Source organism: Athalia rosae, chromosome 6 (assembly GCF_917208135.1).
Source record: "Athalia rosae chromosome 6, iyAthRosa1.1, whole genome shotgun sequence".
NCBI classification, from domain to species: domain Eukaryota; kingdom Metazoa; phylum Arthropoda; class Insecta; order Hymenoptera; family Athaliidae; genus Athalia; species Athalia rosae.
In genome coordinates this window covers 14239138-14300703 of record NC_064031.1, presented here as the reverse complement: position 1 = coordinate 14300703, position 61566 = coordinate 14239138, and the positions used below count along the sequence as shown (strand labels likewise).

The 61566-nt window shown below is 42.1% G+C and overlaps 7 protein-coding genes and 1 long non-coding RNA gene across 15 annotated transcripts; 3 read left to right on the top strand and 5 right to left on the bottom strand.

The window, feature by feature from the left end:
• Nucleotides 1-6777: 6777 nt before the first annotated feature.
• Nucleotides 6778-17925, bottom strand: LOC125501490. The gene is made up of 3 exons (XR_007279082.1): nt 17503-17925; nt 14307-14475; nt 6778-14172 (listed from the first exon to the last, which is right to left on the bottom strand). It is a non-coding gene; the product is annotated as an uncharacterized LOC125501490 (long non-coding RNA).
• A 114-nt stretch (nt 17926-18039) lies between these two features.
• Nucleotides 18040-20277, top strand: LOC105692175 (UDP-glucosyltransferase 2-like). The gene is made up of 5 exons (XM_012411205.3): nt 18040-18594; nt 18649-19019; nt 19108-19330; nt 19393-19612; nt 19683-20277. The coding sequence occupies exons 1-5, from the start codon at nt 18114-18116 to the stop codon at nt 19981-19983; spliced, it is 1596 nt and encodes a 531-aa protein (XP_012266628.2). The 5' UTR covers nt 18040-18113; the 3' UTR covers nt 19984-20277.
• A 145-nt stretch (nt 20278-20422) lies between these two features.
• LOC105692136 (nuclear receptor subfamily 2 group E member 1) lies at nt 20423-28354 on the top strand. Its single transcript, XM_012411150.3, has 4 exons — nt 20423-22156; nt 26073-26309; nt 26407-26636; nt 26757-28354. Exons 1-4 carry the CDS (start codon nt 22069-22071, stop codon nt 27435-27437), a joined length of 1236 nt encoding a protein of 411 aa, XP_012266573.2. The 5' UTR covers nt 20423-22068; the 3' UTR covers nt 27438-28354.
• A 7969-nt stretch (nt 28355-36323) lies between these two features.
• On the bottom strand, nt 36324-37707 carry LOC105692155. 2 transcript variants are annotated; one of them, XM_012411172.3, is made up of 3 exons: nt 37552-37707; nt 37040-37139; nt 36324-36948 (listed from the first exon to the last, which is right to left on the bottom strand). In XM_012411172.3, the coding sequence occupies exons 1-3, from the start codon at nt 37648-37650 to the stop codon at nt 36515-36517; spliced, it is 633 nt and encodes a 210-aa protein (XP_012266595.2). In that variant the 5' UTR covers nt 37651-37707; the 3' UTR covers nt 36324-36514. The 2 variants fall into 2 exon arrangements, with proteins under 2 accessions (XP_012266595.2, XP_048513565.1); XM_048657608.1 differs by having other exon boundaries at nt 37049-37139.
• A 668-nt stretch (nt 37708-38375) lies between these two features.
• On the bottom strand, nt 38376-42057 carry LOC105692135 (ataxin-2 homolog). Of its 2 annotated transcripts, XM_020855947.2 has the most exons (8): nt 41284-42057; nt 40412-40541; nt 40019-40321; nt 39635-39941; nt 39246-39560; nt 38874-39170; nt 38704-38800; nt 38427-38603 (listed from the first exon to the last, which is right to left on the bottom strand). In XM_020855947.2, the coding sequence occupies exons 1-8, from the start codon at nt 41296-41298 to the stop codon at nt 38571-38573; spliced, it is 1497 nt and encodes a 498-aa protein (XP_020711606.2). In that variant the 5' UTR covers nt 41299-42057; the 3' UTR covers nt 38427-38570. The 2 variants fall into 2 exon arrangements, with proteins under 2 accessions (XP_012266572.2, XP_020711606.2); XM_012411149.3 differs by having other exon boundaries at nt 38376-38800.
• Nucleotides 42058-42207: 150 nt separating this feature from the next.
• LOC105692133 lies at nt 42208-46414 on the bottom strand. 3 transcript variants are annotated; one of them, XM_048657660.1, is made up of 4 exons: nt 46197-46414; nt 43504-43718; nt 43169-43250; nt 42208-43076 (listed from the first exon to the last, which is right to left on the bottom strand). In XM_048657660.1, the coding sequence occupies exons 2-4, from the start codon at nt 43510-43512 to the stop codon at nt 42340-42342; spliced, it is 828 nt and encodes a 275-aa protein (XP_048513617.1). In that variant the 5' UTR covers nt 43513-43718; nt 46197-46414; the 3' UTR covers nt 42208-42339. The 3 variants fall into 3 exon arrangements, with proteins under 3 accessions (XP_048513617.1, XP_048513616.1, XP_048513618.1); XM_048657659.1 differs by lacking the exon at nt 46197-46414 and adding an exon at nt 45274-45408; XM_048657661.1 differs by lacking the exon at nt 46197-46414 and adding an exon at nt 45274-45403 and having other exon boundaries at nt 43504-43706.
• LOC105692177 (fatty-acid amide hydrolase 2-B-like) lies at nt 44720-53883 on the top strand. Of its 2 annotated transcripts, none has more exons than XM_048657658.1 (9): nt 44720-45482; nt 49512-49683; nt 49779-49998; nt 50069-50286; nt 50387-50797; nt 51119-51220; nt 51283-51450; nt 51579-51774; nt 52733-53209. In XM_048657658.1, the coding sequence occupies exons 2-9, from the start codon at nt 49513-49515 to the stop codon at nt 52738-52740; spliced, it is 1494 nt and encodes a 497-aa protein (XP_048513615.1). In that variant the 5' UTR covers nt 44720-45482; nt 49512; the 3' UTR covers nt 52741-53209. The 2 variants fall into 2 exon arrangements, with proteins under 2 accessions (XP_048513615.1, XP_020711607.1); XM_020855948.3 differs by lacking the exon at nt 52733-53209 and adding an exon at nt 53277-53883 and having other exon boundaries at nt 44724-45482; nt 51579-51761.
• LOC105692176 (myosin heavy chain 95F-like) lies at nt 53880-59606 on the bottom strand. Of its 3 annotated transcripts, none has more exons than XM_048657656.1 (17): nt 59433-59606; nt 59088-59290; nt 58929-59002; nt 58712-58841; nt 58462-58626; nt 57972-58384; nt 57563-57822; nt 57326-57483; nt 57085-57249; nt 56778-57001; nt 56496-56687; nt 55969-56421; nt 55568-55834; nt 55341-55480; nt 55033-55228; nt 54624-54957; nt 53880-54546 (listed from the first exon to the last, which is right to left on the bottom strand). In XM_048657656.1, the coding sequence occupies exons 2-17, from the start codon at nt 59266-59268 to the stop codon at nt 54386-54388; spliced, it is 3513 nt and encodes a 1170-aa protein (XP_048513613.1). In that variant the 5' UTR covers nt 59269-59290; nt 59433-59606; the 3' UTR covers nt 53880-54385. The 3 variants fall into 3 exon arrangements, with proteins under 3 accessions (XP_048513613.1, XP_048513612.1, XP_012266629.2); XM_048657655.1 differs by having other exon boundaries at nt 59088-59281; nt 59433-59605; XM_012411206.3 differs by having other exon boundaries at nt 55033-55156; nt 59088-59281; nt 59433-59604.
• Between the last annotated feature and the right edge of the window lie 1960 nt (nt 59607-61566).

Genomic DNA, 61566 nt, shown 5'->3' with positions numbered 1-61566 from the left:
TTCTTGCGAATTGATCGTGTGACACTGTTCTCATGTATTTCGACCTCAGGAATCCGATTCTGAAAGAAAAATTGATCTATCTCTGAAATTGACCGAGTGATCGCCAATTTCCAGCTTTTCGGGATCAAGAATAAAAAGTTCATTTTATCGTCTATTTTAATGTAGTTCCTACCCAGGAATTTCAATCTGAGAGGATAAGAATTGATCGTACGGCACTTTTCTTATGTATTTTGACCTCAGGAACACGAATCCGTTGTCCAAATTGAGCTACGATTTTTTCCCTCCGAGATATCCTCAAATTTGAGCCAAAAAATGCGAAAAAATTGGGATAACTCGGTCAATTTCAGAGATAGATCAATTTGGCTTTCAGATTCGAATTTCTGAGATCGAAATACATGAGAATAGCATGGGAAACCCGAGAAAATAAAATGTTGATTTTTGACCCAAAAATCGATAAAAGTCACGGGTTCAAATCCCTTTGGGGATTTCTGGGCCAAATTTTTTTTTTCTTGCGAATTGATCGTGTGACACTGTTCTCATGTATTTTGACCTCAGGAATCCGATTCTGAAAGAAAAATTGATCTATCTCTGAAATTGACCGAGTGATCGCCAATTTCCAGCTTTTCGGGATCAAGAATAAAAAGTTCATTTTATCGTCTATTTTAATGTAGTTCCTACCCAGGAATTTCAATCTGAGAGGATAAGAATTGATCGTACGGCACTTTTCTTATGTATTTTGACCTCAGGAACACGAATCCGTTGTCCAAATTGAGCTACGATTTCTTCCCTCCGAGATATCCTCAAATTTGAGCCAAAAAATGCGAAAAAATTGGGATAACTCGGTCAATTTCAGAGATAGATCAATTTGGCTTTCAGATTCGAATCTCTGAGATCGAAATACATGAGAATAGCATGGGAAACCCGAGAAAATTGAATGTTGATTTTTGACCCCAAAATCGATAAAAGTCACGGGTTCAAATCCCTTTGGGGATTTCTGGGCCAAATTTTTTTTTTCTTGCGAATTGATCGTGTGACACTGTTCTCATGTATTTTGACCTCAGGAATCCGATTCTGAAAGAAAAATTGATCTATCTCTGAAATTGACCGAGTGATCGCCAATTTCCAGCTTTTCGGGATCAAGAATAAAAAGTCCATTTTATCGTCTATTTTAATGTAGTTCCTATCCAGGAATTTCAATCTGAGAGAATAAGAATTGATCGTATGGCACTTTTCTCATGTATTTTGACCTCAGGAACACGAATCCGTTGTCCAAATTGAGCTACGATTTTTTCCCTCCGAGATATCCTCAAATTTGAGCCAAAAAATGCGAAAAAATTGGGATAACTCGGTCAATTTCAGAGATAGATCAATTTGGCTTTCAGATTCGAATTTCTGAGATCGAAATACATGAGAATAGCATGGGAAACCCGAGAAAATAAAATGTTGATTTTTGACCCAAAAATCGATAAAAGTCACGGGTTCAAATCCCTTTGGGGATTTCTGGGCCAAATTTTTTTTTTCTTGCGAATTGATCGTGTGACACTGTTCTCATGTATTTTGACCTCAGGAATCCGATTCTGAAAGAAAAATTGATCTATCTCTGAAATTGACCGAGTGATCGCCAATTTCCAGCTTTTCGGGATCAAGAATAAAAAGTTCATTTTATCGTCTATTTTAATGTAGTTCCTACCCAGGAATTTCAATCTGAGAGGATAAGAATTGATCGTATGGCACTTTTCTTATGTATTTTGACCTCAGAAACACGAATCCGTTGTCAAAATTGAGCTACGATTTTTTCCCTCCGAGATATCCTCAAATTTGAGCCAAAAAATGCGAAAAAATTGGGATAACTCGGTCAATTTCAGAGATAGATCAATTTGGCTTTCAGATTCGAATTTCTGAGATCGAAATACATGAGAATAGCATGGGAAACCCGAGAAAATTGAATGTTGATTTTTGACCCAAAAATCGATAAAAGTCACGGGTTCAAATCCCTTTGGGGATTTCTGGGCCAAATTTTTTTTTTTTTGCGAATTGATCGTGTGACACTGTTCTCATGTATTTTGACCTCAGGAATCCGATTCTGAAAGAAAAATTGATCTATCTCTGAAATTGACCGAGTGATCGCCAATTTCCAGCTTTTCGGGATCAAGAATAAAAAGTTCATTTTATCGTCTATTTTAATGTAGTTCCTACCCAGGAATTTCAATCTGAGAGGATAAGAATTGATCGTACGGCACTTTTCTTATGTATTTTGACCTCAGGAACACGAATCCGTTGTCCAAATTGAGCTACGATTTTTTCCCTCCGAGATATCCTCAAATTTGAGCCAAAAAATGCGAAAAAATTGGGATAACTCGGTCAATTTCAGAGATAGATCAATTTGGCTTTCAGATTCGAATTTCTGAGATCGAAATACATGAGAATAGCATGGGAAACCCGAGAAAATAAAATGTTGATTTTTGACCCAAAAATCGATAAAAGTCACGGGTTCAAATCCCTTTGGGGATTTCTGGGCCAAATTTTTTTTTTCTTGCGAATTGATCGTGTGACACTGTTCTCATGTATTTTGACCTCAGGAATCCGATTCTGAAAGAAAAATTGATCTATCTCTGAAATTGACCGAGTGATCGCCAATTTCCAGCTTTTCGGGATCAAGAATAAAAAGTTCATTTTATCGTCTATTTTAATGTAGTTCCTACCCAGGAATTTCAATCTGAGAGGATAAGAATTGATCGTACGGCACTTTTCTTATGTATTTTGACCTCAGGAACACGAATCCGTTGTCCAAATTGAGCTACGATTTCTTCCCTCCGAGATATCCTCAAATTTGAGCCAAAAAATGCGAAAAAATTGGGATAACTCGGTCAATTTCAGAGATAGATCAATTTGGCTTTCAGATTCGAATCTCTGAGATCGAAATACATGAGAATAGCATGGGAAACCCGAGAAAATAAAATGTTGATTTTTGACCCAAAAATCGATAAAAGTCACGGGTTCAAATCCCTTTGGGGATTTCTGGGCCAAATTTTTTTTTTCTTGCGAATTGATCGTGTGACACTGTTCTCATGTATTTTGACCTCAGGAATCCGATTCTTTAAGAAAAATTGACTTATCTCTGAAATTGACCGAGTGATCGCCAATTTCCAGCTTTTCGGGATCAAGAATAAAAAGTTCATTTTATCGTCTATTTTAATGTAGTTCCTACCCAGGAATTTCAATCTGAGAGGATAAGAATTGATCGTACGGCACTTTTCTTATGTATTTTGACCTCAGGAACACGAATCCGTTGTCCAAATTGAGCTACGATTTTTTCCCTCCGAGATATCCTCAAATTTGAGCCAAAAAATGCGAAAAAATTGGGATAACTCGGTCAATTTCAGAGATAGATCAAATTTTTTCTCAGATTGGATTCTTGAGGTTAAAGTACGTATGAAACGCATAATCAACCCAATTAAAACAATGATTTTTTTTTTGCTCAAAAATCGAATTCATTTTTGGTTTTCCAAGAGTAATTCCACATATAATCAGTTCAGGAATCCAAATCTGAAACCCAAAATCATCTACTCATGCATTTGATCGAGTAATCATTAGGTGGAAAAAATTTTTCACTTTTTATTCTGAGGTAGTCCACTCGTTTTTCGAATAAATAATCAATCAAGTGGGGTACTTTTAGCAATATAATTTTTATTTCAACCCACCCTAATACCCATAGGTAATACAATACATTAAAAGTTTCCAAAATAGGGGTATGCAAAATCTACCCATATTTGCGGATGAAATCATTCCCGAATTAATTGCCAACTGCTGTTATTTTTCCAGCAGAATCAATGAAAGGCTAGTTTTCGATCGATTATTAAATAAAATCTAGGATCTTGTGACTCGTTCAAGGAAACCGGTGATTCGATTATTGAAAACGCGGGATTTGGGGTGTGCGTGATTACACGTGGGTAGAAATTACTCGCCTACAACATAACTACCGCCGTTGGTACAGTGTTCTGCACAGTTACCAGGTAATTACGGAACGACCGATATTAATTACTCTTATATGATGTTGTACCTCATGTGCTCACATGGCATAGGTCAAGTTTTATCAAAATTATATCCTTATAGCTACCATAAATACGTAGTTTTCAATAGTTCTTGATTTATGAATAATACCGTCAATTAATTACGCTAATAATTAAATCACCATTACAATTTACAACCGTCTAGACTTTCGATAATCTGTACTTGGAGAAATTTTTCGATCTCAACAAAATCTATTTTATCACAAGATAGGGACTCGATGAAGTCTCACGTCGCAATTAGTGTACATTGAAAAAATAATTAAATATCAATCTCGTTAAATTTATATCTTTGTTAAAAAAGAGCTCAATTATATGGAGGACTAGACTACCGGACAGAGTCAATACCCTGTACACGAATGTGAGTAAAGTAATACGTGATCCTGCAGTTTCTTTGAAACGTCAGACAAGGTCGATAGATATACAACCTGTTGTTAACGAAATGGGAAATAAACGACAAATGAAAAAAGACCGAAAAATCAAAACGTACGAACAAAACGGGTAAAGGAAGGGCGATCACAGACATTCCTCGTGAAAAACTGAAGAGAAAAAAAAATAAGGATGGTTAAAAATATAATTTTTTTCTGGAGTATAATCAAAAATTGTAATAACGCAACTGACGGACTGACAAGTACATTAATTACTCGGTTATTATAACCAAACAAAAAATAATCCGCGACTAGATTATGAGATTTGGTTCAATAATTCACTTTGACAAGGCAATAAAAATTCCGCAAATCATTTGCGCCACCTCAATATACCAATTTGCATTTTTGCAACGAACTAAAGAAAAAAGTAAAGAGAAAAAAGAATTTCGAGAAAAAAAAAAAAAACCGACCAGATCCAAGAGGGCAAAAAACCGCGAGGGTGTTTTTTTCCATGTTATTTGATTCGTCGTTTAGGCGTTCTCACGCCTCGCGGTATGCAACCGGTCCTGCGACAGCGCCGTCGGTAAGTTATGAAAATAAGTTGCTAGCTCCATGGGTGGATAAAATGAACGATGAACGGGAGCCGGCCGTAGCTACGGTGGAAATCTCAACTTTGGGGGTGAAAGGCACCTCAGGGTATGTCAACATTGTCACGTGTCGCCACTCGATATTACAGCGGGCGTTATCTCCTCATTGTGCAAATAATTGAAATACTAATCCCCCGTTTAAAGTGACAATCGGAAATGTAAATGGGAACAATGCGGAGACCGATCGAAAGTTTTTTTTTTTTTTTTCTCTTCTCTTTTTTCCTCTCTCTCTTCACATCGGTACGTTACGAGCAAAGGGCGAAGGGTACAGCCCCCAAAAGTTACGAAACGTATAGTCCACGCGATAAAACTATTCCCTACAAGTTTTTCACCCTTACACGCGTCTGGAAGTATTTCGATAGTCACGTGCGAACGTCGATCCAGCCCCAAAGGCTTTTGCATTCATCGACTACATCCATATGCGATCTGTTACAAATCCACGCGCTTCTCTCGCACAAGCGATTATCCTTTTTTTTCCTTGCTTCTTACAACTTTGAACTCAGGAATAATTCAGATCCAATTCAAACGAGCCACGAAGCGAATATTATTTCTAATCTTTATGGAATATGATTCGAATTCGGAAGAGCAGATCTTCGATCTCCTTCGATCATTGGGGACCGATAAGATTTCGTAGATTTTTTGTTTTTTCCATTCAATTTTTTCAGAGCGATTATACGAAGCGGAGAAGAGAGAGAGAGAGACCCCAACTATATGGGAGTCTGCAAAGGCATGCGGCAAACAAAAGGGAGTGAATTTTTCTTGCTGGATCCGAATTGAAAGAAAAAGAGGGGGGGGGAAAAAAAAAAAAAAAACAACAAAAATGTAAGAAGGAAGGATAAAATGAAATAGGGAAAATAAGAAAAAAATTGGAAAAAGAATCGAGACTTCGAAGTTGTACCCACCTGTACCTACTCCGGCTTCGCCTGCCGAGCGTGCTTCTCGTATCCCGTAGGATATTATTATACGATGGAGTTCATCGGGTACCCGAAGGCATTCAGCCAACAGAGATCCTCGATAAAACATTGAATGCTCGAGCCTCCCTATTCAGGGACTATCGCTCGTTCATTTGTTCGGGCAACAAAACAAACTGAAAATGTCATCGTTTCTCGATCCTGCAGGATCTCCTATCCTGCGAGTATACGAATCGGTATACATGTATACCTGTACCACACGTTTCTCCAATGACAATCTCAAAGTGTTTGCCCAATTGTTCGTCAATCGTTTCGACCATCGCACACGTGTATAATATACCTACGAAGCTCGCACATTGCGAGGGTGGCATTTGGGACTGACTATCCCGTTCAGCTAGCTCGCATTTTTGATCTCATGAGCCGATAAATCGAACGACCGAGTCTTGTTCGCCGCAACCACCACTTGCTCGAGGACGACCGATGAATTTATTTCGCGTACTCTTACTTTACGTACATACTTTTCTCAGGTGGAATTTTACTACAATCCGTTCGAAAGAGAAATTAATCGTACAACTCAAGGGTGTGCGTGTGCGCGTTGTGCGTGCATAATATACGTCGGATTCGAAGGTTCATATTTTATCCGTGAAAACAGTGGTATTTGAGCGAAGGGCGCTTTGGGGGAAGTGCGAAGAGCGGTTGGGAATAATTTGTCACTTTTCGTATCTTCGTCGAGTGCTAAGGGCCACACAGCGAAGCCGCCGCCCCCCCCCCCCCCCCCCCCTCCCCCCTCTTCACGGAGGGCAAACATTTACAGTACCTTACGTACCGGTGTCGTGACGTAATCACGTTAAGTGATCCGTCGCTCGCTGTCAAGTGAAACGAACCACCCACCGCCATTAGGTTATATATATATATACGTATATTCCTCACCCCGTGCGGCGCAACAACCGGTGTAACCGTAAGCGTCCGTATCTACGGGTAAAAGCACCCAGCGGTAATACATTTATGCCTGTATTCGTATTTGCGAGTATAAGCCCACGGCGATTTTGAACGACGACGTTTTCTCGGGGATTCCCCGCTTCTTATTCAACCTGCGGAAATATTATTGCATCTACAGTAAAACATGGAGACACCGGGTTTTACGGCTTAGCTTGTTTTCTTTTCCTTAGCATTTTTTTTTCCTGGCAATCCAGGAGTGATATTATGAGTCACGGGGCACAGGTAGGGGTTTGAAATTAGAAGGTAAACGCACGCGGAAAAGTAGAATCCTCGCGTATCACAATTTTCAACTATTGAGGTCAAATTGATCGAGACGAACAACGCGACGTTTGGCGTAAAACATCCCGTGCACCTGGTCAGTTCACCGAGGATCGGATTTCCGTTGAATTCAAAAAATTGATTTCAAGACCAACAGATGTGGATCGTCGCGGATTTGAGAATAAAATACTCAACGGCCGCGGTACGCTTTGGACGTAAAAACTTCGAAGGTACCTTAAATTTTGGGGCCAATTCCAAAAAAAAAAAAAAAAAACCTTATGCACGCGTACTTGTAATTCTTTTATTTCCAAGTTAGGTGCACACGTATATAAATAAATGTATTATGTGCGTACGTACACACCATATGCGGCGTGTATGGGGCATGCCTTGGGTAGAATACTTTCCCACAACTTATAAAAGACGAAGATATATGCGGGCTGACGTTGCCCGCCGCGATCATGTTTTGTCTTTCGAGTACCTTTCAAAAAAGTAGGGCCTTCTTCACTTCAAGAATAGATGACGGACTTCTTACACGCACACCCGCGTAAGCGAACGTGTTTAGCGGGACGAAAAACGCACCTCCGTATTATATTTTCGTACAGTCGTTCTCAAATCAACGAAAAAACTGTTGACGGATTTTCCAAAAAATTGAGACACACCGTCTCGTCATCGTCTTCCGAGTCCACGGATTTGATAAAATTCCATCGGAGAAAAAACGTAAGAAAATAAATGAAGGAAACCTTCGGCTGTGCGGAAAATTTTTACACAAAAATAATTCATGCCGATCATTTGATTGACTTTTTCTTTGTTTTTTCGATCGAAATCGTCGTTTACAGCGGCTCGAATAATTTATTCATTTTTTTCGTCCCTCAGCGAAGAATTTTCTCGTCCCTCACCTAATTTGGACACGACTGTATGTGTAATACTCGAGGTACGCAACTCCCTTAAAAAAATGCCCCTGCGACGATGCCTCGTCCCTTTTATTGTTTCGTCTCTCTTTTTCACCCTGGCGACGAGCGCAGGTTCTCTTCTTTCTCTCGTGCTCTTGTATCGCGCCCGGCCAACCCTCCCCTCTCCGATTCTCGGTTGCTCTTACGAGACAAATATTTATATCGCGAACACCCGCTGCGCCATTGTCAGCCGATTTATAACTACTTTTGCCCCGATAATTTCTCCAGGGTTCTCGACAAGTGTTTCACAAATTTAGTATATGTAACAGCTATACACACGCTCCCTGATATACAACATTGTGAGAAAATTATTTCCCCCCCCGTACAATTATACGTATGTGCTTTTATAGAATCGCAACTTTTTCCTGCTTCCGAATCTCGAGTATTCGAATTATGCGTGAGAATTACGCGAGGCGTGGTGATTTTTATTTTTTTTTTTTTTTTGGGATGCGGTCTCGACGAAAAATGAAAATTCCTAAAGGCGAACAGAGTCATCAGATTCGAGTTATCGACAAAATGGCGCTTGATCTAATTTGAGGCGATCCAAAGAAGATGATAAAAATCCCTATAATGCACGAATGTAATTGTTTTCGTGTACCCGATGTATCCGATGCACGTATACACTTTCATATGTACACCATATATTACAGCTATTATGTACGTAAAAGTTCACGTAAGTCGTCGATTCACGGGATGTTTTCCGACCGGCTGGCAGAAGGGCAACCGAAACCAAACGTATAATACGCATGCGGGGGTGGCCTTTTCACAGGCCAGTGGGCGTTGCCTCAACAACCCCCCTACAAATCTAATGGCTCTTCGACACCTGGTTTTCAAATGTATGTACCTACGTACCACCGTTTCGGCTGGATGCATTTTTTTCAATTTTTCGAAACCGACAAATTTTCGTACATGCAAAATCCTAATCGAAACCAGATTTTTCGCCCCACGGAGCAACGTTCGCACGGCAGCGTTTCAACTTCCTCGTGGATCGCGCCCTTCTCGATCCGATTCCTCGATAAAGGAATGTGAAAGAAAAAAAAAATAAGTTCTGCGTTCGGAATCCGCGCGCAAATATAGCACATATTCCGTTGATGCGGTTCTTGTTAGTCGATCAAAAAGCACATCTGCGACAACGTTGTGCAGGTAAGTGTGGTACAGCCGTGGCGTTATAAATCGTATATCTCGATAATGGAATTCTCAGCGGGTAACGAAAGAGTCGTATATTGACAAGAGAATCGTCGCGACGTCGTCGGCGTAGGCGAGGTGGTAATCGAGCGGAGGAGTCCTGCGGAACGTCTGAGAATCCGAGCTTCGACGCGAAACCGTTTTCAGATGAAAGAAGTATCCTCACGGTTACGGGGACCTCGCCACCTATAGCCATACGTCACCGCGCCGGCGTTCGCGTATGATTAGATTAGAACCGGCGTGGAGAGTTGGGGCAAGAAGAGAAGAGAAGAGAAGAAAAAAAAAAAAAAGAAAAAAGGAAGAGGAACGATCGCGGTCTCTCGGTTGTTACGCCGTGTGAAATTTCCCATAGAGAGAACACGTGTCTTTCACCTAGCGTTGGCTACCGTCGCGCTGCAACAGCGGCAGGGAGGTGGTACGCGGGGGGGCTCTTTCGCATTAGACTCGGAAGCCCGTATGAATCACTTTTCCACACCACCGAAACCACACCGGCTGTCGTTATTCGTATGTTTGTACATCGCCAAGATGACACCCATACCACAGGTCCACAGGTATCGTCTTTCCCGTATCGATACTCGTCGATTTTTAACCGCGTTATTCCCACCGTCGAATGATACCATTTTTTTTGTCAAGATTGAATAATAATTACTCTGAAAATTTCATCGAATAACTGTGAGAGTATAATTTTTTTTTTATCCGGAGTCAAGATTTCTAAAGCAGACTACAGGGTGCTGATAAATAATTTTGCCAAACTCGAGGGGGTGATAAAGTGTACTGAAACAAGTAATCTGAGATAAGCAGCCAATGTCCGAAAAACGTCGCGTTCAGGCGCCTCGGGGCATCGAAGGTCGCAGGTCAATCGCCCGATGATCGTCAATTACGGCGATTATCTGTATTAATTGAAAACTTGAGAATTAATGGACTCCAACTTAAAATTGAAGGCGACATTTCCGGACATATGGATTGCTCATTTCAGATTACTTGTTTTGTCAGTGCACTTCATCTCCCGCTTGAACTTGGCACGATTATTCATCAAGACCCTGTATAATATCGGCGTGTCCATTTTTTTCTTTTCTTTTTCGTTTTCAAAGACGATGGATTAGAATTATTTTGGCGATAAGTGATCGCCAGCCGCAAGGATACGCAGGTGAATATTTTTCTACTGCCGCGCCGTGCGACTCAGAAAGATTACAGGTGTGATTCTTTTGTGATTTTTTGCAGGTCGTTAAAACTCGGACTTGTAACTACCTGTGAATTTCGTTAATCGTACCATTAACACGCTGATAATATTACTCGGAGTCGACGGAATAACGAAAATATTACACGGGAATTCCATATAATTCGATTGGCGCCAGTTTTATGACAGGATGGCGAGACCGAGGCTTACAATCGTCAGCAGTGGTGGACGTACACTTTTTTTTTTTCTTCTCGCTTTTTTTTTCTCTCTTAATTTTCACCATCTTTTTCCAACCTTAAGCTGGATAATTTCTATAAATATCCACATCCCCGCAGCAGCGCATTTTTTTTCCATCGATTTCCGTTTCACACCCGTACGATCTCCAGCGCAGGTATACTGCACCTACTGTTCACCTAATCTGCAAATCCGCCCTTGTCTGCTGACACGATGAAAAAAAAAAGAAAAAAATTCTACACGCGTGTTACGGTAATAACTTGTCAAATTATCCTCGTTACGTAATCGGTGTAATTTCTTGTCCACGATAACTAGAAAAATTAAGAACCTTATGTACATTTTTCGATATCATATACTTGCGTCGATTTACCCAATTTCGTGGGCGCATCCGCGTCGAAAAATTCAGATTAGTTTGCTGAAAATTTACACGGCGGGCGCGTGCCCTGTTTGACCGCGTAAATACATCTTTATGTCCACCGATCGATTGTATTCGAGCCATTGAAATGAGCGGCGGGTTCGAAAGGGAGTGAGATACGAGGCGGCTACTGGCATCGACCCCGAACGATCGCATTTCGCCGAAATATCGGTCTGTATACAACTTCTATAAATTACCGCTGAGGTCAAGACCGTCTCGAGAAAGGTGGTTGAACAAACACCGTCGTCCCCTTTTCATTGCGGCGATGATTACCTGAGGAAATATACAATCGCCACGGAATAATTGCCACCCTCCTTTTCCGCGATTGTTCGACGCGATCGAGGTTTTTGGTTTAGAATCCGCTTGCGACGCGTGTAAATACCGCAAAACTACACATTCTTTGATATCGACGCACGTTGGAGGGTGGAAATTTTTTCGCGGATATTCGATCGAGTCGAACGTTACGTACGAAGGATATCGGAACACCGTACAATGGTTTTGACCAGCGTTGATTGCGGTCGTAAAATAGACAATGCGGGGCGCTGGGCGAACTGTAATCCTTACGAACAGGTAAAAACCGGACATAGTAGTAAAATTTTACAATTAACAACTTCGAAACGACACAGAGACAAGGTTCGATGAATGTACATCTATATATACAAGAAACGGGCGCGAAGTGGACAGGAAATCGGGTCGAGTAACTTCGAGACAATCGCACGGTCTACACCACCACCCCATTGTTCTTATGGGTTACAAAAGCACCGCATAAATTTTACAACCCCTCACCGAGTGTAATCATTTCATTACTTTTTTTTTTCGTTTCTTGTGTCTCTTTTTCCACTTCTTATTTCTGACGAAAACTTCTTCGCCGTTACATGCTCAATCGATGATACCAATGGAAGCAGAGAATTGTAACCCACTTTTTCCCATTCCAATTTTTGATTTCTGTGGGTAAATTTATCTCTCGAGAGCTAATAAAATTAAAGAAAGAAAATAGAATGACTGCAGTCAATGGGGTTGGAAAATTAATTTTTCTTCGTCACTAATTTTGTCGAATTCGCGGTACGAATCGTAATTGAAACGGACGAACATCGAGCCAGGTAATATTTCTAATCAACGGTGAAAATCTCCGCGTAAATTCACGGGGGCATGTATTCGTGTGTACATACGCGCTATGCAACTATCGAGTCACACGCGAGTCGAGACAACTACCTGCTCCGGTAATACTATACGTATCCGGAAGTGCTTTGTTGGTATTGGGGTAAGGGTAGGCAGAGGAGAGGGAGGAGATGGGCACGTCGTATATACTTTATAATACCATTGAATGAGCGATCGCGATTCAAACGAAAAAAGCACTACGTCAAAAGGCGAATCCGCGCCCGGGAGAGATGCTGCTAACCGTACAGTATAATGGGAGTTCGCTGGTAATAAGGAAATTTGAGAAGACCTTAGCCGAGGCAAACTTCACCGGTACGCACGGTGCGGGTCGCTTTGCCTTATTATGTACGTACATACCTATACCGTACAATTCTTGCGCTAACACACACACACACACACATCTGGTGCAGTGCACGTTATACATGCGTACATTACTATACCACTATACTCGCGGTAGGTGGAAATCTCTTCTCCGCCTTCTGCCGAATCTACTTTTTCTTCTTCTTCTCCTCTCTTTTATCCTCCCTCTCTTCCTCCCACTATTCTCCTACCCTTCGTATGCCTCGAGGAGGCACAAAGCGAGTGGACTGACAGCACTGACAGCGGTCTCATGTTACGTCACTGGCTGCTGTGCCTTTTTCTGGGCGGGCATTCACTGGGGCCAGTGCCATCCGCATCAAGAGGCAACCACCGAAGGATCCTCCTACGTGTCGTACGAGGCTCCTGCACCGTCCTTTCTGGACTCCATCCCCCACCAGAGAAGCCGGAGATAATCGACGGACGGGGCTGTATTTTTTTTTTTTCTTTTCATTTTCTCCGATACCTTTCTCTCCGACAATTAAAGACCGTTCATTACGGACCTACTCCAGATTCCCTCAAACGGACGGCTGTAGGAAATGATTTTTTTTTCCAACCCTTTCGGCTTCTCGCAACTCTTCGAACGGAAAAATCAAATCGGAACAATTTTGATCTCGTTACCGCGTGTACGGTGAGATTCAGTTTTCGAAGTCTCATTTTATTCGTTATACGTGACGAGACGTGTACGGATTCGAGTCTCGAAGACTGACGAAAAAACGTTCCCACCGTTTTCTAGTCCTTTAGTTCTCTACGAACGTCGAGAAATTTGAAGCCGGATGTCCACGCCCAGATTCGAACGCAATATCTTGTAATATAAGGTAAGGTGGGTACCTCGGAGTATGAGAATGAGAAAAAAAGGTTATATACCCCTTACATAAACCTCGGTTCGCAAGACGTTTGTAAGACGTGTGCACGTCTTCTGCGTCACGCCCTTGATATTCGGGCGAACGTCTTCGAGACTCGTTAGGTCTCGAGGGTTAGAGAATTTCAATGGCGAGAAGAGCTCTGATTTCTGATCTGCTGCCGGTGCGGCAACTTGTCACCAACGAGCCAGAAACACGCCTTCCTTCTCAGCTATCGCCGTACGCTACGCGCTCGCCCAACGATCCCCGCCGATGAAGAGATCGTTGGAAATGAATTTTAACCGACAAATTTATCATTTTCATAACACTGAACTTCCTGGACGACTAAGCAACGTCTACCGCGGCGTTTTCTAATTATTCCACGCATTCGTAGAGCGTCTATTCATTCCTCGCCGGGAACTTCCTTCGCCATCTTCGCAGCGGCCTCGGGCAACAGGATCGTCGTGTGGCGCGTGACGGTAAAAAATAAAAATCCAAAGATCAAGGGAAACGCAGCTGATCCCGGGCTCGAAAAATAACGGACCGATTCCTCTCGGTTTCTCGCCTCGACTTTTTCGCAGACCGAGTCGTCGCGAAATTGTGTCTGAAAAATTAATCGATCAGATAAAATAGAATAAACGCGGAGCTGAAATTCCCATGTCAAATCGCCCCGTTATTCGTCGCGTCGAATGTCGTGCACATATGGCAGAGTAAGTGTATGGGTATGTACGTACGTACCCGTAAAAACCATCGGGTAAAATTCTTCGTTGTGTACGCAGTTGAATTTCATGTAGCGGAGAGAAACACGCACCCAGGCTCCGTGCATACCTGTGTATTTAGGGAAAACGCGAAGCGGAGCAATGCGATACGGACTGTACCATATGGCCCTCAGTTCCCATGCGCACCCCTGAAACAATCAAATCGGACCGATAATATAACTACAGATATATCGTGCCCATAGCCACCCACAACAGGTTGTTATGTGTCATCGTTTTAAATGCCGGATGCTCCGGTGTGTTTTACGTGGATATATAATGCGCGTCCGTCTATGATATTGGTATAAAATCACCAGCGCAGCCGAGAAGGCGATTTTGGATGTCGAAATTTCTTTTTACTCGCTACTGGGACTGATGGGAATAAATGATATTTTCTTTTTTGGGCCGTGTAAACGATTTTTCTCCGTTTTTCAATTTTTGAAACAATTATTATTCTTGAATACGTATACGTTATGCGTGCACGGTAGAGTGATTATATTCTTATACACAAGAGCTAAATAAGGCGGATAGGATAGTAACGGAGTTAGTGAAACTGAAATAATCCGCTAAACTGGTAATCGCTAAAACTGGATTTGCAAAGGCTCTGTGCAGCGGTATAGTTTGCAGTAAGATATTATTTTACCCGGAGTCCTCTACTGACATATCCGCCCCGCAAGTCGTCCTACTTTTCCTTCCTCAGTGGTAATTAGAACACCTTGCTCACCCAGTAAAGAAAGAGCAGGTGATCCGGGACCGTCGAATGGAGAGAAGTGCGTTTAAATATACCTATACAGGGCATTGTATCCGTAATGCAGTAGAAGGCGGCCGGCAGCGGAGTCACTCCGGAGGTCGGCTTATCCTCCATTACGCGGGACTTGGCGTAGCTTTCCATCTCGGTCCTTTCGTTACCCCAAAATTTTCAATTCTAGTTTTAAAATACATCCAGTACCGTATCCGTACATATGTACGTCTGTACCATCCGGGTATACATTAGGGTGGGTTGAAGAAAATTTTTTCCACCTAATGATCACGCGATCGATTGCATGCGTAGATGATTTTGGCTCTCAGATTTGGATTCCTGAGCTGATTATACGTGAAATTACTCTTGAAGAAACAAAAATAAATTCGATTTTTGAGCAAAATATAAATCATTGTTTTGATTGAGTTTAATACGCTTTTCTGACGTATTTTGACCTCATGAATCCGAATCTGGAGGAAAAATTGCTCTATCTCTAAAATTGACCGAGTTATCGCTAATTTTCAGCTTTTTGGGGTCAAAAATTAAAAATTGATTTTTTAGTCTATATTAATGTAATTTGAGCTCAGGAATCCGAATCCGGTAGAAAAATTGATCTATCTATGAAATTTATCGAGTTATCCTCATTTTTCCGCATTTTTTGGCATAAATTTGAGGATATCTCGAAGGGAAAAAATCGTAGCTCAATTTGGACAACGGATTCGTGTTCCTGAGGTCAAAATACATAAGAAAAGTGCCATACGATCGATTTTAAAAAATAAAAATTTTTGGTCAAAATTTGAGATTTTTCCAAGGGGTACCCCTTACGATTTTTTCAAATTTTGACCAAAAATTTTTATTTTTTAAAATTGATCGTATGGCACTTTTCTTATGTATTTTGACCTCAGGAACACGAATCCGTTGTCCAAATTGAGCTACGATTTTTTCCCTTCGAGATATCCTCAAATTTATGCCAAAAAATGCGGAAAAATGAGGATAACTCGGTCATTTTTTAAGATAGATCAATTTTCTTTTCAGATTCGGATTCCTGGGCTCAAATTACATTAAGATAGACTAAAAAATCAATTTTTTATTTTTGACCCCAAAAAGCTGAAAATTGGCGATAACTCGGTCAATTTTAGAGATGGATCAAATTTTCTTCCAGATTCGGATTTCTGAGGTCAAAATACGTCAGAAAAGCATATTAAACCTAATTGAAACAATGATTTATATTTTGCTCAAAAATCGAATTTATTTTTGGTTTTTCAAGAGTAATCTCACGTATAATCAGCTCAGGAATCCAAATCTGAAAGCCAAAATCATCTACGCATGCAATCGATCAAAATATCAAGTAAAAAATTCTCTTTTTTCATAAGGTACAAATTCTGCCTCCATGCTAAGAAAATAAAAGAAATAAAAATGTTCTTCAACCCACCCTAGTGTACATATATACCGCAGAAGTTTTACCATTTCCCATAGTACGGCGTAAGTCAACCGTACGCGATAGTTCCATAGCTGGATTTGCTGCGTGAAAAAGCATAAGAATTTCACCATCCCCTATATTTCTCCCATTTATCGTACGTGGTGTGTCGTAGCGCCGGTAGCTTCGTCACATACACAACGAACAACGTCGCTTGTTATCCTTTAGACACAACTAAACTAGGTCTATGTATCGTACATCCACATAAACCGAAATGTCAACCTAATTTTGCAAGATCCCTACCCTCGATTGTGTCAACGTAAAAGCGAACTACCCAACCTCGTAGGATGAACTCGGCTTCTATTATTTCTGTTACAAGTATATCGCTGGATACGTACGGCGTACGAGTCACGTGGAATAGGAATGCTTTCTTCTACGGATTTTAAAACAATTTCAGGCATGGGGTTTCTCGAAATCAGCCGATTAACGAGAAAAAAAAAACTTGATTCGGCAGAACCAGATATAAATCCCCGGACGGTGGACTCCTATCCATACATATATGTATTCGTCATTAAAATAAATTTCATACGTTAGGTCAGCTATTAATATATGGGGAGAGCGACGGCTGAGAGGGAATAAAAATAATAAAAAAAAAAAAAAAAAAAAAAAAACGGGGTCGCAGCGTTGAATGACAAAGGTCCTGCGGTTTTGCGACAGCTCGGAGCGATGACAATGGTCAGTAGAAGAGAAATGGAAAGAAAAAGTAAAAGTAGTGGAGTGGAGTGGTAGTTAAGGACCTCGTTAAATGCAATACCAGTAAAACAAGACGCAAACAACGACAACGAGAATCCTCTAGCCATCAATGACCATTGGCTGGATGTAGTTTATATATACCTGTGTATATACCTAGGTACGTTCAAGGCTCACCTGCACCGAGCGGTGCAAAGGTAGTGGAAAAAAAAAAAAAGAAGAAGATTTTTCGACGAGATAGCGGCGACATAAGAGGCTATAAGGCTAGTATACCTGATAGTTACAGCTCGGTGCGGTATTATACAGTTTTCAGACGAGGACTTATGAAACTCTTAAGCCAAGCAAGCAGCTAGCACGAGCGTGACATGCCCCCTCCTTTCCCCCCAACCCCCCCCCCCCCAATTTTTGAGCCGAGGAAGACCACCCGTTGACAGAAAACTGGCTACCGTTTATCGAACGTGCGCGTGATGGAAGAACTGCCAACGCCAGCCGGACGCTAATTACAGCTTCTAATTACGTAAAAGAAGAAACATTGAAATCGCACTTGGATTACATCAGCCGTTTTATCGACGTCAACTTACAATTATAGCTGAGAATTATCGCTTTTTTTGTCCAACTTGTAGCCGATTCGCAAACATGTTTTTTTGTCCTCAACTTGATCGCCCGCGGGCAGAAGCAGATCTATTTTCTCGTACAGTGTTACAAATGACCTCGATCGATAACGATAAGTTAGAATTTTACGGACGATCGAAACTAAGTATTTTTAGAATAGAGTTAAAGGAGGCACGTATGACGTTACCCCGCGTAAACGCGTAACGTCGCGACGCGTTTCAGACACTTTACAATCAGCGAAGCGTCAGTGTACGACCGATCATTCCGCAGAGATGACAGCGAACAAGGTGTTCCAAGCGATCGCGTTATGCGTGGTTTTAAATTATTTCATGGATTGCGGAAGCGCGGCGAGAATACTCGCTATATTTCCAACGCCTTCGATCAGTCACCAAGTCGTATTTCGGGGGCTGACGTTGGCCCTGAACAAAAGAGGCCACGAACTCGTCGTGATCACAACCGACCCCGTGAAGGACCCCACGTTAAAGAATTACAGGGAAATCGATCTCAACTATCTCTACGATAGCTTCGGAGAAATAGACTTCGTCGGAATGAGACGATCGATGAACTGGCCGGATATGCTCGTCCAATTGGAAGCTATCCTGCACCATCAGACGCGTCAAGCCTTGGAAAATCCGGAAGTGAAAAAACTGCACGCGCCCGAAAACGACGAGAAATTCGACGTGGTGCTGATGGAGTTACTTTTCTGGCAGGCCCTAACGCCTCTCGTCACCAGATTCAACGCGCCGTTAATCGGTAAGAACAATAATTTTCGCTCCGATAAGATTATGATTCGTTGTTCGTTCGAAGGCATGGTGTCGATGGCTCCGTCTACTCAGGTTCACTACCGTATCGGCAATCCGATACTTTCGAATCATCCATCGGTCTGGGAACTGGACAAGGATATCCACGAATCGCCGACGCTCTGGCGGAGGCTGAAGAACTTCGTGAATCTTTGGAAATATTTGTATTATTTCGAAACCGATTTTGTGACGAAGCAACAAAAAATGGCCGAGGAATTCTTTGGCGAAGATATCCCGGACGTGAGAGACATCGAGAAGAACGTCAGTCTGATACTCGTCGATCAACAGACACCGATTTCCCCCGTGAGAGCGAATCTTCCCAAGATCGTTCAATTCGGCGGCTTTCACGTTTCGAAGAAAGTTCAAACTTTACCGAAGGTAACGCGCGTTGTTCCGACGCACCCCGAACCGCGATTATCCGATAAAAAAATCGCCGCACTATCAAAATCATTTCGAATTCGCGCAGGATCTGAAGAAGATCTTGGACGAAGCTAAGTCGGGTTTCGTGTACATGAGTCTCGGAACGAACGTGAAGAGCAAGCTGCTCAGCAACGAGACTAGGGGTGAATTTATGACAGCGTTTTCCAAGGTACCGTACAAGGTGCTCTGGAAGTTCGAGGACGACGAACTCCCGGGCAAGCCGGACAACGTCGTGATCATGAAGTGGACCCCGCAGCAGGCTGTTCTGGGTAATCCAACTCACCTTGATCGCTGGACGAAACCGACTCAAAATCGTTTTATCGATCCGTAGCGCATCCGAATCTGAAAGTCTTCGTTTACCAAGGAGGACTGCAGAGCACGGAGGAAGCCATCCACCACGGTGTTCCCTTGATCGGGCTACCGACCATGGGAGATCAGGATATGAACGTGAATAAAATGGTCTCCTTGGGGGTTGCTAAGAAAATCGAAATCACCACATTGCGCAGCGAGGAATTGGTGGAAGCGATAACCACGATAGCTCCCGACGAGAGGTACCGTGATATATCATTACTCACAGGATCATCGAACTCCTCTGTACATCTGTCGCTGAAAATGTTACAGCTACAAAAAGAGGATGTCAAACTTACGTTCGCTGCTCGGTGACAAGCCGAACGATGCGATGGAGACCGCGATCTGGTGGACCGAGCACGTGATCCGTCACAGAGGTGCTCCTCAACTCCACTCCACCGTGGCCGACGAACCGTGGTACAGACGCTACGATATGGACCTGATTGCCATCGTCTCCGCAGGATCTGTGATCGTTTTACAAGCGTTCTTATTTATATCCTATAAGTTTTTAGTCTACGGTATTCGCTTGCTCACCAAAGTCTCCGTTGCGAATGAGAAGAAGAAACGAAGCTGATCCGATCGAGGTGGTTACGGTCAGCACGTGAACGCCACTCGTCAATTGTAGGATTGGCTGTAAGCAAGTTATAATTATTTAGTGATATTTAGTTATAGTTATTTACTTATGTCTACTTTAAGTAATTTTTTCCGAATCCTTCGAAGATCGGTGCGCAAATGTTACACTTACAATTAGGAAAAAATTTCGTTTCGGACGCTATGCAAGTATAGAATAATGCAGGTATTTTGATTCCTGCCATACTGCAGTTTACATTATTACGCCAATTTGATGCAACGTTTTGCCTTCCTTTCAAAGCTACCTCATACAACGACAGATTTTTTTTTCCTCTACAGCGAACAAGGTAAATACCTATGTACGTGAAATTCTCGACCTTAAGATACACTCTACGGCGGCTAAGAATCCCTTTTTCAAGGGAACGCTCCTTTTTTTTTTTTTGGCAGTCAGTTTCGCGGATAATCTCCTTGACGTATTGCGTCAAAGCCAAACCATTCTCAAAAATATACCATACACCCAACGCGTTCGGGAAAATGCAACGTCCGATCCGAATGTCGAAATTTTCGAAGCGTGTATTCAATTCAATTTTCCACGTTCTTCAATTTTTCCGGTCTGCGGTAGAATTTTCATTTTTTTTTTTTTTTTTGTGGGTTACACCCTTCCGTTCGTCGCAATTAGCCGTAGCTACGTATGCAGACGACGCGATATAATCCCATTGTTAGTAGGTCAAAGTAAGCGTTTCGCAGTTCGTCCCCGTAGCGCACGTATATAGTAGAGGCGACGCGCCCGAATCCCAAGGGATTTAAAGGGGGTTAACTGCGGAGGGATAATTCAGTGCATCGTTCAAGCGGTAACGAAACGTCAGATAATTCAAGATGGAGTCATACAGTCAGGGCTGGCCGGCCGAGAGTCGTTGCATCTGCTCGGAAGAAATGCGCGTACACACACGCAGACGAAGCTCTACATCGAAAATAGAATCGATGTTCATGTTCGAATGATCTCTCTGAATGCTTTTTAGCCGCCTTCGAACGCGTTTGCCTCCGACAACTTACCGACGCGGCTATATGGGTATGTACGAACATACCTGAATTATATTTGACCTGAATCAACCTTCCAACATCCGCATCAACGAGCGTTTAACCGCATAATGTACAGCCGCACATAACGCGGTGCGAGATACCTACTTCCCAATTTTCATCATTTCCAGACCAATGTAATAACCGAGAATCGCGGTTAACGCGAAATTCGCTTTTTTCGGCCCACCCACCGGAAATGGCGAGAAAAGAAAATAAATCCGGGATGTATGATGAATCAATTTGAGGTGGATGAAATTTGTCCGGATGACGCGGACGTGTAAGAGAATTTCACGCTAGTCGACGAGAATTTTATCCGAAGTGTACAAGTTGCCGGTACGTACGGGCAATTCATTAGGCAAATTTTTACAAAAGCGCCAGTCAAATTAGTCTGGTGGTGACGAAAGGCGTACAACAAAGAGAGCAGATAATAGTCCCCGGGGTGCCTACGGGTGCCTATGAATGGGAAGCTCGACGCCGTTTGCCGTTTACCGCTTCGTCGGGGTCCTCCGCGCATTCATTCCTATTCCGTCGAGGGGTGTAACCGACGAGTCGAAAGGACCGCCCTTTCGTCCTGGGGAGGGTAAACCGGGGGATATTTTCGTCCAATAAGGTGAGGATCCTTACTCAAAACGCCACCGACCACCCCATCAAAAAGTCTAGTCGACGATCACTGACAGTCACAATTCGTTTAAGAGTTACCTTGGAAGCAATAGCCGTTCTCTACTAGATTTCGATGAGATATACCGAGAGTTGGGAAATCAGTGTTTCGTGTTCGAGAGAAATCGTCGGATTTTTATACCCCTCGTTGTTTCGAGGACACAGTTACGAGGTGGCCGATGTACCGTAGATGGAAATTTTATTTTTATAAAAAAAACGAAATGAATCGCCGTTTCGATTTTTGAATTGTGTACCGAATATCGAACTTACCGAGTGAACTTACAAGTGGTGCGATTGATTCGTGCCTCTTTGAATTTGTTTATTTTTTTTTTTTCGTCGTTTTATTTTTTCGAAAATGCAGAGTCAGGAAACTCAACTGGGAAGTCACATCTCGATGTCGCACATGTCAAATCCACCTCAACCAAAAATGCCGGCATCGTCAAGTAAGTTTTTTGGCAATTATGTTTTCGTCTATTCAGAGTCGCACATTGTATGAACAATTATTCGAACGCGTAGAAAGCTAAAAAAATATTTTTTTCAACGAATTTTCTATCCTAGGTAGAAAATTTTTATAATCTCTACGACCCCGGTGTCTTTACGTACTTATACATAGTCGCGTATTAGGTACGCGTTATACCTAATTCTCACAGATAAAAAAGGTCGAAAATAATTTGCGAAATAAAGAACCTAGCGGCAGAGAATTTTGAGAGACCAGAGAGTAAGAAGGTAGGAGAAAAAAAAAAAAGAAAGAAAAAAACGGCGTTCGAAGCGAATAGTTTTTCCGAGGTTTAGGCGACGCTACCCCCCGTGGTGGGGATTGTCTTTGGTGCACGTATAAAAGAAGTGCGATTAAGCGTCGAGTTTTGTATTTGCACGACAGATTAAACCGACCTCTTCATTCCTCTTGAAGTTATAAAACTGATGAAGATAAAGCAAAGTAAAAAGGGAAACGAAGAGAGATGACGGGGGAAAAAAAAAGCATAAGTATATAGAAGCGAAAAAAACCGTCGAGTATTCAACGTTACAGCGGTAGCAGTAGGATTACCTACGAGTTGTTTTATATGGGCAGTGTTCGCGGAGGGTGATGGTGGTGGTGGTTGTTGTTTGGATGTACGATATTATAGGAGGAACCGAAATTTAGGTACTGGTTACCAAATAAAATGCTACCCCGGAGTTATGGCGCTCGTTAACGACAAACCGCAGTCGTAAAATATTTTTCAATTATTTCGATAACTGTACCCCTCGCACAATAAACACCTCACCACCTTTTCTCGATGACAAAAAAGTAATTAACCATTTCGGGCAGCGCGAATATAAACGGGAATGATTGAAAGGGCGAAGTCGCCGCTCGTTAATCCAGAGTCAAATATATCGAAAAATTCTCCATGTTTTACACACGTCGATATCCTCAAATGGACGGATAAAATTCTCTGAACGACAATCGACACTTTATCGTCTCGACGGTAATTAACAGCCAATAAAATGCGAGCGTGACGGATCGTCGGAAGATGTAATCGATCCCCGTTTGCACGCCCTTTAAACCTGCTGCGCGTACGCGTACGATTTAATTACCTTCGATCTCGTGTGAAATAAAGCGCATATGTGGTATTCGGAAGGCTGTTTCATTCGCATCACCGTCGTGGCATGAGAAAATAACGGCAGATGTTCGAAACAATTATACCCACAATATGGTCAAAAATCACCGCAAACTGACGATTATGAGTGTGTAATAAATAACGAGGGTGCGGAGGCACCGGCAACAGGTTGAAATATGAATTTATAAATATATATCTAGAAATTCAGCGTCGTTCGTACAACTCGAACCGTATTTGCGGAATAACTTTTCGTATCATTGTGAGGAAAAATTCCTGACAACGAAACAATTTGTCGAAAAAATTCGAAAGCAGAAAAACTTTGTTTTCGATCAAAGATTTCTCATTCGTGGATCTGACTCGGAGCAAACACTCATTTTTCCAAAAAATTTGACCGTACAAACGTTATCCTTTCGCAACACAAATAAGTTTTATCAAAAATCGACCGAACAAAATAGTTTCGATACTGAATCGGATTTTTTTTTTTCGTTTTCCCGATGGATTTTTCGTTTCATCGGTTGTCTACATTATCGTACATCAGGTGTTACGCAATACGATCGTCGTATCGTTAGCGAAGCATGGGAATTTAGTGACATGTGCTATGCAACTTACAATTAGTAACGAAACCAGACGCTCACGTAGCGTACAGCTACGTAGATCACGCACGTGGGTCTGGGGCTGCATCTGCGTGCGCCGATGATGACATAGCGGATGGGATCGCATTCCCTCCTTCTCCGTACGACCCCTGGATCATCTGCCCCGATTTTCCCCACTTTATTTTTTCGTATTTTTTTTTTTTTTTTTTCTTTTTTTCAAATTTCTGCCAGGGGGTTAGCTTCGCGTGCACTTATCCACCGTACACGTATGACTATTAGCTCGTTGCGTTTTGTTTTTACAAATCATAATGGCTCGTTATTGCGCAGGGATTTCACGAGAGAAGGGGAAAAGTAAATTAATAAAAAATATCCCGAGGCTTCACGGACGCTGATCGGTTTACATCGGTTCTCAATTATTATCTTCGTTGGATACAAAGTATGCAAATTTCTATTCGCAACGAATATCTCACCACACAACATGAAACCGGTACGAAGAATAGGGAAACTATGAGGTAGGTCATAAAAACTTGAACAGAATTCAGTGCTCACATTGAACATGTCGAAGTTTAAATTACCGGGTAAACTTTTCTAAGCGCACGAGAGAAAATACGATTCGGACGATTCATTGGCGACCTGTATAATAGGCTCAAGTATTTTAATACTTGATTCCAAAGGGGTATCAATATTGAAAAATGTACAGGGGTGCGGGTGAGTTGGGATGAAGAAAAAAAAAAAAAGAAAAAGGAAAAAGAATAGCCGCCATAAAAAAAAAGCTGTCCGCGGTTGCGATGTTGTACGCGAAGTTTATATGAGTGCGTCACATGTGATCTGATTCCGTAAAAGGGTGATGAATAATAGAAGTGGCTATACAAGTTTGCAGCTAGACGAGGGATGGATAATTATATAGTGTGAGTTAATAGAAGTTATATGAAGTTACGCACGAATAAAATTTTTATAACGTATCGGTGATCGCGGTGCGCAAGTTCGTTTCGCGTAATTCCACGCTAAGACTCAATAATATAATATAATTCTTACGTTGTACGTACATCCGTCATGCATATGCGCAAGAAATTTTCCCTTCCCCCTCGCAAGGAAAAAAACTGCAACCCCGCAAATTACGTCCTGCGATGCGATTCGCTCACGCTTGTAATAATTCTCCTGCAAGTTCTCTCCGATCGCATAAATTATTAAAAACAAAAAAAAAAAAAACTGATCGCCATGTAAAAAAAACCCTTCCGCCTCAATTCCGCACGCGTAGGTATTGAAATGTGCGCCTACGTTTCGACCCGTGTTCGAATATTTCGGAAAAATCAAAAAGTGAACCGACCGATCGCGTCGCGCGTACACCGAATATCCGTACACACGAATCCACAGAGCGATTTCAGCTGGCTGTTCAGTGTAGTGTACGAGGCGGAAAGGGATGAAAAAATTTTCATGAATGGCGGGCATTGTCAATTTTTCGGAGGTCACGCGGAGGTAGTCGAACAAATTTTACTATAATCTGTCGGGAGAATGAAAGTATTTTGGTTAGGAACCCGTTTACGAGCGAAAACACGGGTTTTCTTTTGAATGACAGGTCGGTGAATGGATCAATTTGTCGCCAAGTTGGCGTTCGCCGTTGTCGTCACCTATGCAGCCATATTATTATTATTATTATCATCATCGTCATCATCGACGTCGTCGTAGTTATTATTGTCGTTGTTATTATTATTTTTTTTATGAACTGCGAACGGCGCCTTCGCCATTCCGACCACCATATTATATACTTATGCCTTCGCGAGACCCGAGCATATTGTAATAATTTAGGGACTCACCGACTCCACCCTCGCTCCATTCAGGAGCTCTTCGAAGGTCCGTATATACATATAGTAGCCGTAGATGAATTCACTCACTCCCCATGAATAGGCCGGACGTTCACGTTGAATTCATCGGTTAAGTGAGCAACCGAAACACGACACTCCCGACGTGTATCGCGATCTCTCGATCAGCGCTACCTACCCCCGTTGTTATTTTTCTTTTTAAGGGTACCTCTACCCACCCGTAGGTTTAGTCGAAGGTTAAACGTTTCCCCGATGAAAGTACACTTTCGTCTGAGGATTCTAATTTTCACTCTCGAAATTTCGACTCCGACTGATATCTTCCATGGTTTTTTTTTTCTTCTCTGTTTCCAGGTAGAATTTTGTACGATATCCCTTGCAAGGTGTGCCGCGATCATTCGTCGGGAAAACATTACGGAATTTTCGCCTGCGACGGGTGCGCCGGATTTTTCAAAAGATCCATCAGACGCAACAGACAGTACGTTTGCAAGGCAAAATCCGAGGGAGGATGTATGGTCGACAAAACTCACAGGAATCAGTGCAGAGCTTGTCGACTCGCCAAATGTATTCAAGCTGGAATGAACAAAGATGGTGAGTGCCGATCGGAAAATCGGCGAAAATCGCACATCTCGCGACCCGCGCGTCTTTCAACCGATTTTTCTCACTTGTACCAACCTCGCCGTTTCAGCCGTCCAACACGAACGTGGCCCGAGAAATTCCACCCTTCGCAGACAAATGGCACTTTATTTCAAAGAGCCCGAAGTCATGGTTTCCGGCGTTCCGCAACCTACGCCCGTCGGTGCTCTGGATTTAGCTTTACCGAAACCACCGTCCGAACCCAGAGTTTCGATGGCCGGTCCTCCTCCGCATCATCCGATGCCTCATCCTGTTTTCTGCAACGGAATGAACGTCCCCAAGGTACGAGGAGTATTCCGTTTAACTGAAAGACGTACAGTTTCACCGGACCGTTTCAAAAGCAAGCTTCTAACGTGAACGTTAAAAAATAATTTTCCGTATCTTTTTTTTTTTTTCTCGCAGCTTCCAACCAATCTGTCCGGTCTTCCAAGCATGCCGATGGTGACGTCAATAACTGCGGAATCCGTCTGCGAGCAGGCGGCCCGTCTCCTCTTTTTAAATGTACGTTGGGCACGAGGTTTAGCTGCAGGTACGGGGCTGTCGTTGGAGGATCAATTGACCCTGTTGGAAGCTTCGTGGCGGGAGCTTTTCCTGTTGGCCGCTGCCCAAATGCTTCCCGGTTTGGACCCGACGCCGTTGCTTCCCGCTGGACCGCAGGGACTGGGATTAGCCGTGGAAGTTAGCCGTTTTCGAGCGGCGTTGAACGGTTTTCATTCGATGAATTTGGACCCACACGAGTTCGCGTGCATAAGGGCGATCGTCCTATTCAAGGCCGGTCTGGAGAGCGAATCCGTACCGAGCAGCAGCAGCAGCAGCAACGACTCCGCGTCTCCGAGTTCGGGAAATCGTTTGAGGGACGCCTCCTGCGTGGCAAGACTTCGGGACGGCGCACAACTCGCCCTCGGACAAAGATTGAGCGGCGCTCCCCTCGGCGCGTTGAGATTCGGTAAATTACTCCTTCTACTTCCCGCATTGCGATCCGTCTCTACGCACGCCATCGAGGAATTGTTTTTCAGAAGAACGATCGGTATTATACCGATAGAAAAAATTATCTGCGACATGTACAAGGCGGCAGTTGTCTGAAATTATTGAAAACTGGTCACCGTTGTACATGTATACTCCAATAATTTACATCGCAATAGGTGATAATCGTATTTAGAAAATCTCTGTGATGCAAACATATCACGTTCAACGCGAATAAAATGTCATTATTGATAGGACTATTATTATTATTGTTGTTGTTATCATCAATAATATCGTCATCACGATAAATTAACCGTGTGACGTTGGGAATAAATGTTCGGAAGAAAATTGAAAAACTAATTGGAAAATTGAATAAATGAACAATAGATTAGAAATGTATCACGCGGTTGAGGATCAGCGATAAAACAGAGAACAAGAAAAATATATATATATCATTAGATAACGTGCGACTGATATTTTTCTATCGAATTTAAGGGAAAAAAAAAATAATAATTAATAGACAAAATGTAATATGGGAAAACGCACAAGGTGCGTGAATTGCAATAATTAAGTTTCTATAAATGCAACGACATGAAAATAAGATTACAGATATTGAGTAATAATGATTCGCTATGACAAGAACAAATAAAAAAAGTCGGAAAAAATAGCGTTATTACAAAAAATATTCGTAACTTGTAAATATGTAGAAATATACATATATATAGCTGGACTAGCTGTGAATTTAAGTCAAAAACGTTACGTGAATGCGGATTATTAATTTGTTTAAAAATTGAGACATCGAGGAAGTCCTCTCGTCGAGAAGTTTTTATATTATCTTCTTGAGAAAAAAAAAAGGCAAGAAGTCTCAACAAAAAAACAAAAATCGAGCTAAATCTGTAGTATCGATTCGTAAGACATCGGAGATAATATTCGATCCGCAACGCTCTGCAGCAATCTGCAAACAAAGCTTTAAGTTTATGAACACATGTAAATACTAGAATTACGTATGAAAATAAAAAAAAATTAATTCAAAGTTACTCACGTCGTAGGCGTTTTATAATTACACCCATCCAAACTCAACGAACCACTCGATATTGGAATGAATTTGAGGGTTGAAGTTTTTCTATTTTCTTACTCGCCTCCTTTCCTCTCCGAGTGAAATTCAACGAAGTAAAGACGTTTAGGTACAACGTTCCGTGGTTAAAGATTGGTCTTACCTGCCGCGGCTCCTGGGAAATACACAATGGTACTTATTTTACGGGCATTTCATGGTGATTTGCTCGCAAATCGCTACACAAAAGCGACTCTATATCCGACCGAGCACCGCACGATGCCTGCCATCGGTATATCTATACGTACGATGTTTAAGGCATTTCTTCTTCTATTTCTATTTTTCGGTATACACCAATGCGTAATAATCACCGCGGCTATATGGTTTTGTCATCCCTTCGATCCTCTCCTCTCTTTCCTCCGTTACCGTCCCGTATGGGATAAATAAATACAAGTATATATAGAATGTATAATACATCTTATTATACTCCGAAAGTTCGTTGCTGCGTCAATGTGTCTTTGTATAAACGATCACCGGCGTTGAGATTACCGTTGTTATTTTTACCGATGATCCCCTCAATTATTACACACCGTGGACGTACCTCCTTTTCTTTTTTTGCCTTTGATCATTTTTTTTTCGAATTTCTTTTTTTCTTTACTCATTTTTCACAAACGATTGAGTAGAATTTAAAAAATGATACACCCTCCGTTTCGCGCCTTCATCCGAAAGTAAGGATCACCCGTGAAATGCGCTCTTGGAAAATTTTGAAAATATTACAAATCACAAAAATGATTTTCACACGACTATTTTTTGGTTCCCTACTATCCAGGACTTGTTCCATTGTACGTACGTTACAAACTCGAGTATCAATCTCCATAGGTGTAACTCTCGTCCACACATGACTGGAGATAAAAAAACATACTGGCACTCTCAGTCAAATCTGTAAGTGGGACGTTTGTATTTCTGTTATGCTATATACTTGTTTGTCAGTTTTCTTTTTTCGATTTCTTTTTTCTTTTTTTTTTTCTTTTTTCCTCTCACCACTCGATTCTATTGTACGTACGGCAAACTGGGCACCGTAAGTACACGGTAGTAAATCATCGTTACACCTTCGGGCGCCAAACTAGCCGCCGCCAAACTCACGTACTACGGAACTGCATCTATTCCGAAATTCGCATGACTTCAGATCTTGATTTTTTTGGCGAATCAGGCCCAAAGACGGCGTATATGCTCCGACATAACTTGAACCGTTGACAAGAAAAAAGGACGCACAAAGATTAGAGAAAGTTATTATTATACCGTACCGTTGGCATTAAGTTCTCTGTGGCATGAAAAATCTTCCGAAACCCCAGCAGGGTTTTCGGGGTTGGTTTGTGGTCATTATATCTATACAACGAACAAATTATACTCTCAGGTAAACAGTCCGCCCAGAAGTAACGCCGAGGCGCTTAGAAATAATTCACACAGAAAAACCATATAATATCTCTGCACAATACTTGCACTATTTTATATTTCTTGCAGAGAAAAAAGAATGCCAGAACGAAATTAAAGCGAACGTTGAATAATTGTCAACGATCATTTTTTTGCGAAAAGAGGAAAACATTTTTTTTTTTCGAATTCTCATCGAAGTACATATATGTATACATTGACGCATATACGTATAATATAATAATGTACACGAATATGAAGCAATTCGTCGCATATAAAACGGAGAAAATTACACCGAGTTTGGTCACAGGGAGTTTCTCTATTGTTTTTCGATAATTAACGTCTCGATTTGACAATGGTAAAAAAGAAAAGTAAAATGGAATAAAACAACTCGAGTGACCTTATGCCGTGCGAGTCTTAACGAAAGGGGTTGGGGGTACGCGAGGTACGCACGAGTGTAAAATATAACTAAATGTACTTGTACATCGCATTGCACGTAGCTTCGAAGTCCCCGCACGTTTGATGGCTTTCTGTTATTCGATTAAAAAAAAAAAAAAAAAAAAAAAACATACCTCGTGCATTCTAGACACGCATACTCGAGGCAATATACTGTCAACAGTGTAGCCTTTCCGGGCGAATGACTAATAATCTCTCTCTTGCCCTTTGGTTTTACTTGGCGCCCTTTCAATCGCGTACAGGCCGTTGCTGCGGTTACAGTTGTAACTAGACGTACGCGTAACGTGTAAGTTACATAGAAAAAAATTAAATTCATTGTTATTCCGGAGTTTGAAATTTCGTATTATACAAAGCACATACAATTCTATAATAAGAGTCCGAGAATTCCTCCGCAGTTAAGATAAAGAAGGGGCTGGCTCTGTAACAAATGCAATAGTATGAAGTGGTCATCGAGTAGTTCCCACCAGGGGCAGCCTGCCCTACGAATGTTCCTCCATTTGTAGTAATATACACGGCAATTTGGGTTAGGTACATTGCAATTCCGCATTGCTCTTGCACCTTGCCCTACGTTACATCCTACCTTCTGTACGTATATTTGTATACCTAATATAACCCGTAGGGGATCGGACGGGGGGTTAACAAAAACACCGTCGAGCAACAGTAACAAAACACTATCGATGACCGTGGACAAAGAATACGATGTAATTGCACCTCGGTCACAATACGCTCTCATATTGTGCTACATCGATTCATTTTACAATGGTTCGTACACACAGAGTGGAAGTTGCTGCTCTAGATTTCTCTACGACGCTTTCGTCGCTCACCCCCCCCCCCCCCCCCTTCACTTTTTTATTTCTATTCCTTCCCTCAGTCGGATTTCGAATGGTCCGTACTAGCGGGACCCACTTAAGATTCGTGGTATTGTCGGCTTTGTTTTGAGGTAACAAAACAGAAAAAAGTACTCCATATGCGCTACGTATTGTAGTCAATTAGTGGTTCGGCTGCCACTATTCCGTACGTGGGGTGTACGACTCAAAGAAAGGGGGTTCTCGATCGCACGAGTACATAATCAATATTACTGTGTATACAATATTACGTCGCGTACACCTAGACTAGAATTTCTCGGTTTTTTTAATTCTTCCCTTTTCAAGGGTGACGGAGCAGAGCCTTTTGCGAAACAGAAGATTACGCAGCTTTTCAGAAACGCTTCGAATTATTTTCGGAATTCTTCGCGCGTTCGGATTGAATCATGAAGATGAAAAGTCCGGAGCGTGGAATTTAAAAAGGAGGAAAAATAACGTTATAATTCGGATTAAATACCTCACGATTTTCAGTACCGAGTTATCGTACGGCGGGCACATGGAGGAAAGATAAATGAAAGAAACTAAAAGGAGAGAAAAAAGGGAAAGAAAAAAAAAACATTCGTTTCAGAATCGCGAATATTACACGGTTCGTTTTCAAATATCCCGCATACTTTCACGTGTATGGAATGTGAACCTCTTAATTCGATTTCACCGTCGTCAATTTCATCCCCCTCCCCCCCCTCAACGAGAAACCAAAAAAACAATTCGAAAACAAACGGAGCAAAAAAAAAAAAAGAGGAAACATAACGCCCTCCGAATACGTCGATGCAAAATGTCAACTTTTCGAAAGGGGAGGGTAACAAAAAAAACACACACACATATTCGAACACCGAACCTCTTCCAGGTGAAATATTCCGAGTTCTGATTCTACGGTCGCCGATGAGTTCGTACGAAGGGATGACGATGACACGGCGGCGCCGGCGGGTCGGAAGGGGGGCGGGGGGGGGTGATTGCTTCTTAACCCCAGGTTATTATTTGCACGTGCGATATGCTCTTCGCGTAAGGAATTTAATATATCCACGTAGGTGTACGTATATACAATATATGTAGACAGGCGTGCAACGTGTAAGGTGGCTGTGGGCACACGACACGGCGAAGATGCGAGGCGTGCGGCGATGATTGAAAAAAAAAAAAAAAAAAAAAAAAAACTGAAACCGTAGCTCGAAGTGGTAAAACGGCGGAAAAATCATTCGCTAGAGAAACACACAGCGAACACGGTGAAATACGTGCCGATATAGACGTATCGCAGATACGCCCTCAGCTTGCAGCACCCCGTGGAAATTAGGGTGTCGCTTCTATGCTTTTCCATTGTCGGATCTCCGCTGATGCACCCATTATGTCCGTACTGATGGGAACAGATTATGTTGGTCCCTGTCATTGAGGGGCTCATCACTATAACGTGACACTGATGCCGGGGGATCAATGTTCCATTGGGATGCTTATTATTCGAATAAATTATTAGGGGGTAAAAAACGACGGCGCCGCTGACAAACCGAACTCAACTTACAACACGCTATTTATTACAACGATCGGAGTAACTTCCGTCTGGGCGTAATTTGCATCTTTTGCCTTTTCCTTTTCCTTTTTCTCTTCTGTTCCATTCGTTTCGGTTTTTTAACGTTTCGGTGTCACGCGAGCGCCGCCTCGGAGAATCTCCTAATTTCCCTGGATTATCGTTCCTTTCCTAAGGTAGAAGAAAGTGGTCATTCCACCCACCTGACGCTACAAGTTTGGACTCTAACGTCGAGACGAAATATTTCCAACGATAAGTCCTTCCCCCGGGCTCTTTGTCCGACCCGAAACTCGAGCACGGATGTCAATTATTTTGGATTTTGCATTTTCGGGATTTCTCACTCGGACTTGTGCCTTCCTCTTTCTCGCTGGATTACCTGAGCGTGTTTAGCCGGGGAAGCAAAATCTTCGGTAAATATACGGTCCCACGGAATGATGAGTTTGGGATACACTTCGGGGTCATCGAGCCGCGGAGTAATTCTGTCTCTAAATAAAGCTGACTTCAATCGTCATTATTGACGAACTCCTCGTCGACGCACCTGCTGTCTTACTAGCGGATTGAACGCTGTTCGGTGTCGAAGTAAATCGTGAAATCGCGAAACAATCATCGACCACGTGAATGAGAATGAAATCGTTCGACTTTGAGGCCACGAATCGATCGCGAAATAAAAAAGAAGAAATTCGACGGTTGGTTAATTTTTCTCCCTGCCGTCTTCATTTTTTCGCTTGAAATTTTTTCTCCTCCCTTTCTGGGAGTGATTCGAAAAATTCTGCTCAGGTAAAACACAGAACATACGCATCGGTTTAAGTATGTACCTTCGGTAATGTACATAGATTTGTACATAAAACACGTATATATACGTTATACGTATGTACGGACGGTAAACGCTTAAGCCATCCAGAGGATAGTTGTTCGGGAGTGAGTCTTTGTAGAGTAAATCGACCCTCGGGCGTATACGTGATCCCATTGTTGACGGAAAGCAGACTAGAAAAATCCAACATGGCTGACAGAAAAGGGCCGACCAATCACTGCATTTCGGATGACAGCTGCTCATCGTTTTGCCCAGCTTTATTCACCCTGCGACCCATACTGCGGCTTGGTCCCTAACTTTCTGATTTTTGCCTTACGGAGTCAGCCATTGTCGAAGACTCGTTTCTTAGAGCACAAGGCACGTTCTGAACTTAACAACTCGCGTTATACAACGAATCAAGTAACGCGCGTTCGACTACCTTCACCGCGACCCGCCGACAGCTGAGAACACAAAAAACCATATCAACGAGAATAACGATAAAAAAAAAAAAATAAGAACCCATCAAAAATCGAATTTCACTCTTCTCGTATGATTTTCCGATGACTTAGGTGGGGGTGCGGGTACACGAAATAATTTATCCGACATCGAAAACGTTGGAGATTCACTCGCCTCGATATTTTCTCTTTCGTTACCCGCACGGATGCGCAACCGTTTCGTGGCTCTTGAAAAAATTTGGCGACGTATCGCACGATTCGGATTAAGAGGACTCGACGGTTTTAGAATATATTTGGATAGAAAACCCTCTTCACCGGAGCGTCGGCGGTGCGATTTTCCTCCGATTAATCCGTGCACATTGCTAGGCTTGCACGCGGGCACGAGGTTTTTGTTATTGAAACAAATCCCGTCATATTATCATTAATGCATCGAGAATATCGTTGGTTGTACACGTACGCACCAGCGGAGGGAGAGGGTTGCTGCACGGCGTCGCGACGCCGGCGTCGAAAGCTACCGCGCCGGAGGTTGCCGCGTGCTGCCAACCCCTCGTAGGATTAAGCGCAATTATTGTAATCACACTACAGACCGCAGAACAGTTTCACACGGTTCATGTGGGGATCTTAGGCGAATTCAGGCTCGCGACAATCAAGAAACCCGCCCGCACTTTCTCCGGTCGATCCGACGTTGTTCATCGATCGCTGGGAATGATTGCCGTAGATTTTCGCGTGGGGAAGAAATCCGAGTTGGATAAAATCCGTAGAAATGTGAATTGACTCGTCGTCGTCGTAGTTTCCGACTGAATTTTCGAAAATCGTTTCAGCTGTTTTGTTTTTTTGTTCACCAGATTTGTAATTCGATCGCCGGGGTCCACCGCGACACCGCGAAAACGATGATGACCGCACGCGTAACCCTTCGATACATTCGATCCAGGCTCAGCTTTGGCTTGTTATAACTCTGATAATTATGTCAACGATGTGACGAACGACAAAGAGATTTGGTAGGAGAAGGACGGTTCGCTCGCGAAACCTAGATGAGATGGCAACCTGGTACCCCAGCTGCCGGTAATCCTCCCTTTGTAATCTGCCTCCGTGAACCCCAAACATTGGCGCGCCTCCGACGATCTTCACCCCCGAATCAAAATTCTGCACACCTCGGCTCACGCTCGAATCGAAAATGTGATACAGATGATAAAAAATTACGGTAAAAGTAATTAATTAATTAACCGAATAACTACACGGATTTCAGATATCCGGAGAATGGTAATTTTCTTACCAGAGATGTAGATTTTCGGTTTTGAGAATGAGGGAGACGAGCGTAGCTCGGCTGTTCGAGAGTCGTAGTTTCGAATATTTTCAAACTACCTCTGCGTTGGAGAGTTCGATTTTCGGGAGCCGCGAGGGGGTTGAGTAAAAAGGTGAATATTTCGAGGGTGGTTAGGGCGCACGTGCCCCTGTTGCGGCGCCACTGCGAGCCAGCGGTTGATGTCACGCTGTCGGTACCCCTACGGTTAATAGAGTCCACGACTTTAATGGACTCGCTAATCCCGCTCCTGTTCGGTACAGGGGCCGCCCAACATATAACCGGTGGTAGAATCTCGGTGGCTGCCACATCGGCGAATACCACCGCGGAGATACGCCCCTTGTGCGAATCCACTGGTGCGATGATACCTTGATTCCACGAGTGACAAATCGACACCCCTCGCCACCCCTGGTTTACAACCAACTCCCTTCTCTACCTAGCCAGCGAAAGTCCATGGAAAAAGGATCGTCGCAGTTCGGCGCACCAACGTGAAGTACGCAGCTCGTGTCGTGCGAAGTATTCGAGGGGGATGCGATATCCACTCGGTTAGACCAGGTCGTCTCACGCCTCGATAACCTGGTCAACCGGAACCGCACCGATTCCTCGCCGATTCGATGCTCGGCAACGCTTGGAGCCTTTTTCAGACGCGACAATAATTTCAACACGGAGGGAAGAAGCGATATTTTTTTTGTCAAATTTTTTTTGGAAATAAGAAAATTAATATCACGCGGTGGAGGGTGAATATTTTCTCGCGAACATCGGAACGACGTCGCACACGCTTTGGGGAGCGGAGTAGGTATTATCAGATGAGCGGCAAGGGTGCAACGGATATCTATTAATTCTGATCTCTCCATTAGCGCCCGGGAGGAGTTCCACTTCCCCTATTTACACCCGCGATGGTATCGCGAGCCCGGAAAGTTTGACAAACATTTGTCTCCTTGTGTTCCCTACCATCGGGTAGCGTGTCGGGACCTCGACACACCGCCGGAGAACCTTACCTTATTTCGCTCCGAGGTAATTCAGATGACACGGATTTATCGTCGTAGATTTTTTTTCAGAGAACAACTTGAATAAACCCGATACCTCGCCCGTTCACCGGTCTACGAATAAATTCTACCGAGATATTTGTTTTTTTCGTTCGTCCGTTCGATTTTTCTTTTCTCACATTTTATTCAATCGAACACTGATTTTTTTTTTCCGAAGTATCGGGAATTCCCGAAGAACAAGAAAAAATAAAACGAACCGAGGTCTCCCGGGAAATTACTCCACATCGTAATCTCGAATATTACTCGTCAATTATTTTCGCCGCTGAAAATCATTGACAAAGAGAAAAAGGGTTTTTCAGTAGTGTCTGCCTTGCGCAGGGTGAAAAACTTGCTGCTGAGTCCTGACGGCGGAATTCGGAGGATGACCATCTCCCGCGCCCCTGAATTGTTGCAACTGTTGAGGATTGTACGCTCCCTGAACCTGATGATGATTTCGTTGGTACTGCGGAGCTTGCTGAGGTTGATAAGCAACCTGAGAATGACCTTGAGTTTGGGGTTGGCCGGCGTACTGAACTTGCGCGTTGTACTGTGCCTTCGGGACCGTCGGTGTCTTCGCCAATTGCGGCGGAGGTTGAGCGGGGATATGAGTGATCGGTTCGCGAGCCTGTTGCAGAACTAAAAGTTGCTTGATGCTTTCCGGCACATGCGAAAAAGGACGATAATTTATATTTTCCACCGTCGGTTGAACGGCAGCTGGCTGATTGACGCCTCTGCGTTGGCGAATGGCTTCTGGAGAAAAAAAAATCAATCGACGGAATATTATTAATTTCTCGCGGAGAAAACTTTTTCAACTTATTTTATAATCATCCGTTAAATTCACCGTAGGCACCGTTGTCGGACGGGTTGGAAAACATCACGTCGTTCCGGAGAGTTTCCGATACCACCAAACTCGCGAAAAGTGTCGCGGCTATCAGAATAATCTGGAATCAAAAAAACACGCGAAATTAGATAGGGGATTCACGCGAGGATGGATTTTTTTTTCACCCGATTCGCCCCATCCATATGCGCGATACGGATAACTACACGTGAAAATTGGCACATTAGAAAGTCATCTTGTATCACAACACGCTCGATTGCTGATATGCAATTTTAGCGAGCGAAAAATTATCAGTTGCTTTCTAATCGCGTTTGTGTCTTTTTATTTGTGTCCGATTCTCAGTCGAAATGCATTTCATTTTTAATGAAAAAAAAATGCGAAGAAACCAAAATTTGCACAGGGGAAGGATGAAAATCCTTCGAAAAACCGATCGACGAGCAAATACAGATTTAATCGCGTGTGACCGAGTGGAAATTAGTGTGATTAGACGATGGTTGAAAAAAGAGAATACTCACAGGGTACTGCATTTCGGAGGATCGAGATAACGCGCTTACGAGATATCGACCGACGAACTCGCGGTCGTTAAATAAAGTGGGCATTAAGTCGCTCCGCATTTCTATCTATATGAGCGAGTCTCGTTCGCGGGTAAGTGACCACCACCTCCCGCTGTCGCGAAGTAAGCGTCACGGTCAGCTGGCGACAAATTTTTATATTTCGATAAAAGATACAGCGAGGTTTGCAACCTGGAAAGAGATACGCCTCGCGGCTCTCGCGATCACGTAAGCTTCCTTTGCGAGCGGATGCAGAGATACGTGAGTTGTTGCACCGATGAGAAAAATTATCGATGAATGGAAATTGGAGAAATTTAGTATTCTTTTTTTTTTTTTCTTTTCTCATATCGTTCCTTCGGGTCCACCGATACGTGGGATGCTGAATTCTTTAACCGCGTTTTCCCACCGATCGCTGCTATCGAGTCCGAATATTTTTCTATTCCGTTAATCTCGTTTTCGTTACGAACAACAAATCGTGGTGCGGTTATAATTATAATTATACTTGCGGTGGGTGGCGCCAACAGCTTTCACGGACTAGAAAGATGTGAGCTAGGTCTGTAAATCTACCTTTCTTCCCGTGTACGGAATGTTATCTGAAATACGCGTGCATTTTTCAAGCGAGAAATGCGACAGTCGGAAAATCGAACTCTTCTGTGTCCCTTGAATTTTTTTTTGATTCGCCTCACGTTATAAAAAAAATTGATTTTCAATCTATCGGCAAATTAGAAAATTCGTAGTTCAAATAATCAAAGAAGCATCGAATAACCTGATCGACCAATTCCTAACATTCATTTTTGAAAAAAAAAACTTCTTTATTTCAAAAAGTATAAAAATCGTATAATTAAAATAGTAAAATTAGTGTTCGGTGACCGGCCTCACGTCCGGCTGTCCTCGACCCTGATAATTGGCTTGCGCATTGTAGTTGGGTGTTGCAACGGGTTGAGGAACGTAGGGTTTGTCCGGACGGTAGATTATTTGGTTGGCTATAATGTTGTGAGGTGTCTGCGCCTGAAACTCTAAGATTTGTCGAATGCCGGACGGTAAATTAGTGGAATACTGAGGCTGCGCTTCGGGCGCTGGTTGCGAAATTCTTCTGTATTGTTGCTGAGGTTGTACCTGTCCCTGATGTTGTTGAGCTTGACGTTTTCCTCGCCGATGACCTTCCTGAACTCCGCCGTTTTGCGCGGCGTGTTGAGCGTTATCCAAGTTATACCTGGAAAAAAAAAAAAAAAACACACGTCCTTACAAATTCCCTCCTCGAACACCGCGACGCGCGGAATCGTTACCTAAATTGTTCCGGGATGGCGTTTACGTAGGGGATTTGCGACTGAAACTGAAGCAATTGTTTTATCTGGGGGGGAACGTGAGGCGAGTAATTGGGCTGAGGTTCCGCGGCAGGCTGAGGGATTCTTTTATACTGTTGCTGAATTTGGTGGTGCTGCTGCTGTTGTTGATTCGGACGGGCCGATTGCTGGTGCGCCTGACGTTTCGACCGTTGACGGTCACCTTGGTGAGCGTGCTGAGGTGATCCAGCCGGTGAACGATAAGGCTCAACTGGAGCGGGAACGGTGTCCAAATTGTATCTGAAAACTCATGATTGCCGATGACCCGTTCGACCGCCAAACATCGAAAGGAAAAAAAAAAATCGCTAGACCAACCTGAACTGTTCCGGAATGGCGTTCAGGTACGGAATCTGCGACTGAAATTGCAGCAATTGTTTTATGGGAGCGGGAACGTTGGGCGAATATTGAGGAAGCCTTTCGGGAGCAGGTTGGGGAATTCTTTTGTATTGTTGTAGGTTCTGTTGCTGTTGCTGTGGATGTCGCTCCGCCTGTCGCCTGGATCTCTGGTGTCCCGCGCGTTGTTTTGGTCTGTACTGCGTAGGGGGCGGAGCGGCCTCTCGGGGTTGTTCTTGGGAAGATTGACGGTGTTGAGCCCGGGGCTGAGCCTGGTTCTGGGCGAGAGCATCGTATCTGAAGATCGAAATGAATCAAATCGAAACTTCCGCGCTTAGAGGGTCGGTACTAATAACTCCGGATTCGAGTACCTCAAGTGCTCCGGAATGGCGTTGAGGTACGGTATTTGCAACTGGAATTGAAGCAGCTGCTTTATTCGGTCCGGTGCGTTGTCGAAGGGTCTATAGCTGATGGGTTGTTGAGGTGGTTCCGGCGGCTCCGTACCCCGATGAGTGGGCCGAGGTGCCGGTTGGGGTGCCGGACGAGGTGACGCCGGTTGAACCGCATATCGAGCTTCCGACTGACTCGGAGTGTAAGCGGCGGGCTCAGGTTGAACCGGTTGCTGAGGTTGCGGCGACAAATGACCGTGCGCGAACGACCGCCAATTCAATTTAAACCCTGAAAGGGAAAATCATCTTTTTCCGTTCCATCCGTTCGTATCGTACGTAGCGGTTGTCCGAACGGGATCGACTTACCGTTCGGATCGTTGTACTGCAGCGATCTTTGGCCGCCCAAATTGGCTGGATTATAATCCACCGATCCTTGGTTCCCGTTGTATGTCGGTCCCTGGACGGAGGATTGCTCGTTGCCGTCGGTCGCGCCTTGGATATGAAAATTTGCGTTCCCGTCCGTGGCACCCTGAATTTGAAAGTTGGCGTTCCCGTCCGTGGCCCCCTGGATCTGGAAGTCCGCGTTTCCGTCGGACGCACCTTGTATGTGAAAATTGCTGTTGCCATCGGTGGCACCCTGAATCGAGAAATCGCCCGCTCCCTCAGATTCTAAAACGAAATAGAAAAAAAATGATCCAAAGTTGAGAACTCGCGAGTCACGGAAATCGGGCTTAATGATTTCTATTCATTTATTTCTACCCCTTGGGTCGCTGTACTCGATTCCTTTATCCTCGCTGTATCTCAGACTCTGAGCGGCGCGATTACCGTCGCTCGGACCCTGTATGGAAAACTGGGCCATACATAACGGCAGGACGGATAAAATGAATATCTGAAAGAAAAAAAAAAAAAAGAAGAAAAATGGATCATTAAATTTGCATACACAGTGCGTTGCATTGTTCGATCGGTTACTTGGTTTCAATTAATCGGGAGCCGATTGTCTTATCTGAGAGCGTTTACCGCGTGCTACCTGTTACGCCACATAAATTATACCGCGAAAACACCTTTCTAACAAGCGAAACCGTTGGTAATTTAGGTTCGTAGGGGAAAGGTAAGCGAGCCAAGTACATTCGTACTGCAGATTATAGATACAGAGATTGCAGTCACGACATTTATACGGTGCAGTGGGACGCGAGTGGAACCTATACCGCACTCGAATAGAAAGTGAAATACCAGCGCGACCCGTGCACCGACGTTTCCTAGATCTGGTTCGACGAAAAAAGTAAAATTATAAAAAAAAAAGGCACCCGCGCATTGAATATGTGCGAGAATACGCAATTCGGATTCAAAGCCGATGAAAATCCACCGCGTTTTTCGAATAAATGGAAAAAGTTCCGTTTGAAAAAAAAGTCTCGATAACAAATATACTTTTTTTCACGATTTGAAAAATTTTTCATTTCAGATTCGGATCCGCCTTTTCGAAGACGATACGGTTTCGTCGTTTACCTTGAAACGAAACCGCGGTGGTTATTGCGGATTACCAGCTTCGTATTTATTTCTCCATCGTTGCACAATTGACACACGGTATCGGTGAACCAGCGGTTGTTACTCGATAAAATCTGGTCAGTACTTACGCGCAATCCAGCCATGGCGAGCTGCAGGACTCGCGTCGATCGAGTCGAGGGTGGAGGTGATCTGAGAAGGCCGCGCGATACCCCCAGCCACTTTATAGCCGAGGGTTGCCCAGAACCACCTCCAGGCTCTGTGCAGACATGGTCCACTACTCGCTAACCTTTTTCATTCCATTCCACTCCCGGCCACATAAGCCGCACGACCAGATCCCTACCGAACACACGAGCGAACCGTCTTCTACGGTCGACGACGATAAATCCAATATGCCGACTCGTCTTTTGGCTCGAACAGTTTTTTCGATTGCTTATTTTTACAGTTTTCTATCGCTTGAATTTTGTCTGTTATTTTAAAGGGAAAACTATGGATGATGTACATTTTGTAACTGGATTACATGATTTTATTAGCACGCATCGCACTCAAGTGCGTGCCCAAGTGTGTATGTAAATTAGTTTTGCATTTCCCACTAAGTGTTATCGTGAATCTTATTATGGCCGGAGAATTGAACCTGTTTCACGAGAGTGTAGACGGAGTTTTCATAGACTCTCAAGAGCTTAAAGATACGTTACGTTACGTTAGCCTATACTTTAGCAAGTTGCATCGAGCTATCGAGTAACTGCATTCGAGTATCAGGAAACCAACTGACTGTAGGAAGTTTAACTGCATCAAACTAGTTTCCTGATCCGGAGAAATGCGCGAGTAGATCCATATGCAAGGTGAAATCTGGAACGATCTGTTAGATAAACGTGACAGCATGACGCGTAACTCACGTATTGACGTACGAGCGTAATATATAATCCTACGTTACTCGGAATAATCGAAACTAAGAATACTTCTTCCATCCTCGGATATTGAGGACATCCAATCGAAACACGTTACACTTATAACACAACTGGGAATCGATAGAAAAAATTAAGATGACGTAAAAATTGGTGGCGAAAAAAAATCTCAAATTTACTGATACAATAAACAAAAAAAAAAATGAACAATCGTAACGCAATTATTTTCTATAACTACGGCTTATGTTCTACAGTACGCGCGTGTGCGTGAAGAACAATTCCTCATTCCTGGTCGTGATTCTCTGTTTCGCCTTTTCTCTGTTTTTTGTCGGTATTGGGAATTCGATCGACTGGGTAATAAATTCTGCTGCGATAATTGTAGGGGCCGAATTCACCCTCCGGTATCGGTTCCGGCACGAATGGTACTTTGGGTTTATAGATAATATGGTTCGCTATAACGTTGTAGGGAATCTGGGCCTGGTATCGTAGTAACTGTTGAATCTGAAGCGGAACACTTTTGTCGAATATGAACGGTAGGGAAACGGGCGAAACTGGTGATTCGTTTTTAGCTTGTTGCTGGGCTTCTTCCTCTTCGGTGGGGAAATTTTCTTTCCGTTTTCCTTGGTTCTGCGACTTGACAATAGTCGATTGAACTTTCGATCGGTACAATTCCATCGGCTCCGACTGTTGGGGGATCGATTGCTCGGACGAAAACTGCGGAACTTGTTGATCGGCGTAGCCCGGAATTCGATGAAAAAATGCATCGGGGTCAACGTGCGGAATCGGTGGCTCGTACGATTGCAGAAGGAGCTGTTTCAGGTGATTCGGAACTTGAGAAAAAGGCTTGTATTCCGGGTCCACACTCTTCTCACTCGCTGGTCTCGCGGCAGCAGATTGGAGCGGTCGGATGATCTGCGATTGTGCGCCAGTAAATTTCGAATCGTCTCGTCGCTGGTTCTGACGTAATTGGGATTTGTATTGAGCGTAGGGTGCGTATAATTTCCAATCGACTTTGCTGCCTGAAACGATCAAGCCGAGCGAATGGATCGCTGTAAACTTAGCGGATCTCTGAAATTAGTTTGTTTTTAACAATCATTCGCGGTTTACGTACCATTGGAATCGCTGTACTTGATGTGTCCTTGCGAAGGCGGACCCGCAGCCAAACTCTTGGCGATCAGAGCGATGAGAATAAGCTGCGGATGAGTATGAAAAAAGAGCAAAAATGAAATAAACCGTTCATTCGTTCCTCCAATGATGATCTTGGACATTTTTTTTATCACACATTCGGCATACTCAACATCACCGAGAGATGAATCTCTAAAAATCATATCACCCTCTTAGAATTCGAATATAAAATGCCGATGAAATATTCGTACTATCTGACCCATCGGTCTTTCAACGGGGAGAAGTTTGAAATTTATTTCTTCAACAAGAGGATTCACTCACTTTCAACATCGTATTGCTACAAGATCCCGCTGAGGCAAGCGCGTTGTCGTTGTTCAACGTTTGAAGAAACTCGTACAAGCGGGAAAGTCGAGGAGTTCTTTATAGGCGCAAGAGTTCCTCCAAAAGTCGTCTACCACCTCGCCGCCACCGAATGATACTCCCTTGGGTAGGGCTTCGTTGCGATGGAGTTAAAAGTTATTCGCCTGGAGTCATACCTATAAGTTGTAATCGTCAAAGTTCGAGAAACTGCATCGTACCCGATTCTCCCATTTGCCGGCGCCCGACGTCTTTCCCGTTCATAATGCCCATTTGACGTAATGACTCGCGTTTATAAAATGCTTCAGGAAACTAGAACTCGGGATTCTGATCTCAATCGAATTGCTTCGCCGATTAACTTACGGGCCAACGTATATAATATAAGCTCTAATCGCACGAGCTACTGCTCGGATTCGTTGTAATTTGGTACCGGACCGTAATTGAGATATACGCCCACCTGCGAATTGCTCAATAAAATGCAACAAGCCCCATTTTTTTTTTTTTTTTTTTTTTCTCCATTATTCCTGACATTTTTTACGCGCTCCTGACAATCTCTCCCACCGTTTGTCAGTGTCTGCGACATACCGTTTGCGCAATTGTACGATATTTCAAACGACAGAATTTCGCTCAATTTCAAGGCGGAAACCGAGAATTACTTTACGTATTTTCATTCTGCATTATGACTATTGTAAGTACGATTCAGGTACACGAATCGAGACATAAAATTGACTCTTTCTTCACCGTTAAAGTCGAGGGAAAGCGGGCTCATGTATATTTCAAAGCTATTCCTCACCGAGAGTCATTTACCTTTCCCGCATGCAACCGTTTACGGATCCTTCGCAAATCTTAAAGAAATTAATCATCGAAAGAAAAAAGGCAGCCAATATGATCGCGGTAACTTATCGACGAGAATCTTTCGTATCTACTTGAGGTGACCCGATGACCTCTGACTGCAGCAGTTGGTAACAGGCAACGGACCGAATCTACCGGCAGTCAATAAAGCAGACTCCGTCGAGGATCGAGGCGATCGATCGATCGATCGGTGATTCGTTTGAATTTTGAAAAATATTTGTTTTTTCTAAACAAATCAATTTGCGTTATACGGCATGCCCCCTCCTCCTTCAACCGACCGAACTGAGATAATGGTTCGAGAGAGAATGAAGTTTTCAAGGCTTCTACTTCAAAGTTTGATCCGATCAAGTATTGACGCTTCCTTCTACGTGTCCAGTTGACATTTGGCCTATGAAATATTATCTCTTCGTGATCGTAACCCAGATAAAGAGACCGCGCGGTTGTTGTCTAAAAATAGTATAACGTTCAAAAAGTAACTGACAAAAAAAAACATGGTTGTTGAACGATAATCATCATAAAAGATTCGTTATATCTCTAATTCGTATAGTTGGACCGGAATCTTGAGAACGATTGTCCAGATAGTCAAATTACAGAAGTAACAAAGATCGCGTGAAGTCGTGCGGCCTCGTTTTTTATATCAATATCATTTCATTCCGGCCGCCGCTCATACTAGAGTACGCTTCCGCATGTGCGTAGTCTGGCGGTAAAAACTGTTCCGATATCAATGACGAGCGGCCCGCCTCTCTTCGTTCAATGTGGATTCGGAGTTATTCCGATGCTTGACCATTGGCCGAATCGGCTTCCGGACGGTCCGCGCGCGTTATACATTTTTGTCAGTCGAAGTCTTTTGCATAAAGAGTAACGCGACATTCCACTACGTACCCCACGCCTCGCTTCGTTCCTTCTCATTTTGTTATTTTTTTTTTCCCTTCGGATCTTCCTCTTCTTCGTTGTCGGGATCGCGTCTCAATCGGGAGTTTGTCTCGAAGAGTGAAACTGTGCGGAACATTTTGCCGCTTTTCCTTGCGGTGATCAACTTTCGAAGACAACGTATTGTGTTTTTATTTGACCAACGACGATACATCTGCGGAGTAAGTCATATCGATTTTATATTTTCATTTTACGACAATTTTTGCGCAATTTTTGCATCGTTTGAACAAAAAAAATGATTCCGTATTTTTTCTGATCCGTACGATTCGGTAGATCGCCAAACGTTGGAAACGGGGATTGACAGGTCAGAAATTGAGTGAAAATCAGTTTTTAAAAAAAAATTCATAATCAAAATTGAATTTTCATCCGCGCGTGTACCTTGCACCGCACATGCAACGCAATTTGTTGACGTGTGATGAGGCGTTAGACGATCAACGTGTCAGATAAAAATCTCGAATTTCATTACTGAGGTTTCACGTATAGAGATATGAGAATCAGTGAGTTCATTTCAAGACACTTGTGATGTAACGATAATAACATGGCAAATACAATCTTCCAAAAGTTATCCGAGTCCACTGGACCTGTTTTGTGTACATAAGAATAACTAAAGACTAGTCTTTGGAATATTAATTAGAATATTAACTTCATGCATGAATATACAAACGAATGGTTTTTCGTGTCAGACGATTTAAAGGCGCTTCCGAATCCCACGTACCCCCCGGTCAGGTTGATTGTGGATCGTTTCGCGGCTAACTTACAATTAGCGATTCCCAATCAACCTCACCTGGCGTACGTCAGCAATTTTCATCCGATTGTTAATTAATTATCACTGAATGCAATAGGTTTTAACAAAGTTCCATCAGTTTAACACTCACTTCAGGTGATCGATATTATATTCGAGTGTGAAAAAAAGATACGGAAGGAAGTCAAATTTCCTCGGATTTTTCAAGCCTCTTATTCGAAGCTTGCCATTCTCCGGACGATGTGTCAAGCGCAAAGTTCGCCGTACGAGTGTAACTTGACAGATATCATTAAACCGCGGAAGAGAATCGTAAGTTCATTGCGATGATGTAAAAAGAAAAAACCGCGCTAATATCAACAAAAGAAGAGCAATACTTGTTCCAATGTCGAACGAGTCTTACCAACTATTCATGTAGCATGATCAGAGACGGTGAAATGAAGATTCATTTCTTGATGAGTTTCTTTTTTTTTTTTTTTTCAAAATTCATTTTTTCAACGAAGCAAGAATCGTCGCACGAGTCGAACACCTATCTGCGACGCAGTTGAATAAACTGTTGCAAATCAATCGATCGAAGGTTAATGATCAATGCTACATATTTATCGAACCTCATTCAATATCGTGTTACACGAATCGATCGTCAGTTGCAATATCTTACGAGCATGAGACACGTAAAAATGGCACGGTTAAATTCCCCCTCGTAAAACTGCAGCTGACTCGCATCAGTGAGGTATCTTATTATCAGAGCGTGCATGCAGCGGTGGTTGAAGATAATTAAATTCCTAATATGGATAATATAATTCATACCACATTCATCTTTATAACGTAAAATAACCGCCCGATTATCGCTAGAAGTTAGACGCGTACACGTGTATCGTTATACCCGCAGAACGAGAATCCAAAGAAACTACGTAATAATTTCTAGAATAATTCTACTGTATTAGGTATAGTCGGTAACCTCCTGAATCTACGGCAAATAACTCCGCAATGATTACGGAAGAATGCCTACGAGTCGGTCGTGAAATAACTCGAAGCGAATAATATTAACTACAGATATAAGTGCGCCTGTACGAAACTTTATTTAGTTCACGCGAGTTTTGCACAATTCCACCAAGTACGATGAAACTGAGTTGATTTTCCTACCGTACGTAACGTAATTGCGGTGTTTATCGTTGTAATATTCACCCACCTATTACACGACCCCCGATACAATGAATTGCGGGTCACGCCTGATCCCGCGAATTACTCGAATACATAAGACGTCAAAGTTGAGCGATTAACGCAAATATTATCATGCGTGCAGGCGCTATTTGAATCAGCACTTTTCAAACACCTCGAGCTAATTCACGTTTAACTTTTTCATAAATCGTGTATCGGTTGAGCAATGATTGTACCCATTTTGTCAACGGATATATGCCATTAAGGGTGAAAAATGGAGGCAATTTTTTAATTTGAATTACGAAAAATATGTGAGCTTACATTTTCGGGCTCATCGTTATCCAAAGTTAATTACGTGTTAATGAATCGCTCAAAATACGTTGCCGATGCTAAATAATTTAAATTTATGCAAATCGCATTCCGTCAATCGGAATCACATTGTGAGGACAATTATAATACGCGTTGAAAAGTGATAAGAAATTGTTATTTTTTCTTCTCTTCGGTTGTAATACTGAAAACCATATGAAAGTCTTTGGAAAATTCATGATTAAATATGTGACTTAATTTCAAATGGGTTGTCATCCCGTCCCATTTGATGTGGTGGTTAATTTGAGAAAAAATAAAGAAAAAACAGAAAATTCAAGAAAACAACTGTGGCGTCGTTTAGCGTCATTCGCGGTTTCAGGAAAATCAAAGTTTTTAATCGTGGTCGGGTATTTTTTGGCGTGACCGTGATAATAAAGAGATAATATGCATATATGTACACCACTAATAACCATTTACAGCAGGAAGACCTGACCCCGAGAAAAACACTTTGGACTGATGACGGTGAAGTTTGACCGCAGCAGCCTGTGTTCTTTGTTGTAAATTATAAAAAATGAAAATAAGAAAGATTTGTTTGTTTCCCACGTTAATGCGATGAAAAAATGTATGATGTCGATGAGTCAAGAGTGAAAGATGCAAGATTCGGTGCAGGTACCACAATGAAAGTTTTCGCAAGGATCTTTCCGATTGAAATTGAACAACTTCGCGGTGATCAGATCCTTCGCTTTTTGATATCCCAAGAATTTTCGTTAGCAGACACGAGCTCGTTATCGCAATCACGTTATTCCTTGCGGCGAAACCGTGAGCTCGAAATGCACGTAAAAAAAACTAGACCGACGTATTTCTACGTAAGATGTTAGGTAATTATAAAATTAATTCGACCTTGTAAACGCGGTGTATGTATTGTTAACGTAATTACGGAGCGATGTTCCACAGCGAACCGGTTGAGCCTGCGATCGTGAATTCAGAATTTTTTGATCATCGTGTTGACCTGAATTCGAGGAAATTCAAACCTAAGCCATCGATTTTTCAAATCTTTGGATCGTCGGTGTGAAGAAGTTGGTCATAAATATGTAACATTGATCGTCGTTGTTTTTGTAAAAGACGCAGGCTAATTACACGAAATGAATGCTATAATTGCAATTCATGTCTCGCTTCGACGAGGCGAACGTTGGTATGGTGATGCTGAATAAGCGTTTGTTCAAATACCGTTGGCACCCAAATGGAATTTATCGATGTTCCCCAACTGATGCGGATTTTCGATTTTTGTGTCATCAATGATCGGATCTCCGTTTTTTTTTTTTGTTGTTTTTTTTTCAACTCTCCAACGACTGCGCCGAATTTTTTTCCGCATTAATCACTATAAAATTCTCATGAATATTACGAGAAGGTCACCAAATGTAAATTGGACGAGTTTTATTCATTATAAAGTTCTGACAGTTCTCATATAAAACACGCTTGCGATGGACGGCCATAACCTTGGAAATTATCACCGAGTTTTGAATAATACGGAAAAACTAGTTTTTCCGTGAATAACATAAAAACAGAGCAGAAGACTTCAATCATGCATCTGGTATTTTGAAAGGAAAAAATGCAACAACGATCATATCGCAGGAAATTATTTCATTCTTATGTTCAGTAATCTTTCAGCAATCATTTTTTAGCCTGCTCAAAGGTATTCGGACGCTAATTTGATTACTGAATTGGTCTATCCATCGAAGTAATCTAGTTATTGCTCATGTATCGCTTTCAAGTACATCGCATCAGTCATTTTTGATGAGATCTCTATTAATAAAGGAGAATATATTGAACAAAAAAATTATGAAAAAATGCAATCGCGTCATCGTTACCAATGCCAGATCTAGAATACGGCACTTAAATCCTGCACCGGCTAGACCATTATTTGTAACTTTTGGTTATTTAGGTCCATCTTTGTTTGCAGCCAAACTTATAAAATTAACTTTTTCAGAATGGAGCTGATAATTCGCATCTTGACTTTTTTGGAATCGGTCATATACCACATTTTACGACCAGTATTTTGGTGGGTCTATCGAAAACAACCGCCTAAAATTGCGCTCATTAAAAATCCAATATTACAACTGAGCGCGGTCAAAATCGCTGAAAAAATTAGACAAAAAGAGGTATCCGCCGTAATCACCTATTCGAACGTATCTCGGACTCGCTTGGCGGCATTTTTTTTCGTACAATAAAAGTCACCGATCACTTTGGATTTTAGCTATCGAGCGAAACCGTAATTCTGGCATACATAGAACGCATCAAAGAAGTTAACCCTCTGTTGAACGCGGTTGTCGAGAACCGTTTCGAAGCTGCGATCCAAGATGCCAGAGCCTGCGATAAAAAATTAGCCACTGGCGAGGTGACCGCAAAAGAACTTGAAATCGAAAAACCGCTTTTCGGTGTTCCCGTAACGGTCAAAGAAAGCTGCGCGTTGAAAGGTGAGAGAAAAAAATTACGCCCATGACCAAAACTGAGAATATCGGTGAAACGTTTTTTTTCAATTTACAGGTCTCAGTCATACAGGCTGCACTCTCGCCAGAGCCGGAATAAAGGCAAATTACGACAGCTTATCCGTTCTCTCGTTGAAAACAGCCGGAGCCATTCCTCTTTGCGTGACAAATACACCGGAATTATGTCTCGGTTTCGAATCTCAAAATCCTCTGTTCGGCACCACAAACAATCCTTACGACATTAGAAAGACTGCCGGTGGTTCTTCGGGCGGAGAGGTGAGTCGTCGACGATAAAAAAAAAAAAATAAAATAAACGCCGTGAGGATGAAAATCTTTTTTCTGCATCTGAATTTCAATGAGGTGATGTGAATTACAGGGCGCGCTTCTGGGCTCTTCATCGTCGCTTATCGGCGTCGGTTCAGATATCGCTGGATCTATCAGACTTCCGGCACACCTGAACGGGGTCTTCGGTCACAAACCAACCCCAGGAATCATCTCGATCGAAGGACATTTACCGTTTTGCGACGGCGTTGAATTTCAGAAGTACTTGGTAATCGGCCCATTGGCGAGATACGCGGAGGATTTGGCGTTGGCGGTAAAAGTTATGGCGAACCGGAACACCGCCGCGTTACGTTTAGACGAACCGGTTGACGTTAAGTCCTTGAAAATTCGATACATGGAAGCAGTGGAAGAATCTTTCGGTCTCATATCGGTCAGCGAAGATATCAAACGGGTCATCAGAGACGGGGCCAGATACCTCGAAGGCATAGGGGCTGACGTTGAAAGGGTTGGTGATTTACCGATTCCATTAGAAATTTTCATCAGCGATGTCGATCGCTCGGGGGATGAGGTCATCCGCCTTCTTCCAAATCCGAATGAACCGATTAACGTCGGACTAAGGAAGTCTACGGCTACGAACCTCTCACTGTTGGAAACCAGTACTGGTTTTTTTTTTTTTTTTCATATCCAAGGCTATCGCGATTCAAGTATTTTAGGAGGCACGCGGTTTCCTTTTTCTATCCTAAATCCTGCTTCGTGATTTCTTGCTCAACGAAAGTCACGCATTTTACCATTTTTCTACTATTGACATTGAATTTTACGATTTCAGGTGATGATCCCGGAATTGACGGATTCTCTGGATATAGGCATGGCACTTTTCTTCGGTATGAAGGAAATGCCCCAGTTACTGCTGGACCCGGAAGATCCCAAGGTAAAAATGGATCGAATAAACTGTCCCGAACACAACGAATAATCAATAATTCATCCAAATAGCACGAGAGTAACCCGATTTCCGAATTGGGTAAATTACTCTTTGGTCTGTCTCGGCACAATTCGTCAGCGATACTGTTCAAGTTGTTGAGAGACGTACACGCCTTTATACCACAGTCAAAACTGCCGAGTTATCGAGGGAAGGTACAAAAATTGGAGCGAATTTTCACGGTAATTCTTTCCATTATTGAATAATAAAATTTCCGTCAACACGTGGATTATTTTCACTCGCGAAGCGAGTCCTCACGTATACCGTAACGAACATTTCCCAATTATTTTCCGCTCGGTCGTTTCCAAAGGAACTACTCGGGACCAACGGAGTCTTCTTATTTCCAACATTCGTTCGATCAGCACCTTTGCACGATCAATTAACTCTTCAACTCGCCGGGGCTCTGTACTGCCTCATTTTCAACGTCCTTGGATTTCCAGCAACACACGTGCCGATGGGCTTAGACAGCGAAGGCCTTCCAGTCGGTGTACAGGTGAGGACTATCGTAGGGGAGACCGGGGCAAGTTGGAGACGTTAAGCTTCAAGTGCGGTTTTTTAATCGATTGTAAACGAATTTCAAAATCTTTTGGTATTTTTCAAAAGTATGAGATGTTGGCTATTAAAAAAAAAATTGACATTGAATTCGGTCATTCACAAACTACGTAATTTCCATTTTTCCGAGATTCTGCAAATTCGTCAACTTGCCCCGACCACGGGGCAAGATGGCGAACCTATCGGGGCAAGTTGACGAATATTAGATTTTGGTTTAATGGGCCTAAAAAAATACTTTTTTCGTCAAAATATACTTCAGTTTATTCAAATCTATAAAAGATATGAAAATACAAATACGCATAGTTTATGTAGTTTAGCTTAGATATACGTATACTGATAATTAACACTGGTCGCAAACGAACTGAGCTGCTCCTTCGACATTAGAACATGCCAACAATGAATCGTGAATAAATTTATTCATTTATTTATTTATCGAATTATTCAATGAGCTGCACAATCGTATGTAGCCTAAATATCAATTAACTAAACAACATGCAAAGATCTCGATAAGGACGATCCGTCAACTTGCCCCCACCATCTTGCCCCATTTGCTACTATTTGCGAAAAAAGAACCCTACAAAAAGTACATTGGTGAAAATTCGGAGATTCTATGATCTCTAGGATCTATATGCGTATAGAAATAAAGTATTAAATCACAAGTCCGATCTTGCTTACCTGTAGTTGTATACAACTATTTTCTTAAGCTTCAGATGTTACTTTGAACACGTCCGAAACCACAATGCCTCCGTAAAAAAGCCGGATGACCTTGCCACACTAGCTACATCGCAAATATTATTGCGTAGAAGAGTGTTCAACACTTTTTGATAACTTACCCGGCGCTATCGGTCAAAATATTCTAAAAACAATCAATTCGTCATCTTGCCCCAGCCTCCAACTTGCCCCGGTCTCCCCTACGTTAAACACATACCGTCATTATTGAAGAACAAATATACAATTGCGCCGTTGCAAAGCGTTCTTCGAAAATACGTTAACCATCGATCGTAAACCGAGTCTCGAGAGTTGCGTACAGAATCACAATTATTGAAAAATCTTCGCTGTCGAGTCTCACAAATTTTAACTGCAAAAGGTGTCCACATTGTCATCGCCAAAGAACTACCTTCTACCGTAAATTGCGTAGCTTGAGCACGTCTCTTCACGTACTTCCTAAATTTATTTGGTCGAGTAATACGATCGTTACAATAATGAAAATTATCAATACGACGCCCCGTTTTAAAAATGATCACACTTGCAAGTGAAAGAACTCTCTCGCGGAGCTCTTCGAGTCAAGTAATTCGAACGCATCGCGATAACTCGTGGTCAGGTTATCGTTTTGATAAACTGTAACAGTCTTTCGTATTTTGTGGACGTTGACCGATCGGTGAAACGGTTTATCGTGTGAAAATAAAATAAGATAACGTTGCCTCTTCATTTTTATAATTTGATCAATTTTTTGCAGGTGGTCGCATGTCCGTTCCAGGACAGATTGTGTTTAGCAGTTGCCAAAGAATTGGAGAATGGTTTCGGTGGATGGGTACCACCGCCGCAAGCAGCGGTTTAGCATCATTTAGCGTTAAGTACGACATTTCTTCTAATAGTTAATTGAGAAAGTGTCGCGCGTTTTTAGTGGACTGAATTTCCAAATACCATCGAGCGTATGGGAGTGGATCATGACGGTTAGCGCTCTTCGCTGGATTCCTAATGTTACACGCAACGTACGATATCAAAATCTATCGTCCGATGTAGAGTAGCCGTACAAAAGATTGACGTCGGTATCGATTTGCATTCGAAGCATTACCCGACAGTTATAAAGTACACTACTAATCAGTCGTACCATCGATCACACACGTAGGTATGGATACGAATGTCGTAATATGTATAGCTGTAGGTATACGTGTACAAGAAGTTTAGGATTAAAAGTTATCGTGTGCATGCAAGTGAAATGGACTTTCTTACAATTAGTTTGAATGAGTGAACGAGAATATTGTTGAGCAAATTGTTGTACGAAGATTTGAAAATTAGAAAAAAAAAAAAAGAAATAAAAAGAAACAAGAATCATCCGTAAAGATAGAAATAATTCATTTAATACACTCTCGTGATCGAATGACATCAGTAATTCGCAACAATACTTATATAATTACGTAACCAAATCAAAAATCAAATTTGATTGAGTTACCGACAGTCCATCGATCGCGTGTTGAGTCAAAATTATCCCCGTGCGGTTATTGTAAATATCATTAATAATTGTTATCTATGTTAACGCATAAATATACACCGCTATAATGCAGTGAGGACCGTACGCTGCATATTTATCAGGCGAACGGTCGTTCTGTTTGGAGGAAACGAGAAAGAAACGAAACTTGGTCATCAATTGTATGGTTATACGATACGATACAACAAAGACGAAACATCGATCGACGACATTAATATGCAATCGGGTATTCGTGATTGTAGAGCTCACCGAAGTTTCATCATAATCACCAACGCTCATTTCTCTTGCTCCTCATTGTTGGTCGTTAGACGCAATCATTCAAGAACGTATCGAATGACTATTTGGTTTCCAGTATTTTAAGACTGCTTTGCCATTCGGTCACTCGGTACCGTATGAGGTCTACCTCCGTTGCGTTCCCATTCCTTGTTAAATTCGTATTCAAGTATTTCGGCACCCCTTTTGCGGGTCAAGCCCGTTTCATCGAGACTCAACTCGCACATCTGCATGTCGTCGACACCTGCCAAGTTAATTGGAAATTTTTTAAACATTTTTCATCGTCGATATTGCCACTAAGAAAATGTATTCATGTCGTACCAGCCACCAGAAGGATCGGCGGTTTCTCCGGATGGAGTTCCATTTGTCTGGCGACGTATTGTCCGTCAAAATGCGCGTACCACCATCCGCGTTTTTCAGCACTGTAAGGGTTTTCCGTTCGTCCAGCGACCGCCGGTTTCACAAAGGGAATCCGGAAAAATCTTTGAGAGGATTCAATCATCGATTGTTTCATTTGGATTGCTGGAGCCTTCGCAGCAGCCTCCACGATTGCCCTAGGCGATCTTTCATTTTCGTCTATTGTCGTGCGTTTGCGATTCCTCGCCTTCCAGGCATGGTATATTTTCAGTCTGCGATGGGATTCGTGTCGGCAAGCCTGCGTTTACGATGAGAATATATATATATTTTTTTTTTATGCATTTTGATTGAGTTTCGAAAATACGATACGAACCTCCAGTAGTTCAATGTCGCATGACGTGTTGATCGTGTCACGTAACTGCGAGTATGGCCACTGGGATAAAAAGTAAAATTTACTCAGGTTTACAGATGCTTGACAGCTTCGATCCTGTACCGATCTGTATGTGGACACAAATTTCCGTTGAAATTGTTGAGAAAAAAAGTCCTCGCGCCTCTGACCAGCTGAATAACTTCAACGGGATTTCGTAGAATCGAGTGAATAATTTGGACTTAATGATGTTGGAATATCATTCAAATTTGAAATTAGATGAACATTTCATAAACTGAAGCGATACAATTTACCTGCGTTTGAGTGATGAAAAATCTTCTACTTGGCCATTCGATTCTAACGCTAATCTAACGGCCATGTCGTGATCTCTTCTCTCCTGTTCAATTTTTTCGCGGTATCTACTTTCTGCCATCCTTTCTTCCTCGAGTTGTGCCTGATTGTGAGATAAAAAACATATTACAAACGTGATCCATGACGATCGCTCAAATTCGAATGCTATAATTTTCTTTTTTCTCCGTACTTGAATGGCAGCATATTTATTTGCGTCTTCTATTTCTTCAGCTTTTCGTTCAATTTCAATTACCAACTCCTTCTGTCTGTTCTCCTCTTTTTCTCTCAACCTGACCTCTTCCTCGAGTTTCCTCTTCAGTTCCATTTCCATAGCGTCCTGAATTATCTTTAGCTTCTGTTGATCCTCTGTCATCTTTTGTTTGTCCACAGTATCCTGCAGTCCTTTCATCTGATCAGCCATCAGACTGACTAGACTCGCAACCAACTGATCAATTTGCTGTAAATTTAAGATCCTCAAATCTTGGAGGTTTTGGCTAAGAAGCTTCAAATTGTCACAAAGAGTAATATCACTCTCAAAGATAGAGAGTAGGCAAGACTGATTACCTGAACGAAAAAATAAAACCGACTTACCTTGACCTTAAGTCTGGCAGCATCCAACTCTGCGTTCAATTCTTTAATATCACCAAGGTTGCTGACCTCAGGTAACGCGAGTTTCATAGAAGAAATCAAATTTTTAAGATGGTCCGATTTTGATTTCATTACATTATCAAACTCTACGAACTTCCGAGGCTTGAAGAATATTTTTGTATTACCGAACTTGAAATCTTTATTGTTAAATTTTAAACCCTGGAGCAATGCCTCGCAGAAAGATTTTGGTTCGAGTGCAGCCAATTCAGGCGGTAGGTAAGATTTGTACATTTTGAACAGATCCTGAAACTCCACTCTGCTCGGATATCCGTGCTCCATGAGTTCGAGAACTGAGATCATTCCAGAAGACCTTAGCTGAGCAAGTACGCTGTTGCCATTGAACTGGTGGGCGACCATTTTTTCGTTTGGTTTCACACAACGTACGAAATTGGTTTCCTGTACGAACGAAAAGAAGAAACAAATCAAATCGTAGCTCGATCTGATTCTCTTTCTTGTCAAAATATGCTTACGGTGAGTCTTAGCTTGTCCATAAGTTCACCAAGCTGAGTTGTAAACTTGCGTCCGATGCTGTTGAAATTCAGCTTTCCCAGGAAAGTAATGTTATTCGCAAAATTGAATTTCAGAAATGGATTGCTACTGCCTTGTATCAATCCCTCCAGACTAGCGTAAAAGGCGTCGTTATTTTTTTCGATGAATTGTTTCTGCAATTGACATTGAAACCAACAAGGTCGGTGATGAAGAAGGTTTTCGAAAATTCGCTAAATGTACTAAAAGATGAAATAAATATTCACAGTTTGGTAACAAACACCACCAGCATAATGTCTGATTACGAATCCCTCGTAATCTCTGAGTTCTCTGTGTTCCTTAAGCTTCGAAGTACGAGGCAAAGTAATACTCGAATGGCCATTCCACGTCCTATGTACTTCGCTGGTAAAATGGTCGAAACTGGGCTTCGGAAGTTTAGATTCCTCATCCAGTAGACCGAAGATGCCATTGCTCTTAGACTCAAAAAGATCTGAAAGATTCGCACATCCGATTCGTTGCTGTCTTTTCACAGATCCTTTTCATTTGATGGATTCAAAAAGTAAAAACTGTTACCGATGCAATCCTGGTTGTCCACGTAAAATATTTTCGGTACATTCAACCCTTCCGATTCGTAGAGATCCTGTTCGTACTTTAAAATTTTTTCATTGAAAAAATTTTGAAGCTTTTCATTGCAATAGTTTATGCAAAATTGTTCGAAGCTATTCACTTGGAAATACTCTGGAAGGTGATGAGCAAAAAATGAGAATCCATTCGGAATTGGGATGTGGTCGGTTGAACTCATAGTCAAATTTACCAAATCCAGCGATATCAAGCACTCCGATGTAGTAACTAGAAGATTCGAATGGAATGCTTTTATTTATGCGTGAAACTATGTGGTCGAATAGTTTGCTATAGATGACTTTAGCAAGGGCATCGCGACCGCCATTAGCCTCGTGAACCTTCAGAGGGACCCTACGAGAACAAAGTTTGTGAAAATAATGTAAATTCGTCATTCTAATTTTGCCCCCATGCTGTACCCGTGAATACCCACATGATTATCGTTCCTTTGATTCCACCTCTGCTAGTCTGCATTACTTTGGAAATCAAAGCTTGTCTCAGTTCATCGGGATCTACACCCAGGAGAGAGGCAGAAGTGACGACCGATATTTCAGAATCACTGGTAATCCTGGAACCACCCTTTGCGTCCTCAGGATTATCTTCAAATGTGATGTTTCCAAGATGAAGAACTGCAGCTATCATTGTGTAAATTTCCATTCGCTCGTCGTCCGTCATACCTAATCGTGCGAGTGCCTACAATATCATCGAGTACAAGATGATGACTAATCATGTGAATGCAAAAGAACGAAAAAGCTCACCAATCGAACTTTCAGTCTGAGAAAATTTCCCAAGGAAAATTACTACCTAGAATTATCGACATTTTCAGTGAATGAATTCTCTACCTCATCGATAGTATTGAAACCCTCGACGTCGTCCAGTATTGGATCATCAAGGCCACCGTTGCTAATTTGTTTCCCACTTTTTTGCGTGTCACCTAATTTCCTTTCCGAAAAGTCGTTACAAAAATATTGACCACATCCATTTTTTAGGTAGTGAAAATCGTCGGGATTCGTGATGCCGAGCTTAACTCTCAGATCCGCGGGGGCTCCGGCGCACATCATATAAAATATGTGGTAGTTTCTTTCGTCGGAATTTTGAAGAGCGACCCTAGACTTTTCGAGAAGGTAATGAGATACGTGACCACCCACTGCTTCATATTTTTCGTCGAAATGAACTTCCACAAATTTTCCGAAACGAGAACTGTTATTGTTACGCCTAGTTTTCGCATTTCCAAACGCTTCCAAAATTGGGTTCGCTGTAAAAAAAACGTCACAAAAATGAACTCGAAAAAATAGTTCCAATTTGTTGCGAATGAAAATAATTTTCTAATACCATCGAGAATTTTTTGCTCTATTGGACCTGCGGTGGATTTTGAAAAATCACACAAGTAACGTAGTAAATATTTGGTGGATTCAGTTTTTCCTGCTCCGGATTCGCCGGAAACGATAATGCTCTGAGATCGCTTCCGAACTTCCATATCCCTGAGGGCTTTATCGGCTGAACAAATGATATATCAAAAGAATCAGGACTGCGAATACCTTTTTTTTCTATTCTTGTTCAATCAAATTTGAGTGTTTCTTACCGATCGCAAATACGTGGGGTGGCATTTCGCCAATAAATTTTCCCCGATAGGATCTCATCGTCTGAGTAGAGTAAAGATTCTTCATTTCATGATACGGATTCACAGCGATCAAAATATCTGCAACGTAAGACTGAAACGCGAATATTTTTTCTTCACAAGCCTATTGCAATTGTTGAAATTCTAGAAATATTTCCTACGGTAGTTATACCCTACGTACGTATATCTTATCCCTGAAGTATCTCGTTCGAATGTTATTTAAAAGTGTCGCCTCGTTGAGGTACATCAAGGCGCCTGAAAAAATACATCATGAAAGGTGTTTGAGGTACTGGCCCTCGTGATATATATTTGTGATCGAATAGAGCGACGATCATCTCACAATTATCTTCGACATCCCTGGTGTGTTCTCCAGCTGGATAAACCTCGTCCAAAGGTGACGTTCGTTGGGGTAGTTCCGAATTCAACGGTACAATCAGAGCATCGCCGTCGATCATGTCGATGAATTTACCAATGATAAAACCATCGTGTGGGTCTCTCACCCAGACCTGTTGATACTCCATATCGAAGCTCGAGCTGAAAGTTCTTCATGACATTGCGTATATCGTTCGGATGATCGTTACGGAACAAATGAAAAATTCAACTTCGTGTCACGAAATGGCGGGAGTTTATTGTTCCTATCATATTAGACGTGTGCAAGATGTAATTGAAAATTTGAATAGCTTACCTATCGCTTCGGCTTTTTTGAGGTACCTTCTGAACAAACTGCAAAGCTGGTACCGCGTTTCGAACCGGTCCACAGACAGCGTTTCCGCAATGCGACGGAGGAATTCGCACAAATTGTGGCGAACCAGATCGTCCTACGCGAGAAACTGGCGCAGTATCTGCACCTGAGCGAACGATGATTGGGAATCACTAAGGTGAGATCATCGATAAGGTATCACGACTTGCTCGGGCCACTTATATCACAGTATCTAACCAGATATCTATCCGCTATATCACGCTCCTCACCGTCTCATTTTTTCGAAACTAGATAACCAAATGATAACCAAATGGAATTGCCAATGATTGGAGGGAGCACGTACCTATACCTCAGAGGATGCGTGTTTATTAGACTGCGCGTTTTCTTTGAGGCTAAGAATGAAAAATATGAACATAACATCTATTGACCGATGAAAATGGGAAAAATTAGTGAAGAGACGCGTTTCCATAACCACCTATGAACGCATTGCACGTTCAAGAGGTAGCGTCTTCGGCTCGTTTCGTTTTTTTTTTTTTTTTTCTCCATAGTGGAAACGATCGCCAGTAGCCCTATGAAAACCACTATCCCCTCAGCAGCCCTGGTCCAGCGGCAAGGGATCTGTAAAGAGATAGAGAATACGAGTAGAAACAGAATGAACATCGATAGAGAAATACATAACATGGTATACTGTAATGAGCGTGAGTAATTACAAAGACATAAATTTCAATTGCACAGGAATAACATCTTATAAATATTAATGGACAATGAAACTTGCACAAGACAACACGCACACGGACAGAAAACATTGACCCAACATACATAAAACATTGTAACACAAAATATTAACAAGAAACAATCACGACAGACAATCATGATCGATATTATCAAATATATATGCACATACAGAATTCAAGAATTCAAAAATATTAACGACATTGATGAATTTCCTGTAAATACAAAAACAATTGTCAATTACACATTATAAATCTGGACAGATAAATAATTAACGATTTATGATTAGAGCGATATCATTATCAGAACAAAATGGACGTAACAAAGATTAGTATATAATATTAAGCAAGAAAAGACAAGTCAACTGCATTGTGGGAAATTCTGTAAAGAGAAACGAAAATTGTTGATTCGAATGTAGATCGTGAAATCTGAAACAGAAAAACAAGTAATGATTTATCATCGCACAACGATATAATTGGTACGAAAACGAAATCGAGAAATATCAGAATTATAAGCAGTGAGACCATGAAATACTGCATCTCTGTGAACAGATAAAAATTGCAACTTTAAATACAGACGATGCAACCTGGAACAGAGAAAAAAGTATGATCATTGCATTAATATCGAGTAACAAATGAAAATAAAAAAGGGCAAGACAGGAAGAAGAAAAATAAGATTCATCAGTCGGTGTCAATTATCAGACCTGATGGGTACCTGAAACATAAATTGGATATAAGTAAGGAATTTCTATGGGTCGTAAAATGAGAACTCTGGGTAGACACAGGGAACCATACAACCTTCTGGTTTTAAACATTTCAATGAATAGGATAATCGAACTGTGGTTTTTCAACTGGCTTTTGAGGATATGAAATTTTTTTCAAAGATTTACGAAGTGAGCAACATCCATAATTCCATATTTTTCATCCATTACTTGAATTAATTTTTGCCCATTCTGAATAAAATTGAATACAAAATGTCCAGTGCATGATCCTGGAACATAAGAAAACGGTAATAGTAGCCAGAGACAGCCTGTGAACAAAATCTGATTAGTACAAGAGACCTGAAAACTGCAAAAAAAAAAAAAAATGGCAGATGCAAACAGTATATTTGTAGTCGATAAATGTGGTGTTGGATAAACCAAACACTGCATTTTAATCAATTACGAATAAACTATTCGCTCTGTTCAGCAATCCCATAAATTTTGATTTCTGAAATCAGAAAGCAGACTAAATCTATTAGTAGCCAGAGACAGCCTGCAATAAAAATCTGATTAGTACGGAAAGATGAGATGAGATGATAGATGACCTGAAAACTGCAAAAAAAAAAAAATAGCAGATGCAAACAGTTTATTTGTAGTCGATAAATGTGGTGTTGGATAAACCAAACA

Bases quoted from the DNA above. Each gene is read 5' to 3' on its own strand.
- LOC105692175 (XM_012411205.3), top strand. From the start codon at position 18,114: ATGACAGCGAACAAGGTGTTCCAAGCGATCGCGTTATGCGTGGTTTTA. The intron at 19,020-19,107 runs GTAACGCGCGTT...GAATTCGCGCAG, and splicing joins AAGTTCAAACTTTACCGAAG to GATCTGAAGAAGATCTTGGA. The intron at 19,331-19,392 runs GTAATCCAACTC...ATCGATCCGTAG, and splicing joins CCCGCAGCAGGCTGTTCTGG to CGCATCCGAATCTGAAAGTC.
- LOC105692136 (XM_012411150.3), top strand. From the start codon at position 22,069: ATGCAGAGTCAGGAAACTCAACTGGGAAGTCACATCTCGATGTCGCAC. The intron at 22,157-26,072 runs GTAAGTTTTTTG...CTCTGTTTCCAG, and splicing joins AAAAATGCCGGCATCGTCAA to GTAGAATTTTGTACGATATC. The intron at 26,637-26,756 runs GTACGAGGAGTA...TTTTTCTCGCAG, and splicing joins ACGGAATGAACGTCCCCAAG to CTTCCAACCAATCTGTCCGG.
- LOC105692155 (XM_012411172.3), bottom strand. From the start codon at position 37,650: ATGCGGAGCGACTTAATGCCCACTTTATTTAACGACCGCGAGTTCGTC. The intron at 37,140-37,551 runs GTGAGTATTCTC...TTTTGATTCCAG, and splicing joins CCTCCGAAATGCAGTACCCT to ATTATTCTGATAGCCGCGAC. The intron at 36,949-37,039 runs GTGAATTTAACG...TTTTTTCTCCAG, and splicing joins GTCCGACAACGGTGCCTACG to AAGCCATTCGCCAACGCAGA.
- LOC105692135 (XM_012411149.3), bottom strand. The intron at 39,561-39,634 runs GTACTCGAATCC...TTCGATCTTCAG, and splicing joins GCCATTCCGGAGCACTTGAG to ATACGATGCTCTCGCCCAGA. The intron at 39,171-39,245 runs GTTGGTCTAGCG...ATGAGTTTTCAG, and splicing joins GCCATTCCGGAACAGTTCAG to ATACAATTTGGACACCGTTC.
- LOC105692133 (XM_048657660.1), bottom strand. The intron at 43,077-43,168 runs GTACGTAAACCG...TGATCGTTTCAG, and splicing joins CAAGTACAGCGATTCCAATG to GCAGCAAAGTCGATTGGAAA.
- LOC105692177 (XM_020855948.3), top strand. From the start codon at position 49,513: ATGGAGCTGATAATTCGCATCTTGACTTTTTTGGAATCGGTCATATAC. The intron at 50,798-51,118 runs GTTGGTGATTTA...TTACGATTTCAG, and splicing joins TAGGGGCTGACGTTGAAAGG to GTGATGATCCCGGAATTGAC. The intron at 51,221-51,282 runs GTAAAAATGGAT...TCATCCAAATAG, and splicing joins TGGACCCGGAAGATCCCAAG to CACGAGAGTAACCCGATTTC.
- LOC105692176 (XM_048657656.1), bottom strand. From the start codon at position 59,268: ATGGAGTATCAACAGGTCTGGGTGAGAGACCCACACGATGGTTTTATC. The intron at 56,422-56,495 runs GTAAGCATATTT...TCGTTCGTACAG, and splicing joins TGGACAAGCTAAGACTCACC to GAAACCAATTTCGTACGTTG. The intron at 55,481-55,567 runs GTACGGAGAAAA...TCTCACAATCAG, and splicing joins ATAAATATGCTGCCATTCAA to GCACAACTCGAGGAAGAAAG.